The sequence below is a fragment of the Pseudogymnoascus verrucosus genome (genome assembly GCF_001662655.1).
Source record: "Pseudogymnoascus verrucosus strain UAMH 10579 unplaced genomic scaffold scaffold_9, whole genome shotgun sequence".
In the NCBI taxonomy this organism is placed as follows: domain Eukaryota; kingdom Fungi; phylum Ascomycota; class Leotiomycetes; order Thelebolales; family Thelebolaceae; genus Pseudogymnoascus; species Pseudogymnoascus verrucosus.
The window spans coordinates 1-62235 of record NW_017263660.1 but is presented as its reverse complement, the minus strand read 5'-3'; the positions used below and the strand labels follow the sequence as shown (position 1 = coordinate 62235).

Genomic DNA, 62235 nt, shown 5'->3' with positions numbered 1-62235 from the left:
GTCTATGGCCGGTAGCGCAAACCCTCAACACATTCATGGCTTCCTCCGAAGTTGGCCCGGATTCTGAAAAGAGAACCCATAATTTAGCCGAGAGTCTAGTCCATCCTCGTTGTTAACTGAGGTCCTACCGAAATTTAGGACAGTCGATCTGCACATGCTTCTGTTTATGCAAGGTTACAGTACCACTGAGTACTATCGAGAATGTAGTCTTAATTTACGCCAAGTATCTATTCCGAAACGAGGCCATTCTCAATCAACTAAAATCAGAGGCCCTAGAACGCTCGACCCTCTTAACCAACTCAGGCCACATCCGGGGACCTTCCCCGAGACAGAGTTCTCAACGTGGCTGCCAGGGATCAGACTCCATCCACTTCAGAAAACGCGGAGGTCGCTTAATTCCCCGCATTTCGGGTTCAGTCAGAAAGCATCGTGCATTATCAATATAAGAACTAAGTGTTTAGACCTGTTGCTCTCATCATCATCTTGCAACTATTTCTTGAGCTGGATGGCATCTTATACAGACTTGCTACTATAACAACAGAGCACCTGACTACTATGGGTATCTTTAAGAAATCAGAGACTAGTGCAGAGGCGGCGGTTGGCCTAGGACTCCTTGCTGTAAGGATTTGCAAATCTTCGTCTTGTTTCGGATGTTTGGGCTAATGAATGCAACAGGTTCTGCCAAAAAACCCAAAACCATGGTACAAGACACCCCATATTGCCAAGTTGAACTTGATTCTACTTGTAGCGCTATTTTCTTCAGCTACCGTGGGATTTGATGGTACATTCTCTTTAAATTTCTAACAATTGATTCAATGCTGATATGCTCATTAGGTGCTATGATGAACGGGTTGCAAACCCTTGAGCAATGGCGCAACTACTTCAACCATCCCCAGAGCGCACTCCTAGGGACGATCAACGCTGTGTATCCTATTGGGAAAATACTTGTTCTATTCCCATGCACGTGGTTGTCTGATAAATATGGGCGAAAATGCCCCATGTTTGTCGGCTTCATCTTCCTCTTAGTCGGCGCGGCACTGCAGGGGGCTGCTCAGAATCTCCCAATGTTCATTATTTCTCGTTTAATTTTAGGGGGGGCAACAGCTCTAATCGCTCAGCCATCCCCGATTTTGATCACCGAGCTGGCATATCCTACGCAGAGAGGGCAAATTACTGCTCTGTATAACACATTCTATGTAAGTATATCGTTTTGGTAGGCCACAGAATCCTAACGGTTTTATAGTATCTAGGCGCCATTATGGCTGCATGGTTTACCTATGGTACATTTAAAATACCGTCAACATGGGCTTGGAGGATCCCCTCACTTTTGCAAGGAGCGTTACCTTCAATCCAGTTTGCATTCTTCTACTGGCTTCCTGAGTCCCCGAGGCAAGTATCTGTTGGTCTAAACACATGGGCTTTGCTAATTTGGACCAGATGGCTTATTGCGAAACATCGCCACGAAGAAGCACGCAAAATCCTGGTTAAGTATCATGGCGGCGGTGATGAGTCTTCCCCACTTGTGGATTATGAGATGAACGAAATTGAAGAGAATATTCGCCTAGAAGCCAGCATCAATTCTCAGACAACTTATTTCGATCTAATCCGCACAGCGCCAAACCGAAGAAGGACTCTCATCGCCGTCATTACAGGCATAGGGTCTCAATGGAACGGTGTTGGTGTCGTGTCATACTATCTTACATTGGTCCTCAACACTATCGGCATTACATCGGTAGCTTCTCAAGCCCTTATCAACGGACTCCTCCAAGTCTTCAATTGGATTGCCGCTGTTTTGGCAGGCGCTTTGATGGTTGATCGAATTGGCAGGCGTACATTGTTCCTCATATCGACTACGGGCATGCTAGTCTCATATGTATGCTGGACTATACTCACCAGCGTGTTTGCTCGAACTCTCAACCAACAAGCTGGAAATGCTGTCTTGGCATTCATTTTCATCTACTATTTCTTCTATGACATCGCATGGACGCCGCTATTCCAAGCCTATCCTGTGGAGATTTTCCCCTATGCCCTACGCGGCCGAGGTCTTACAGTAGCTCTGGCATCAGGTTATATTTCCTTGATAATCGGACAATTCTGCAATCCGATTGCGATGAAGTCGATTGGATGGAAATACTACATTTTCTTTTGCGCTCTTTTAGCCGTGCTGCTTAGCTTGATCTGGTTTCTTTTCCCAGAAACTAAGGGTCATACGCTCGAGGAGATTGCAGAGATTTTTGATGGGAAGAAAGATGAGCCAGCACATGATGATGACAAGAAAGAAATTCCGATAGAGGAAGAGGAAGAATCTGTGGCTGATAAATCTGAGGGAAATGAACCAAAGGCTCGCTGAGTTTGTATTGTATTAATGAAATACAGCGTTTAGGGTAGGGGAAGGGTTACAGAAGGTGTGATATTTGCAACCTCGTTTAATTAGCTAGAAGACCTTCAATGTGAGCATTTATAGATAGTATTTGTTTTCTAATATTAGCTATTATATTCTCACATTATTATCGAATGCTCCCTATTTATCTTCATATTGCTAAGAACATTACCTCTTTCTACATGTTTGTCTTACTAGTGGTAACTCTCCGTTGCTAGAAAATGGCACGCTGAGCAGGTGCTTTCATGCTCCGTTTCGAAACGCTACAGCTTTCTACTAATATATACAACGAAGTATTTACTAAATCTGAGTTTCCAACGGTATTGTTGTTGTTAAGCAATAATTCATGAGACTGGTATCAACAGCGCCGAAATCAGTCAAACAACTGCTTACACTAAGGGCGTGAACGTGAAGTAATCTAAATAGTTCTAATCATACTTACAATGGTGTATTTGAAATTCTACTATCGAACGATGGACCAAATCGTGGGTTTCCCTTGTCATAATTCAGGCCAACCTCAGAAAAAGCTGTGGCTGTGTGTCATGGTGTTAAACCAGGGAAACAGGCAAAAGTGGAGCACCTACACTTTGGCAGGTCAAAGTTAGTCTATATTTTACAACACATGGTGTTGTAATGTTGGGACGTAACTTAGGCCCACTTCGTCGCAAATTCAGGCAGCTACATATTTAGACAGAACAAACAGATCGTTACAAAATACATGGCCATCGGGAAGGGTCCCCGTAACTTTGTTAGTGATTCCGCGATATAACGACGGGGTCTTAATCGTATATTTGAATTTCCGCCATCGAATGATTGACTAATTGTGGGTCTCTTTATTCGGAATTTGGGCTAACTTCGGAAGAACCGGTGCCATGGCTATCGGGAAGAGTCCCCGACAGTAACTTTGCCAGCATTTTACTAACATGAAGTCACGGTGGAGTCTGTTAATGTGGATAAATATCTTGGTACTGCTTTAGGAGAGACGCTAAACTTTTGGGTTCTTAGACATGTATGAGTGTTCTCTATATATGGTAGACTTATAGTAGTGTACCTGTAGGTCATAACGATTTAGTTCTGGTCTTACATTAATTTCTATTCTCTTTGCTAAACTTAGCAAGCTGTGTTTCATTCCTTATTTCCCTCGTGTTTGACGCCCCCTAACATTCAATTAAACACGACTCGTTATAACAATGAGTCCAGCTTTCGAAATCGAGAGTGTCATTCAAGAGGCGACGATCAACGAAAAGATCTCTCTACTCGCAGGTACAGCATTAATAAATCACCACCTACGCTACAGCTGATGCTAATTTACACAGGGAAGGATTTCTGGCATACCCATCCTCTAGAGCGCTTCAATATCCCCTCTATCCGTACAAGTGATGGTCCCAATGGCGTACGAGGCACCAAATTCTTTGGCGGCGTTCCAGCGGCCTGTCTTCCATGCGGCACCGGTCTAGCATCGACTTGGGACCTCGAACTTCTCCGCAAAGCTGGCATGCTCATCGGAGAAGAATGCCTCGCCAAAGGGGCTGCGTGCTGGCTCGGCCCCACAATAAACATCCAGCGATCGCCTCTCGGTGGCCGTGGCTTCGAGTCATTCTCCGAGGATCCATATTTCAGCGGCAAATTAGCAGGGAGCTACATCAACGGTGTGCAGAGCAAGGATGTGGTTGCGACTGTGAAGCATTATGTAGCGAATGACCAGGAGCATGAGCGAGTTGCTGTAGACGCTAAGGTCACCGAGCGAGCCTTGAGGGAGATTTATCTGCTTCCCTTCCAGATCGCCATCGCGGATTCTGCGCCAGGTGCAGTTATGACCGCATATAACAAAGTGAATGGAACACACGTTTCGGAGGATAAGAGGCTTCTCCAAGATATTCTGAGGAATGAATGGCGCTGGAAAGGATTAGTGATGAGTGACTGGTTTGGGACGTATTCCACGACTGAGGCTTTCAATGCTGGACTGGATCTGGAAATGCCTGGACCATCGAGATGGCGTACTGGAATCGCAAATCTTGCAGTATCATCGAGAAAAGTTACTGACGAAACCATCAACGACCGTGTCCGCAACGTTTTGGAATTTGTGCAACGAGCAAGCAAAGCAAAGATTTCTCTAACAGAGACTGTACGAGACTTCCCAGAAGACAGGAAGTTAAATCGGCAACTGGCTGGCGATAGTGTAGTCGTTCTGAAAAATAATGCTAGTGTTCTCCCACTATCCAAAGATATCAAGCAAATTGCCTTGATTGGATCGAACCTAAAGAATGTCGCCTTTTGTGGAGGTGGCAGCGCGTCACTAGAGCCATACTACACCATCTCGCCTTATCAAGGCATTATTGATAAGCTTGGAAAAGATACAGCTGTACACTACGAGATCGGAGCATATTCCCATGCCCTTCTTCCAATATTGAGCGATGGTTTAACAACTCCAGATGGAAGGCCTGGAGCATTGATATCCTTCTTCGCTGACCCACCGTCAGTATGCAATCGGCAAGTGGTAGACCAACTCTCGATTCGTGAGGCCTTCTTCCAGTTAATGGACTACCGCCATCCACAGCTCGAGACCCTGTACTATGCTACGGTTGAAGGGTTCTTCCTCGCCCCAGCAACTGGGATATTTCAATTTGGCATCACCGTCTACGGCTCCGGAAACCTTTTTATCGATAACAAGCTGGTGATTGAGAACACGGAGACTCAGCGCCCCGGAACCTCCTTCTTCGGCAAAGGCACAGCTGAGGAAATCGGTGAGGTCGACCTCGTCGAAGGTAAGACTTATCACGTAAGATTAGAATTCGCGAGCAGCCCAACGAGCAAAGTGCTCAAGCCAGGTGTCGTCGCATTTCCGGGAGGGGCGGGCAGGATTGGAACAGCCCTCAAAATCAACGAAGAGGAGCATATCCGGCGAGCGGCTAGGCTCGCGAGCGAGAACGAACATACGATCATTTGTGTAGGCCTGTCTAAAGACTGGGAGAGCGAGGGATTTGATCGCCAAGATATGGATCTACCAGGCAACGTCTCACGGCTACTCAGCGCAGTCGTGGAAGCAAATCCCAGGACCGTCGTTGTCACGCAGAGTGGAACGCCGATCAACATGCTGCCATGGGCGGACAAAACGACAACGCAGGTACATGCGTGGTATGGAGGGAACGAGACTGGTAATGGGCTAGCGGATGTGCTGTTTGGGGATGTGAATGCGAATGGGCGGCTGCCGTTAAGTTTTCCGAGGAGAAATGCAGATAATCCTGCGTTTCTAAATTTTAGGAGTGAAGGCGGGAGAGTGGTTTATGGGGAGGATATTTATGTTGGGTATCGGTATTATGAGAAGGTGGAGAGGGAGGTGTTGTTTCCGTTCGGGTGAGTCGACTTCTTTCCCTACCTTTAGATGAAGTTGGTCGATTGCTAACCTTAGCAGACATGGATTATCGTACACCACGTTTGAATTCTCAGACTTGCATGTCGAGAAGACGAGAGTAGTGTTGAAAGTCACGAATACAGGTGGCTGTGCCGGGAGAGAAGTGATACAATTGTACATAGGAGCTGACGAGCACGCCTCGAGAATCAGCAGGCCTAAAAAGGAGCTAAAGGGGTTTGCAAAGGTGTTCCTGGAAATGAACGAAATGCAAGAGGTCATCATCCAGCTTGACAGGTTTGCAACCGCCTATTATGACGAAATCCTTGCGAAATGGGTCAATGAGAAGGGGAAGTATAAAGTTCTGATTGGTAAGAGCAGCGCGAATATTGTCCTTGAGGGAGATTTGGAAGTAGAAGAGACAGTCGTGTGGTCAGGATTATAGGCATGAGAATATATAAGAGAATGCAAGCTGCGTCGTTTTATTCGCACTGTATGTGGCTGTAAATGCAGCCCCTTTGAAAGAAACGATTCCCGCATTTATTCACCCTGAGTGAGTGAAAAATATACTATCATGCTTCCGTTACAACTATTGACTCTAAAAACAGGATTCTGCATACTATTGACGACTTGAACAGAATGTATACTAAAGTGGCTGCTCATGAAGAGCCTCTCTACACGGCATATCAAACCATGTCCGCGAATTACCATTCTCGATGGGTTTTAGGCATTGCAAGTGAGTGGGTGATGTCGTTTGTCAACATTCAACTACAGTGGATAACGTTGCCCTCAGTTTCCAGTTACTGCGGCATCAATTGTCTGGCTATATGACATCCCTTTTGCGGCACGACTATTCTTAGCTTGACAGTCCCTTAGGGCATTCTTTATTACTATGGGATACTAGATCTATAATTGCAACCTTTAATGCCCTTTGACCATTTCCCACCACTTTTATAAGTCCTCCCCACACTTAATCCATGGTCTTCTCTAAGTCTCGGTTACCGTGATATGCCTGTGGGTTCTCGACCATTTTCGGCACATGGCTAGTGAGTAAGTGGGCAACTGGGCGTAGAGCGACGGCAGAGGCAGTTGCCAGAACCCCGAATGGTATGGTTGCATAGTAAATATAGCGATAGGCAGCTGCGTATCCATCTAGCTGAGCTTTACCGACAGCCTTGATGATCTCGGCGTTAATTCCAGGAACAGCGGCCATCGCTGTCTCAGAAGATGCAAAAATAGCAGCAAAAAGGTCGGCGATCGAAGATGCAGGGAGACCAGCGTTGAGCGCTGCGGGGACGATATGAGCTTCAAGTTCGACGGGGATTTTTGCTTTGAAGATATCAGTCTCAGGCCTCTCATATATGTATTTGAAATGCTCACCAGTCAAGATGGCTAGCACGATGCCTGTTCCAATTGCCCCAGTTCCAACCCTTACACATCCCATAGTTCCGAAAGATGTACCGATTTCCTTGTCGCCTACCACAAGCTGGGCGATGGCTCCCGTCTGCTGCTCAATAAACCCGATGGGTAGAGCAGCAAGAAATGAGCAGACAATCGCAAATGTCTTATTATCCGGATTACAATGAGCTAGAGCTCCGATAAATGCCGTCATCCATATATTCGAGATGATCAAGGTCCATTTTGGGTGTCCGATGGGGCCTGGTTTTGTGTTAGCATTTTGAGTTATTTTAGGATTGGGACACGCACCCCACAAAGCTCCCAGAAAGACCATTCCTCCCCAAAGACCGAAACCAATTGTGCAAGACATAGCACCGATAGCTTGCCATGACGACCCCCCGGTGCTGTACATATATGCAACCTCTGCAGCCTGTTAGATCACACTATTACAATAGAAAGGAATACTTGCGAGTTGGCCAGATGATGCTTAAAGCGACGTACGAAATCCCTCCTACGGCTGAGCAGATACAGTTCATTCCAAAGCCTCGAACATCTTTGAACAGATGAATAGCAAAAAATGCGTTCTCTCCTTGGTAGACCTCCCATACGCAAAGAGCTATGAGACAAACCCCTCCTGATACCACCATTCCGAGAACTTTGGCTATTAGGAGCGTGGTTAGCCAATACATATCAGGAGTCAAACCCCCAAAACCTACCAGACTTCCAAGGATATGGCGATCCACCGGTCATGATGCCGAGGATAAACAAGACGAGACCAGCAACCAAGAGAAACATTCCAATGAAGTCAAGTTTTTTTGTTTGCTCGCGCTTATTGAAAGCTTGGGCAGCTTCCTTGGGGAAGTAGCAGACGATATAAAGAGCAAGAGATATGGCTAAAAATTGTCAGCAAGTTGGTTAGCTACAGAATTAGAGCAGGTAAACGTACTCTGTGCAATGATATATATGTAATAAATCCATCTCCACGAGGCATACTCAACAAGAGATCGTGCAAAAAATGCGCCCATAGCAGTCCCTGGTAAACAAAATAGGACAACTATGGCCATACCAAGCATCTTGTGCTTATTAGGCATCAGTTCTAAGTCACATTAGCATTAGTAGTTTCTAGCTTGTTTTAACATATCAAGGAGCCTACCTCCAGCTAGAAACGCATAGCAGCACTGTGCGCCAGTTGCAAGGCCCATAAGGATCTGAAACAGTTAGGCGCAGCATTTACTAAAAGGGAGTAAAAGCCTACATTTGCTCCGATAAATGTATTCAGGTCGTGAGATGTTCCGGCAACAATTGCTAAAAAAAAAAAGTAAGCAGGATTCAGAGAGGAGTAAGGGGTAGTCTCACATCCAACCAGCCCAAAAAGTGTAAAAACTATCATAACCCAGCGTCTACCATATATCTCGGACAACCGACCAACGAACATGTAACCCAGTGTTGTCCCAATGGTTTGCATGACAGAGAACAGAGCGGCGTTGGTTTGGGACTTGGATCCTGCATCAATCAGAATATGACTATGACGGGGAAATGAGACTCAATACCGATATCAGCGGTAATCCAGATCAGAACTGATGCCGGAGGAGCAAATCCCCATGCAGCACAGAACAACCCAAAGGACATCGCAGCAAGAGAGCCAAACTTGTACAATATTAGTAATACCCAAGATAAGGATGATGGGATTCTTCACCGTGTAGGGCTCTATAAGAAACTTCCATCCAACAGCGTCAACATGGTGGGTTGCTTCAACGGCAAGTTCTTCCGCAAGGAGCTCGACATTGTCTGGTGTCGCTGTCAATTGAGACTCTAGGTGTTGAGGGGTGATGTTTTCTATCGTCATCTGGTATAATGTCAGTGAATGTGAGAGTCGGGGTATGGTGTCTTAGGGGTCGGGGCCGGGGTCGGGGCTCAGTACAGCCTGCTCATTCTCTGCTTTATTTTCAAGAGCCATATTTGCTGATATCGTCTACGTTCAAGTTTCGAATCCTTAAATATCGCCTTGAGAGATCTTAGACATTTCCGCGCACCTTTATATATTACTTCCAAAGCCATTGCCTCCTTTCCTCCTTGCTGTCTAGTTTCCTGGGGTAAGCGGAAGCTTACCCCAGGAATCTGTCAGTGTACTCGTGCCGCCCAACAGTTTGTCGCCTAGTACCTTTGTTGAAACTCTCCCTCGGTCTGTTCTGAAGTTGTGGTTGGCTTGAATCGTTCATAGCTCGTCGTCACTGCTTTTGGCGCACAAACCAGGCAATAGACTTTTGGACGGGACAAGGAGCTGAGAAATAAAAATGTAGGAAATCGCCAGTACTTCGTTATTCTGACATGTCTAGTACCCACTTTTTGCCAGCGCTAAACCCCACTCTCGTCTCATAGTACTCCCTAGAGCGGGGCTCTACCGTATCTCTGGAATCTCATTAAGAAAGTCTCATTTATGCCCCGGGGCCGAGGTAATCGATAGTTTGCCAGTAGGGCGGGATGCCATCAAGTTATTCGTCCTTAGCAGGCCTCGTTTACAGCAAAGGGGTTTACCACCGACCAATTCGAAGTCGATTTCATTGAAAATGAAAATTGGTAGCTGAGGATGCTTAGCATCAGGATAGTATAGCGTGCAGATCCACTATCGACTCGTCGTGGCCGACTCGTCATGGCCCGTGTTGACCTACGACACGGCACGACCTGCAGGCCCCACAGTTTGGGTGTGCGGGGAAGCCAAGAGTCAAGAGTCTCGACTTCCCCGCACAGCCAAACCATGCCTCCCACAGCTCGCTTCGGGCAACGTCCTTACGATCAGCTATGTCATAGCAAACCAAACGAGGCATATCATTCGCTAAGGCGACAGTTCACTCCACGCAAGCGTTCCCAAGATCCGATGCTATAGTAAACGAAGCATATTATTCTTCCCATATTGATATTGCATGTCTTAGCTAGTTACGGCTAGCTAAGCCAAGATAGTTGGGGTATTGTTTTGCCAGATACGGAACAAACCAACTCTAAAGGCTTCGCGTATTCAACTCCGCAAAACGACTATACCTACAACTGATAGATTTAAGTTAGGGGGCAGGGTAATAAATGGAGCTTGCCTCGGTATTTCTGTATCGAAAGTATATCCAGCTTGTTAAAGGGATGGTAGTTGAAAGATGGAGGAGAATCGAACACTAGATTTTTGGAGAAAGGGTAAAATACATCTACCCCGCTTTCTCCACAGGAGATTCAAAGGCTACATTTACGGGGAAAGAGTAAAATAAAATGCCTCTTACCCCGCTTTCTCCACACTAGTCATTGAAGAATGCTAGTTGCGGAAAATGAGGGGGAATCAAACACTAGATTCGCAGAAAAAAAGTAAAAGCAATTTTACTTCTAACTTGTGATATTTGACTGTGGCTTGGTACATAGAGTTGAATCATTAGCATACCGAGGCATATTATTTGTGTAAATAGGAGATAATTTGCACCCATAACCAACACTTCCTTTACGATAGAATCAACTCTCTTGTTCCTGAACCCCCATAGACATATTCGACAAAATGCCAGAAGACACTTTTGACCCAACTTTGTTAAAGGAAAAGTATCGCGCGGAACGAGACAAACGTATTCGCGACGATGGTATTAAACAGTATCAGGGGATCGATACCAGCTCGTTGAAGCACTATGTTGAAGATCCATACGCTGAGCCCGGGTTCAGTCGCACCCCAATCGACGAAGATGTCGAGTTCCTAGTGGTTGGAGGCGGCTTTGGCGGACAACTCATTGCAGCACGTCTTCTTGAATCTGGAACCACCAACATCCGTATCATCGACAAGGCGGGAGATTTTGGAGGAACCTGGTACTGGAACCGTTATCCAGGAGCAGCGTGTGACCTTGAATCATATATCTATATGCCATTGTTAGAAGAGCTCAACTATATGCCAACGGAAAAGTACACCAGAGCACCAGAGTTGTTTGAACATGCTCGCAACATCGGAAAGCATTTCGGACTTTACGATAAAGCCTTGTTCCAGACTGAAGTTCTCGGTCTGAAGTGGGATGCGACTGCCCGTCATTGGATTGCAAGAACGAATCGTGGCGACACTATCCGTGCTCAGTTCGTTGCCACAGCGAGTGGCCCTCTTCATAAGCCGAAGCTTCCTGGTGTTCCCGGTATTGAGACGTACAAGGGACACAGTTTTCACACTAGTCGATGGGATTACGATTATACTGGGGGCAACACAACAGGAGGGTTGAGCAAATTGGCTGATAAGCGTGTTGGAATCATTGGAACTGGTGCCACGGCAGTCCAATCAATTCCCCACCTCGCTCGCGGGGCTGGTCACCTCTATGTGTTTCAACGGACTCCATCTTCGGTTGACAAGCGACTCGATCAACCAACTGACCCAACGTGGGCATCTTCATTGACGAAAGGATGGCAACAGAAAAGAATGGACAATTTCAATATCATTGTCTCTGGAGGGCATCAAGATGAAGACCTTGTACAAGACGGTTGGACCGACATCCTGAGAAACCTTTCAGTCCTTGGAGGAGCCGATCAACCCACTGCAAATCAATCCTCCTCCTCTCTACAAATGGCTGATTTTCGAAAGATGGAGCAAGTTCGAGCTAGAGTGGATCAGGTCATAAAAAACCCAGCGCTCGCGGAGAAGCTGAAGGCATATTATAATCAGTTCTGCAAGCGGCCCTGTTTCCATGATGAGTACCTCCCGGTTTTCAACCAAGAGAATGTTAGCCTCGTAGACACAAACGGAAAGGGAATCGAACGTGTCACTGAAAATGGAATTGTGGCAAATGGTGAAGAAATCAAGTTGGATGCTATCGTCTACGCCACCGGATTCGAATTCAGTACCGATTACAGCAAGAGAATTGGTATTGAGATTACGGGAGTTAACGGAACTACCCTTAGTGAAAAATGGGAGGACGGTGAGAAAACAAGCACGTTGCAAGGATTTTGGACGCGAGGCTTTCCAAACCTATTCGTTGTTAGCATTGTCCAGTCAGGCATGACACCTAATTTCTCGCATATGTTAGGTGAGCAAGCCAAGCACATTGCCTATGTGGTCAAAGAATGTAGAGAAAGGAAGGTTATGAGTGTTGAGGCGGAACAAGAGGCAGAGGATAAGTGGGTCCAGACCATTATGGAGGGGGGGAAGTTGCAGGCAGATTTTGTGAAGGATTGTACGCCAGGATACTACAATCAGGAAGGCCAGATTACGGACAGGGCTTTGCGAAATTCTTCTTATGGATGGGGGTCTTCTGCTTTTATTAAACTTTTGGAGGATTGGAGGAAGAATGGAGGACTTGTTGGGCTGGAGTTGACGAAAGCATAGCTAGATGCATAGAAAATGATTATAGCCTACTTTGGGCAGACATATACAGATGAATCAATGGCTTTAACTAGTAGACGTTTCAATGTCCTAGGCAGTATACTACGGTTGTTAGTTGAGTCAATTATTCAAATCGACTGGTGAGTTTGAGTTTGTACAAAAACTCATATGCCAGCTTGAGTTGTTAACCCTGTATCTTTGTATTGCATAAATCCTTTGGGCTGAATAGCGCAGGGACAAAACAAAGATGGTGTAGAGCATAGGTCATAGGCTATCGCAAACAATTCACGATACTTCTGTGAATATAAAGAATATCTGCATTTATCTAGAAGCTCCGAAAGAATTCTCTCCCTTTAAAGCTCTCCTTTATAAATACTCTCTTCAAACTTCGCAAAAGTCTCCGCTGTTTTAATATCCCCTGGAGGAAGCAACTGGCTCCCATAAAACAACGCAACTCCTCTTTCCCTATCGACCATCCAATGCAAATTGGGCAACCCACTCCATGACAGCGCACCTTTACTCCTCCGATTCGGACCCGCGCCATTAGCGCAATCTACAAGCAAACCTCCAACCGAATATCCCACATCTGTCCCTGCTGGCAACCCACCACTAAACAGCATACCCACCTCTCCATTTGTGTTGCCCTCATAATCGCCATACAGAACAAAATTCAGTGCTGCTTTGGACTCGGTAGAGAGCTGTTGCTTGAATAACTCTTCCTTACTTGCCGCGGAGAGCAATTTTGAGTCATCCTGTAGGAGATCAATTAAAACTTTGATGTAATCCTGTGCGCAAGAAAAGAGACCAGCTCCACCAAAGTCATCCTTGGAATTTTCGGGAAAGTAGCGTGTGGGGCTGGGGATGAGAGACCCATCTGGCAGCCGGAGGCTCATGTCTGATCGAGTTGCTAGGATGTCTTGTCTAGATTGGAGCTTGAAGGATGTGGAGGTCATGCCGAGTGGATTAATTATATTTGTTTCCATGTAGGCGGAAAGGGATTGTCCCGTGACTCGTTCAATTGCAAGGCCGGCCCAGTCAAGTCCTACACCGTAAGACCATGATGTACCGGGTTGATAAAGAAGGGGGACCAAAATATGTTCGAGCTGGGAAATAAATTAGTTATTGCTTTTAATGGTGATGAGATAACATACCAATTCGCCTGTTATATCAATTTTACCGCCTCTGTAATCGACTTCTTTCTTGAGTCTTGGATCAAGTCCTGCGTATCCAAAGCCACTGCTATGGCTAAGAAGGGTTCTTAGGGTGATTTTGCTTTCCGGCTTTTTATAGACTGGTTTTTCATTGTCGTCGAATCCAGCGAGGATTTGAATTTCGTTGAACTCAGTAAGAACATCTGCGAGGTCGGCATCTAGATTCAGGAGCCCCTTCTCCACACACTGTAGGACACTAGTTGCTGTAAGGAGTTTTGTGCATGAGGCAATCCACATTGTAGTGTCGATTGCAAATGGTTTTTCAAAGAGGGGAGAAGCGGGATCGAGGGACTGGGTTCCAGAGGCGAAAGTGTGGGTGATTCCTATAAATGGGAGGTTAGAATATTGTAGAAAAATTAGTCATTAAAGAGAAACTTGCCATTTCTGTCAGCGGCTACAACGACAGCACCTGGAAGAGTGCGGTCAGGTCCGTTACCAGTGGCTTCTCGAAGGTATGTTTCAAACGCCATTTTGTTCTTACTAGAAATGATATTTTGTGAAGGGTGTATACGAGAATTAAGGCGGCAGTGAGGAAGCTGCATTAATTATATATTGCTAGTCAAGGTCTTAAATTACAGTAAATCTGAACAATAGTCAGGGCTTTAGGATTTTGCAACTCCATTAGACCAATACTACAATTTTGTGTGTACCTTGGTGAGGGGTATAGTAGCGCATGGCGCTAAAATACCTCCCCAAAGCCATCCCCGCAATATCGAAAGGAGCCGAGGTTCTTTAAACTGCAGCTAAACCATCACGTCGAGAAATCAAACTTCTCTAGAAATCGGACTTAATGATTACCCAAACAAAGAACGGCTAAGTGGGTCATGATTATCCTAGCTTAATTAGCGTTAAAGGTAGCAGAAGGGCGGGATCTCGAGCGGGGTTGACCAAGAATTGGGGGTTGGCCAAGCGCGGGGAACCTCGCTAAAAACAAGTCCACTTAACATATTGGGGTGCATTCGGACGGACCAGGCTCTCATGCAGTCAATAGTGTCGTTATCAGACGGGTGGAACGTAGTATGCGGGGAGATGAGGACCGAGAGGGGGAGGGGTGAGGGGGTGGTGGTCATTGCAGGGGGTGTTGGAATGGAGTTGATGTGGCTTTGGAGAAGTTTGTGGGATGGGCTGGAGGTGAGGTTGGGGTTTGCTAGCTAGATGAGAGGCGTTAAGGAAAGTGCGTTGTTTAATATCCCCTCTCCTTTCCGACCTTCACTCTCATCTTGGCCATTGAACCCCGCAAATATCACCACCTCGGTGATTTCAGATGCAGCGGGGATGCTCAGACCTCATGTGACTGTAATTCTACGTACCTTAATTATCAATTATTTAATGGAGCGAAGCTTCCCCGATTGTAGGCCACTGAGAAACACAACGACATTCAGGAGAATCCTGCACCATCTCCCTTCAAACAGGAGTCTTTTATTTTCTACTGCTAATACTGCCTGGACACTCGATCTATAAACCATCCACGCCTACAAATCTTTCACAACCCCCGTGATGAAGGCTTATCGCTGGGGTGGCCCCAATAGTGGCCTCCATCTTGAAGATATTGCAGTCCCGCAACCTTCTACGGCTGAGGTCCTTATCCAAGTTGAAACTTGCGGATTATGCCATTCAGACTGCCATATTATCAGTGGAACAGGGGGAGCATGGATCCAACAACGGCCTATTACCCTTGGTCATGAGGTTGCCGGGAAAGTCATCGCATTAGGAGAAAGCGTATCAGAGGTGCACATAGGCGACAGAGTAGCAGTGGCCCTGCTAGGACCAGCTGGTGGGATTGGTCTCAACTACGATGGTGGATATGCTGAATACGCCGTTGTCCCTGTCAAATATCTCGAACCTATCCCAGACAACGTTAGTTTCGAGCAAGCTTCTGTAGCGACAGATGCGGTTGCGACATCTTACCACGCTGTTGTCAGGACAGGCGGAGTCACTGCGTCAACGACTGTCGCCATCGTCGGTCTAGGCGGTCTAGGATCAATTGGCCTGAGAATTGCGTCGCTTCAAGGAGCTATCGTGTATGGCTTCGACATTGATAGTAGTAAATTCGAGGCGGCAATGCGAGATGGTGCGAAGTCCTGTTTCTCCAGCCTCGGGGATGCAAAGGATGTTACATTTGACGTTGTCGTGGATTTTGTTGGGATCACTTCGACAATGACTGCGGCTCTCGAGGCCGTCAAGCCGTCCGGACGTATCGTCCTAACCGGTTTAGGAGACGAAAAGTTGACTTTACCTACATTTTCTATTGTCCATAAGAGTGTAGAAATCCGGGGTTCGTTAGGTGCGACCAAAGAGGACCTGCGGACTGTTTTGGCCTTGATAAGTGAAGGAAAGATAACGCCAGACTTGGAAGAGATACTTTTTAGCAAGGTGAACGAAGGCTTACTTCGTTTGGAAGCGGGACAGACGAAAGGGAGGCTTTTTACTAGACCAACGTTAGCGAGTGTGTAGACAGCAGTTGAAGAGATTATATTATCAATCAAATACAAGGAATCTCAGGACAGTTTCTTTTAAAGGATATTATTCTCAATGTTGAATGGCGCCGGTACTATCCTCGTCAACGATTGATCACCTGGTCATTACTTTGAGAGCTTTGTGATCATTATTGTACTTGGAGAGGGCCAGTAACGGGGTATCGAGAAAGATATATACTGTATTTCTGTCTGACTGCATGGCTAGCTACTGAATGAATCCCTATTTTAGGTAACTTGGCGACCAGTGTCACATGGATATTCCAACGAGGGGCGGTTGGAGACTAGCGTTTGCGGCCGAGCCAGTGTATAACCGAATAGCTAGCTCTTGCGCCCACCTTTCAGCTCAACCCAGGCTTTGCCGGGTCGTACTGCTATAGCAATTACCCACAGGATTTCCGTGGCTTTGGGAGTTATCATCTGTAAACAAGTCGATCGATTCTGCGCCTGTTGCCCAAGGTCCGATCTTGCAAGGACGCAATAAGACAAAGTGGTTGTTTCGAGCTATCAGAAGATTTTCGCGACTTTCCATCGTCGAATACGCGGAAAAAACAGTTTGTTTAGTTGTGGTTTTATACTATTGTCTATAATTCTTCACTATCGGGGTTGGGCCAGTACCCTCTTCATCCCGACCAACGCGAATCATTTCCAGTTTCTTATATTGTACTGCCGCAGCTCTGTAATAGTGAGTTTCTAGCTCGCTTTTGTATACCAATACACCCTACTAATTTCACGAAGAAGAGTCCCTAACTATCGAAGGTAATAGCGACGATGAAAGCGACGACGAAGCTAAAGCTAGGGTTGCCTCGAGTAATCTCTTTGCTAGCATTAAGGACCAAGACGCAAGCAAGTGTGGACTGGTTACTCAAGATACAGCCTCAACCACCAACAATCTATTTAACCCGTCCACTCTTCGAGATTCGAGATACTCTAATACTGATTGTTTCTCTAAGAATGGACAACAACGCCCATCTTTCAGAGCTGAACTCGACATTCCTAATTTAGGTTCGATGACCTTCTCTAAATTGCTCTGAGCCGGCTGAGACAACAGGTCCGGATCAATTTCTCTAGGACAAACCCTCTAGAGAAAATTCAGATCTCCATCCAAGAGGGCAGCATCACTGCACTGAAAGAGAAAATCATCGGCCGATTGTGCAACATACTGTGAGAAGAGATTCTGCGGCATCGAATTAGTGTCATTGGCAATTATCCAAGACGGATCTAATATCTCTGGTGTTGCGGGTACTTCGGCCTGGGCGTTGCTACCGGGTATTGTGGGCGGCAGATCGGATTCTATCAAGAGGAACATATGTCAGTCGGTGGAGTATAGAAAAGGGTTGTGTATTTGCCTGTCCACTCACCTAGGGAGTCAAAAACCCTCAAGAACCCCAATATGCAGTGACGAGCTTTTCGACTCATTAAACTAATTCTCTCGAAAGTCTGTAGAATCTTTAAGCCGCGGTCGAGAGATGACCTCACCTCTACCATCTCAATACCTCCCGCAGCAGTTAATATCCCTCCATGGCACTTGTGTACAAGAAGGATACCAAATAAGTGTAAGTTCACAGTGAACACTAGCCAGCGTCAGCGCCCACTCAGTACATAATCTCTCTCTACAATCTCTCACAAGCCACTCACTGATGTAGTTACAGTTCCACCACGCCGCGTTACAGTCGAAGAAACTTTCTCCACAGGCAGTTGCTCCGTCAATGATTATTAAGAGCTCTCTCGCAGTTTTGATTTCGCTCTTAATCACTGGCATAATACTATCTATTAGCATAGTCTTGTCTCTAGGACTATGTTTTTTATTGACCGCTTCACTTAAGAATTTTGTTAGCACGGGCCCGTTGATGAGCAGTGTGACACTATAGTATTGGATGGAAAGTAACACTTGAAGTCTGTTCGTGACGTTTGGTACTCTAGACTGCTGGCATAAATCGATTTCAGAGAGGATGTCGCAAAACGAAGCAGTATTTTGCCGCCATTGCTCTAGCTGCCATGAAAGCTGAAGTCTTTTGATGAGTAGCTCGTGAAGAGGTAGGGACTCTGAATCAATATTGTGGTTATATAGGTTGTCAATTATCGAGATTTTAACAGTATCCAACGATCTAATAACAAGTAAGCATGGCTAATAGGATTCTAACGGCAGATTCCATACATACATTACTCGATTAAAATAAAGCAAGCTATCGATCTGTTCTGGCATTGTCATGGGCATAGTCTGCAGAATCAAAGATGCATCTCGTGGTACTTCTACTTGGATGTGTTGCTGCGGGATCATGCAAGGTCGACCTAACGAAATACTCAGATGTCTGTGAGACCTTAGCGGCTGCACTATAAGCAACGAGCCCACGTAAAATACCTATCCTGGTTAACTAGAGCAAACCACAGTCTTTTCCGGAGTTCGCTTTCCTGGAACGAGTGGTCTTTATAGTAGATTGGTGAGTGAAGACCCAACTGGAAAGCGGCTTTGACGGCGACGGCATGGAACGTCCAACTAGCGATGGAAAGCTGATGGTTCTGTTGAAAACTAGCAATCAGAAGAAGTGCTTGGACTTTGTGAAATATTAGCGACAAACTTGATCACGAATTGAATAATTTCAGCTGACTTAGCTCTAGACATGATCCTCGGAGTGTCTGCTCGTCCAGTAAGGCTAGTGCTCGACGGTAATATACTTTCGCATTTGAATTCTGTAGTGTAGAGGAAGTATATGCGCAGATGATGTTTACTAGCGCTTCCATCGGTCTAGGAAGTTGCTGGTTATTTTCTCGCCTTCGTTTGTACTCAGATAATATAGTCGACGTGTTAACAAATGGCAATACTATGCCCACCGTGGTAGAAAATTGGGAGATTAATGGTATTACATCTTGACCATCTGGTAGAACACAAATGTCGACAACATCAGGCGTGTCCTGACGTATCTCCAAGCGTTTCTCTGGTAGTAACAATGGAGGACGACGAGTAAACCTATGGTAGTCCCTCGCAGAGCTTGGTGTACAATGTTGCTGATTTGATGGAGAGAAGATATGCACAACGTGCGCGAAAATTCCAGAGAGCGTACGGAACAAAGCGTGGTTTGAAGTCGGGCCTATATCAGAGTAAGCAATGGCTGAAGTCGCTACTGGTTCGACTATGGATTCACCAAAATTCCCAATATTTCGGTCTGTTTTTTCTGGTACGTCGTCGAATGTAGTGGTAGCAAGAGTATCGACTGGGACTTCGTCGGTTTCTTCCCCAATGTCGGTCGAAGGTGTGGTTAAGGGTACAGGAGCATTTATGGCGCCCAGGTTTGGCTGCCTAGTCGTCGACGATGCACGCAGGTTGTTGATCTGCTCTCTGCTTTTGCCGTTTGGTGGAATGATTGGAGCTGCAACGGAGACTGAGCGTAACCTGGCCTCCAATTCCATCACTCTCAGTCTCAACTGGGCGGTCTCACCACCTTCATCGCTGATAATGCATCTATTAGTTGCCCTGCTATTTGCGGATCCTATTCCTCGCCAGCTTCTAGATACTCCAGAAGCTTCCTCATATATGCAATGGATCCCAAGTTCCAGGCATGGCGAGCAGCTAGGGCGCTGTCCATTACACTATGAAATATTTGAGCTGCATGACCTAGAGACTGTCCACGTAAATAGCTTACACGCGACTTTCTTTCTCTACATGACCTGCATGCTAATGGTACTCTCCGGCGTTTGCGTGGCGGAGCAGTGGGGGGAGACTCTAGAGAACGGCTCGAAATATTCTCATTTTCCGGTGATAGGGTTTCGTTCTGCATGGAGACTAGGCGGCAATAATAGGAATGGTGTACAGTATGTGTAATTCAAAAGAGTAGATATATTTAAGATTCGTTCCCTCGGTACGGAAGATACCTTGAGATTAAAGCCGAATGGCTGGTCACGAGAGGGGCTAGCTCTAATACCCCGCGTTTAAATCCATGCTGCTTACTTGATCCTATTTGCGGGGTACTTTTATATAAGGACCGTGCTTTGTAGCTAATGAGATGCTGGAATAAAGTTCTCAACTCGATATTAAGTTTAGTAATACAAGAGCCTATAGCAACTATACTTTACGAACTAAGCCAGCAAATTTCTAGGCTGCCATTATTTTATTATAGACACATACAAGAGTTGGCTACTGAAAATTAAATTGAGTGAGTTGAAATCTATGGTACCTACGTAATTTCTGCGATCTGCCATTCTTGCCTACGCCCAGTCCTTGTACAGACTTTCTAGCATTACAATTAGTGCCCGTGAGTGCTGCAATTCTTCCCGTGCGTCAGAGGACCCTATACAAAATTTGGGTGTGGATTCTAGCCGGAAGCAATTATCACTTTGACTCTAGTAGGGTGATCGCAGTGGAGTTAGTTCACGAGGAGTAGCGGAACTCATCTAGGAGTCATTAATAATAAAGGCCAAGATAGTAGATATTTATTGTTTGAACTGCCAAGTCTCTAGTTGAAACAAAGGCGTTATTCCACCTTCCTCTTCTGCCGTGCCTTCACCATCAACGGCTGGGCAAGATCACTTATGCCTACACTAACTAAGTCTGGAATTCTACCTCTGAAAGCACCCATCTGCACTTCTAGTCTTTCATTTAGATCTACGAGCTCGAAGTCAAATTCTTTCAACAAAGTACTCGATAGTTTGTAGATGTTGCTCAGAGCTACTGTCTTGCCAATGCATTGACGCCCACCTAAGCCAAAATGCATTAAATATCTAGCTCGCGCAGCGGTTTCAGGATTATCCCAACGGGTAGGATCAAAGGTGTTGTGGTCTGGACCCCAGACAGCAGGGTCATGGTGAAAAGCGTGGTTGCAGACGGCAATAGACGTCTAAGGTACAAGGTTAGCTAATTTGGAACAAATATCGTATATGACAATCTGTAGAACTTACTCCGTGCGGGATATGTCGCCCGCTAATGGCGACTCCTTCAGGTGCTGTCACGCGTCGGGCTAATGGCATGGTAAACACCGGGGTGATTCGAAAGTTTTCACGAATACACTGGCGGAGGTAAGGGAGAGATGTTTCCACATCTGCTACTGAATAAGAAGACTGGCCTGCGGTCAGTGGTGGAAGATTCTCATCTATCTCCGTGGCGCATCTAGCCATAATGTCTGGGGCATGCAGTAGATGATAGAACAGTAACGACACCGTAGCACTGGTGGTATGTGTTCCAGCGATACTATTCAAATACTATGGTCAGCGGATGATCTCTTCTAATGGGTTACTAATACTTACATGAAACCGAATGCTTCTGTCTCCAAATCAGCTTGTGTTAAGCGCTCACCCGTATCCGGATGCTTAGCCAGAATCAAATTGGTCAGAATATCATTTCTCTGCAAAGTTTCCATGCCTTCATCTTTAACATCTTGCAGAGCTGCAATTCTCCTCTGTACGCATTCGGATGCCAACCTTGCACATGCCGCTCGACCTCGGAATAAATTTTGCAGTCCCCTAATGGGTATTTTGGGAAGCCACCTCTTCAAAGTTTGTGTCTGCGCCGGCCATGCACCCGTGGCAGCAGCAAGTAAACTGTGCGGTACGACTGGTGGGACAAGCGACTCATCATCTGCAATCTGGACACCAAACGATTGGCTGAAGGCCAATTCACCAAGCACGTCAATAGTGTAATAGTGCAAGACCTTCTTGAGGTCGAAAACTTCGTTTCGGCTGCTGAATCTGGCAATTTTTTTTCTCAGGATATCAATGTTGAGATCTAGGTACTGCTCCATCTCCCTCACGTAGGATATGGAAAAGCTATGGGACATATGGCGTCTCCGAATGGAATGAAGCTACCGATTCTGATTAGCTTATATCCCAAAAAGTCTGCAGCTAACTCACAGCTTCATCTCGCATGCCGAAGACATTAGGATGTGCTGCGCCATATGCATCATAAAACTCGGTCTTGGGCATCGACTTGCCTCCTTTCTGATACACTAGCGGAATGGCGTCTTCTGAAGTAACGCTGAGTTTATCAGGGCCGTACCGAACAAAGGGTCCATACTTTTCGTGTAGTTCTGTTAAATTATATGGCTGTCTCAGGGTCAAATACTGATAGACCTGCCAAAGATCTGTGACTGAGGCTAGGAATGGGCCAGGAAAAGCGGCTAGTGGGTGAAACCAGCGTTGATACACAACATATCCTACCAAAAGTATGAGTGATAAAAGTATGAATATACACAAAGCCGTGAGTGGAGAATCAATTAATTGGGACCGTAGAAGACCCATTATGATTATTTGCTAGCTGCCTTTAGCTGGCTTGCGCTTTTGAAATTAGTTAGAGACAACAACATTTAAGTAAACATACGGTTACAAGCAATTCATTTGATATATACAACCCATTTCCCTTTTTGGCGGGTCATGCCCGGACATAAACCGGGTACTACCCGCTCGGTGTTCTATTCAGGAAGAGGAATGTGGGGAAACGCGGGGAAATGTGGATTCGCGGGCTAAGTATTCACCAGGGTAAATGCCAGGGGTCCTATCAAAATAAAGGTAACCATCCCGAGCCTCGGGAGGGGTGGTTCTTATTGGAGCTTCATTGAATCGCAACCGAGCCGACGGGAAGCATCAACCCTATTGGCCACCTCCCCTCGAGGATTCCATCAACCGATGTGTCCCTAAAAGGCAAGGTTTCCTCTGATATTCTCATTTCGATCTAACACTATCTCGCACAGAAACGATTCACCACTACTTTTAATACTCATATTGTTCTAAAAACCTAAGTATGGACGAGAAGCCAGAAGTTGGACATGTTGAGAATGTAAGTGGGAAGACAATTATCCTCTGCTAAGCATTATGCTTATAATCATTAGGCGAACGTAGCTTCCATTTCGGATGCGCACAAGGAATACATCCTAGACAGACATAAAACCCTTGAATTGGACCCAGTCCCCGACTTCAATGACGCTGATCCCTATAATTGGCCGTTCCGAAAGGTCGCCCTATTCCTACGACTGTGGTTCCTTGCTAACAACATACTAGAAAGTGATAAACCTCTTGCTTGTTGCCTTCCATGCGATGATGGCAACATTCACAGCCGCTGCAATCCAGTCTGCATTCGCGGACATTGCCACCGATTTGAATGTCAGCATCCACCGAGCCACCTACTTGACATCCCTTGTTATAGCCATTCTCGGCGTTGCACCACTTGTTTGGAGGCCACTTTCAGAACGATATGGAAGACGACCGATCTTCCTCATTTCGCTGATCGGCAGCCTCGTTTGCAATATCGGCTGTGCTTGTAGTCCTACGTATGCTACCATGGGTCTCTGTCGAGCCCTTGCGGGCTTCTTTATTAGCCCTGCCGCTGCACTTGGCAGTGCTACAGTGGCAGAGACAATTTTTAAGCGGGAAAGAGCACGATATATGGGTATTTGGACAGTAATGGTGACACTCGGCGTGCCTACCGCTCCCGTCATCTTTGGCTTTGTTGCATACAGAGTTGGATACCGTTGGATCTACTGGATCCTTGCATGTGTGAGTAAATTCTCTAGGTTTAAAATGACATCTAATCCATATTCAGACAAATGCAGTACAGTTCATCCTCTACCTTTTCTTTGGCCCAGAGTCTCGCTACATCCGTGGCCAACAGCAACAGCAACGATCCTCTTTCAGACAGCAGTACTTCAGCTTCAAGCGCATAGATCTTACGCCCTTAACATGGCGGGAGTTCGTATCACCACTGGAACTTGTTGTACGCCCTTGCGTCCTTCTTTCCGCAACAGCATACTCCACGGTCTTCCTCTTTGCCAGTGTGTTCATCGCTATCGAAATTCCGCAATTGTTTGTCGAGAAATTCCATCTCAACGCAGAACAAATCGGTCTTCAAAACATCAGTATAATTTTGGGAACTCTAATCGGCGAGCAGCTGGGCGGGACCCTTTCTGATCGATGGATGTGGAGACGCCAGTGCAAAATGAAGGAGAGGATGGTGCAACCTGAGTTCCGTCTCTGGCTCAGCTATAGTGGATATCTCCTCGTAATCTGTGGCGTTATCGTCTTCTTGATCCAAATTAAGCAGGCCGATGCTAGGTGGAATATCACTCCTATAATCGGAGCAGGGATCGCTGCGGCGGGGAATCAAATCGTCACGACCGTTCTCATCACGTATGCCGTTGATTGCTACCGTGATGAAGCTGCAAGTATTGGCGTGTTTATTACTTTCGTTCGTCAAGAGCTGGGCTTTATTGGCCCTTTTTGGTACGTTGCTTCTCTGAAAATGTATGTGTGCTGCCACTTACATGCTATAGGTTCCCTACTATGATTGAGACAGTAGGGTTATATGGAAGCGCAGGGATCATTACAGCACTGATATTATGCGCTAGCATTATCCCAACTATTTTTTGTCAATGGAGAGGCAAAATGTGGCGTTGATGCACTAGAAATACTAAACTATGACTCTATAGCTGCTATTGCTATAGTTAAATAAATGTAGAAGTTTACACTTGCTTATTAGTACATTGCACACACTCTCTGTCACGGGTCCTGAGGCACCGGAGAGCGTATCGGTGCAACCCACACCTGCAAATCCCCGTCACTTGTCACTGTGACGTCGGAGTTCCGTATGTGCAGTCTCCACATTTTCCGTCATCGCTATCCTTATAATATATCCTTCGAACGGGGCAAGTGTCTCCGAGCGCCGTATCGTATCTATTCCGGATTTCGAAAGGGATTCAGCATTGTGGATGGGCGGCGATTCAGCGTCCGCGCAGTGGAAGACAGCCCCCATTTCCTCATCCTGCTCTCTGCGGCACTCTCTCGTCATAATTGCCCTCTTGAGCATCGACCCCTCAACAATAAGCCATCAGTCTGTTCATGAGAGAATATTTCAGCCTGTGAAAGGCTCAGTAGTCGACCCAGACGATGGGTTCTTAATGCGCTTCGTGCGAATAGCAGTTTGCGATTCTAATTTCGACTTTGTAGCGCTTCGGCGTTGAGTGCTCATAGCCTTCATTGCGTCTTACTGTTCTGAAAAGTGATCATACCTAAGCCCTAAAACTCCGAAGAGCACAAAAACGGAGCGTCTAGGGGATAGTTTCACTGCTTCTTCCCATGATTTAGGAACGGTTTGCAGCAAGGGACCTAATAAGTCCATGTCGCAGTAATCAATGTCATCAGCTTCATCCAAGACTTTAAAGGGCCAATTATCGATAGAAAGGTAGAATTCAAGACAACGGACTAGCTCTAACGCGAAGAATAGATTAGTTGCTTTCACACAAGTCTAATATAGATGTAATAAAGGGACATACCATGCTCTTGGTTGTGTAGATTCCAATAGTGTTTTACCTGTCGTAATGATGTTGAAAGTTCTCAATCTGCCTTACTCCATCTTGTTCTCGAACGATAGGAAGAGATTGGACCTCATCGAAGAATCTAGATGCTCTGTAGTTTTGCGACGCACGAAATTCTAGACGAAGTCCTTCAAGGCCGGTCTCGAGGTCAGCCTTAGTTGCAAGCCGAAGTTCTTCGAGGTCAGCCTTGGTTGCAAGGCGATGTTCTTCAAGGTCGGCCTTGGTTGCAAGGCGAAGTTCTTCAAGGTCAACCTTAGTTGCAAGAGTTGGAATAATTTCGCGTAGGTGTTCGTCAGTCACGATATTGCCATTCTCTTTGAAGTCTTAGAAGTCTTACACCTCCGCCTTTATATTCACAATATCCTCTTCAGCTTCAGATATCCTTATATCCCTTTCGTTAACGACTTCATCGAGTCCCTTAACTTCTTGTTGTAATCTTTCGAAACTAGACAGAGGTACATCAGTCGCGAGCTCGTTAGGTGAACCAGCATAAGGTTGGTGTTCTAACACTCGCACGCGGTTCTCATGATCATCCACTGTGGACTTGAGCTGCGTTATACACTTGATAATAATCCCTTTGTCGTCGACATCCTCTGGTGGCGTGAGATGCTCAAACAGGCGTGCTAAATCACCAGCGGTGGTCCGAAGGGGCAGTTCGGACCGGCTAGGTGAAGACTTGTCGCTGTCGTCAGACTCTGTGGACTCCGACATGGTGATGGGTGTTGTTCTCCCCAGCAGTTCCGTGCTGGAGAATCTGTGTTGCAAATGGTCGCAAACCTATCGAGAGACGTGGGCATCAGGTTGACGTTTGGGCCTCCCAGGTACCAGGTGCCTGAACCAACCGTGCGGATAATTGCAATTCCGACCGTCCATCTGCGTGGGGTAACTTTGTGCTTCTACCACTCTTCAACCAGGCTCAACCAGGCCGGGCAGCGAATAGAGCCTATTAATAATAGAGCCTATTACGGGGTCCAGCGCTAATATATCTGTTTGTCAGGGGTATGAGCAAGTTAAATGGACATATTTTGGCTCCCTACTCAGCTTGCTCAACCAAAGCCGAAGAGGGGCAATAACGGGACGTCCAACGCAAACCCCACAACCCACAGTAGGGCTAGGCGCATATATGGCATAGGCCATCTAGCTAACATCAATAATAGCATCAGTGGTTTAGTGGTATTAATCCATCGATGCCGCTCGACTTTGGGCCCCCTAATGCCGGTTTACCATTTCCTAATTTCTCCTTTCTGAAGGCTGGGAAAAGCAGTTGCCTAGAAACAAGTTGTATGTCGACATCGGTACGCGTGATTCAAGACTAGTAATTGGTTCAGAGCATTCAGCTCCCTTGCCGTAGCTTGTAGGTGCACAGCCAATGTGCGCGCTTTACTGCCCACCCAAATGCATCCGTCCTTGTATATTGTGGATGCAGTATAATAGCAACTCGCAACTGTCACCCCGGGTTTGTGATGGTAACATCTTTGTCAGCCCGCTACCTTAAAATTAGAGCAAGTTAATTATGATTACGTTCATTACTACAACAGTGTGTTTACGAAATAATATTGTAAGGAATAAATAATATTTAATCGCCGTCGTCTGCGCTTATTATATCCCAGCTTCCGTGTTTTGAGCCATTTACCTTCGTTGTATGGGCGGGTAATTTGCCTAGGCTCAATACGGTGTTGCCGCGTAAGCCTCAAAGGATGGATCATGACGCTCACAGCCTCACACTCATTTACATAGCCTCGCATCACATTGCACTAACTCACACATATATACAGTGTCTTAATTCATTAATCATCTCGCAAATACGATTACCGTAAATAATAGAAAGAAACTATGACACTCGTGAAGTGGGCATTGCCCCAGCTCTCAGAGCTCTTGCCTCTTGACGAAGAGTCTCTGAAGGAGATTATTCTGTACACTAACACACTTTCTGATGCCGAGGCTACCATTCATCTCACAAGTTTATTGGGAGACACGCCAAAGGCTGCGGAGTTTATCACATCTTTTAACGCGCATCGCTCAGCTGTAACCGCTGAAAAATCGAAGCTGTCAAGCGATGTCAAGGGCACGCCGCCAGCAAATGCGCCACCGGCATATGCGCCCCCAGCCTATCCTGTGGTCTCGCAGAACACGAGTATGTTACTTGGAAGGCCTCATATGAATCGAGTAATTGAGGCTGCGAACGTCCGTGCAAGAGATGAGGTCTGTTTGATCCTCTCAGGTCCTCGCCAACTAACTAACATCCCTACAGCAAGAGATGCAGTTTGCGCTACAGAACCTCCAATTGCAATATGGGATCTACAACAGCGAGATAGAACCCGAGCATGAGTCGGACTACTACTGCGGTTGCGCCATCCACACTTACCAGACGAGGAAATACCACCGCTATGGTGTGCAGGAAATGTGGTCGAACGCGGTCATGTATCCAGGTCAGTCCACCCTCTTTCAATAACATGTCCTACGTTCTTCAGAGAGGCTGACAGTTTATTTTTGGCTGAGAAGGAGAGAAAGCTTACAATGAGGGCTATTATACCTCTGGCTTGGCTAACAATCTATCCACTTCTATGTTTAGTAGTAACCCATACAAGTACAATGTTATCTCGCCATATGGCATGTATGTGTCTCAATGGAGTTCTCAGAGGCCTAAGCCAGATAGTCACGCAATGTCAATTCACCAAACTATCCAGATGAACAACAGTCTTAATCGCCAAGCACAAGCCGATATTGATGCGAAGGAACCGAGAATTAACATTTGGGATGAATTGGACGGTGTAAACACCACAATGTCGAACATGAGTATTGAAGCAGCCGGTTCCAATGCACCAGACCGAAAGGTACTACCTTATAAGGCTTCAGATGAGAAGCGGCAAAGCGTCGTTACTCCCCCTAAGAATGATACTGCAGAGGCATCTACCAAATCATCTAAATTTTCGTTCAGGAAAGCCATCGGGATTAAATCATCCGAGGAGCGAGCGGTTGCAAAAACGGAAAAGCGGATCAGAAAAGGCCGGGAGTTACGAAACTCTATTCTTGCCGAAGAGCGAGGCAGGTGGCCAAATGAGCAATGGCAACAAATAGTCACTAGCTATCAAGATAAGGTCGGCATGACTAGAAAAATTAGGCATCTTCGAGCTCGCCAACCTATCCAGTATCTGCACTTGCTCCGAGCTGGATACTTTGAACCAATTCCAGTTGCTTGGGCTGGCGCTACTTCTAACCCCCTGAAATTCAGCATTGAACCTGCCTCTGGGTGGAGAGGAATCACACCTCAGTGGCGCGGGTATGAGGACACAGCCGAAGAACGGCTATATTGGGTCCTGAACCACCGGGAAGGAGTCGCGGGCATGCGGATGAAGCCAGACTTCATCTACGCAATGGACATGGCTCGTGCTAGGATGGCTTCAGCGGTCGAGCCACCCCCTCAATACTATGCCGCCAATGACACATGCCATCTTCAGCATACATCTCCCGGATACTCTAAACAGGTTATGCCAACACCATTTAGGGCATATGATCGACCAGAAGTGCCTACAGATGATACCATGATCCTCTTGGATGTCTCCGGATCTATGGACTTTGATCCTGTCCGACCATTTTATAACAAATACCTTATTACAGGCTACCAACCTTCCACCCAACCAAAGAATAAAGGTAGTGCCAATACTCCCATCAATCCCACATGAGATACTAATCGTGTCCTAGATGTTGCCAAGGCCATTATCCGGCGCTTCACCGACGCGATGGCAAACCATGACCACGCTTTCGGAGGTTACAGTCTCACGACCTTCTCGAACCAAGCCCACTACATTGGGAACATTAACCACCAGAATCTTGAGGCCATGTGGCGCAATGTCCGCATCGGCGGCGGAACTCGCGTCATGACCGGCTGGCAGAAGGTCAAGGATCTACATTTTCAGAAACACTCCGCCTCGGCGATTCACCACCCAGTGTATGGATGGCAAGCAGGTCCTGAAACACCGATGCTGAGGTTATTGCTCTTGCTCGATGGCGAAGCGACCGATATGGATGAGTTCGAACTAGATCTCCTTGGACTCTCGTGGGCTCATGTGACGATCTTCTTGATTGGTGTTGATGGATGTCCGCATCACCATCGCCATGCCAATGAGTTGCAGAGGATCAGCGACGTCAATCACCATGTATCATTTGTTGACGCCCAGGGCAATACGCCAGAGCGATTCATTACGCATGAACTTCTCAAACGGCATCTTGGGTATGAAATTTCAATGACGGAATTTGAGCAGATGGAGGAATTGCCGGCTTATTCGGTATCTGCATAACCGCTTTAGGGTTCTCGTGTGTCCCAGAAGTTTGGACAGAGACGTTTGTGTGAGGTTGGTGTGACAGATGCTACAGAGGTAGCTAAAAACTGTCTTCTGTTTAGTTTTCTATGTAGCATGCTATTATTATGGCCATTAACATTGATAATCACAGTCTATAATAGGAAGTCTTGTCCGAAGCCATAGTTGCTATGTCAGCCCACTGTTCCTCATCGGACCTTTGGCGTGCACGAGTACTCCCCCTATATTTCCCAGCTTAAGTAAGTGAATGTCAGGTATTTATTCGATGCTTAGCAATATTATTAGCTGTATACGCATCAAGTGAAGCAGCCGCAATAAGGGCTTCGGCATAGAGTACAGTATATAGAACGTACAGTATATAGAACAGTAACAATTAAATCTATCAAGGAAAGCTAAATCCTAGAATCGGAAACTCACTGGGGACGCATAACAGCCTAGGATCTGGAAACCAGAAACGGAATATTGTGTTGGATACTACAGAAATAGGGAACGAGGAAACGAGAAACGGGCACCTGCTTTTGCGTGGTCGCTGTAACAAAGAGCGTATATACGTTTGGAAACCTTAACACTAACTTTAGGACTACATACTCCTCTTGGCCCTTATTGGTGACAATCACGACCCACTTGGGAACCTCATGATTAGCCACGTAAGCATCAATTACTAGGGCCATGATGGCCTTTCCCCTAAAACAGATGTTCTCTTTTCTTTAACAATGGGTCGTTCTTAATCATATTGTAGTTATCAATGATATGGCGGCGTTCTTCCGGCGTTGATGTCTCCCAGTCCTCATGTCCTTGGGTAATACGGGCTGCTACGGCGTACCTGTGCATTTGCTCTCCCATATGCTCTTGGATTTCTCTGTAGATGCCTTGCAGCGTATAGCCACCGAGTCCAAAAATGCCTACGCCCGATTAGTACTCGCCAGCTGGAGAGAGTTATTGGAACCGCTTGCCTGCACTGGGTTTAAGGATGAGCCCGCCAGCTCCCTTCAAAATTCCGGCCAGGAACCCCTTGGCTCCATGTTCCACCCCACCACGATATGGTTGCGTTACCACCCCGGCAATACCATCGTACCATCCCAGCCCGAACTGCTTCCCAGCAGTCACTACTCCACTTTTAAAATCGTTGACGTCGTCCAGTTGGCGGACTGTATCGTCACCATACTGCTTTGGCGCGTTATGGCATCCGCGGGAGACGGCTAGGATGAGGTCCATAGGTGGCCGCATTACTGTGATGGCGACGTTAGAGATCCCTTGATCCCCCATTTCAACAGCCTTGTAAACAGCACGATCCCTTGGATTCATGAGATGCTTATGTCTAGGTTTGACTATCGAACAAATCGTGATGTTGTGTGTTACTGGCTCCGGATCTACAAGATGCTGCTCATTATCGCGCTCTTCATGGTGGCTGCTGTTGCTTCCCGATCGGTAGGGATCCGTGGCATGTATAGTGCTTGTTTCAGTCAGGCGTGTGTTTTTAGAACTAGCCTGCTCCGTTCTCTGATTTGCGACACCCAGGTCGGCACCCGGGTTGGAAGTTGTCGATTGGAAGCGGGAAGCTCTGTCTTCGTGGCTATTATGGACTCGAGACTTAAGTTTGTTAATGATCTCAAAAGGAACATCTGCCATTCCAATCATCAAACTACTGATAGTACCAAGGAGAGCTGCAGCCCCTCCAGTAACAGGGTCCCAGGGTTCTGCTCCCGTATTGTATTCGCATGGACGGTACCTATAGGATTATTACTACATTACAGTTTGGGATATGGACATGGAACCCACATTTTAAGATCAGAAGCTTTTAAGAGACCCTCATCACCCAAAACAATTGTCGCCAATGCACTTAGCCTGATATTCGTTCTCCTGACCCTTGCAACTGCTACTCGTTTCGGACAGACTAAACACCGTTGATTGTCCAGGTCTAACATATTATGGAAAGACTTGGCCCCCGTAATTGCTCCTTGATCTTTCAGAAGAGCTTCACTTAATTTTTTTGCATTCTCCACCGTGCCAGGTTCAATTGCTTTGAGAATACCCGCAGCTAGAGCATCAGCGGTGAGTTTCTTATATGGCACTGGGGCTGGCCCCGCACCAGCACGCTCAATCATGGCTCCCCAGAATGGTTGATCTCCAAAAAATGGAATCACAACTGTAGGGCAACCTGCCAGTATCCCAGCCGCGGTCGTACCTGCTCCTCCGTGGTGAACTACAGCAGATACATGTTTGAAGAGCCAGTCGTGGGGTACGTCTCCGATCATGCAGATATTGTTAGGAATATCGAGCTCATCGGTGCCAAGGCCACCCCAACCTTTTGAGACGAGTGCCCGGACACCAGCTTTCTTAGTTGCCTCAAAAATGATCTTCGTCATGACATCTGGTTCATCCACAACTATGGATCCAAACCCAACATATACTGGGGGATGGCCACTCTCTAGGAAAGCACGTAGCTTGGTATCCGGGTCATATGACGATCCTAGAGACAGGAAATAGAATCCTGACAGAAAGATATGGCTGCCCCAGTCTTCAGGCTTTGGAATGAGCGCCGGAGACCTATATTACATATCTTATCAAAGGCTGAAGATACAAGGAAATAGGTTGATCAATCATACCAACAATAAGTAAACGGAATTCTCAAGCGGGAAATCATGCCAGGAGCCCACATGAGACTGACAGGTTCCAAGTGTAATGTTTTTGTCCGAAACCGGTTCACAACTCCTCCCAGTCCTTGCCAAGTCATGATATCTACCAGAGCATATGAGATTAGGTTCGCCATGCTCGGTTCTGTGTTTGAGTGATGGATGGTCGACAATGGATGCGGGAATGACTGTGTGGGTGACCAAGGCATGGTAAACATCAGATGGAGAGGTATGCCGAGCCTTTCGGCGCAATGAACGTGTGCAAAGCTTGGGGGGTTTGCAATAATGGCATCTGCAATGAAAGGCCTGTCGAGGTGCTCGCTCGGGCCGGTGAAAATTCTAGAATAATCGACGTCCTCCATGCCGTTTCCGGTTTCGATGCAAGACCTCCAACACCCCTTCATAACTTCATACATGCCCCGACGTCGTCGGCCAATATCACCGCTTTTAAGAGTTCCTATGTTAGGCAGAAGACCAGGATTCTTTACCATGAACGCCATCAGTTCGGCTGGGTCCTCCCCAATGCTGAAGAACTCGAGCCCATTTTCTTCGACAAAAGACTTAAAGTTCGGATGCGTGGCGAGACGAACGCGATGGCCATACTTTTCGCGAAGAACCTGGCCTAGTGAGACAAACGGCTGAACATCGCCGCGCGAGCCCACGACGTGTATAGCAATATTCATTCGCGGTGGAGGAAGACCATCACGCCCCCTCGTTATGGATGGCGGGAGAGTAGGTTGCCCGGCCTGAAAGCGTTTCGTCTGGGCTTTAGGACATTGTATGATAGGAAGCACATGATCTCTTAAATATTCTGAACAGTGATCGATACGAATATCGACTCGACCGTCATCTATTAGGGTATCAGATCAATCTAGGGCGTGTACCAGTTCGCGCTAGAAGCACCAACCATTGACTGCAGCTTCAGTTTGTATATCTCCATCGCCGACAAGTAGCTTGCTTAGATCCTTGTATTGGCGGCGGGAGGCCTGAGATAAAGGATTAGATAGCGACGTTTTTCGTGGCGGATGAAGGGGCTCATGAGAAGCAGCATTTCGAGACATCGCGAGAGCGCAAAACTTCAAAACGGTCAGAGCCAGGCGATATCACTTTCAACATAGTTATAATACATTACATTATCGCCTAGACTAACATCGCTGCTAATATACCAATTCCTTGGACGCTCCCAAGGCCTAACGTATGTATAATCAGGTGTACCAGTACTGTACGTACACGGGACCATTAGCTTCGGCATTTGTCTGCCGGCACTACTCGTCTCCACAACGCCGAGGCGGTTGGTTTAATAATCATTGATCATGGTTCAGCGGCTAAGTTCAATCTCGGCCACCTTAATCATGCCAATTCCGCTGTTCTACCTCTCAACAACAGCCTTGTCATCGAGGCCAGGTCGAATGGAACAGTCAGTCATGGACTCCTGCACCAGCATCACGACCAGTTCGAGTAAGAAAGCTATCGTTCGCGCTTGACGTATTTGACGTGGCAAAAAGTAGACTATGTTACGTTACGTATTTGCGGATGTGTGTGTCAGCCCATTTTCGGGGGTTTTCATCATCATGAGGTAAGTATTTTCTCGAGAGAGAGTTCTGCTTGGCGAATTAACATACAGTATTGCACTTCAAAGTTTGGTTTGACGGGATCCATGTGCGTCCAGTTGCGATTTTAGAGCAGTTAGATTTCTCAGCTGTTGGGTTGTGGGAGGGCCACGTTCTGGTAATATCCTTATCAAACACGACCAAAGACAGGCCAACGGCCTATGGTGACAAGACCAGAGCTATAAGCACGGTGTCGAATGTAGCTCAAGGTCAGGTTAACGACGAGACGATGGAGTCGAAAAACTCTTCGATATGGAAGAGAATCGCAGGCAAACTTGGAATAAACATTCCCATCGTGTTGCTAATGATCAAGTATGTACTGTGACTGACCTTCCTCATTTGGGAGCCCATTTAATACGCAGAAAGGCCGCAGTTGCCAGCGCTCTTCAAGAGAGTATAGGCAGGCGGCTTTTATTTATTTAAAATCGTCCTCCATGCTGTAGCGGTGTATTCTATCCAGAGCTGACATGTCGAAGAGGAGCCATCGCACCTACCATCGGACTTGCCATGTATACACCATAACCTTTTTTTGCTTCCCAGAAGAAAAAACTGATTTCCTGCAGATATCAGGACAACCATGTTGCGGACCATTTCTTGACGATTGGCTATCTCATTCCAATTATGTCCATCCTAGCAGTTCCGATTTTTCCTCGAGCAAGATTTATCCAAAACCTTTTGGTGGCCTCGGTATGGACCAATCGTACCTCTTATAGTTCTTGTTGAATTAACTTAGGTTCTTTGGTAGCTTTTGGTTTGTCTTGCAGCCGCAATATCGTTACTTGCCATGTGGTGTGCGGTCAAAGCTCGAGAAAATACTACTCATATTTCGAAAGAAGCGTTGGCCAATGGGCCTGTCACAGGCGCTCAAGTTAGCCCATCGTACAACGCCGCGGCAAGTGCTAACATGGGCATTTGGCTATTCTTTGAAGTATGGCTAATCAACACGTCAGTCCCAACCGCAGTTTGCGTCCGCCAATCTTCTGACAGTTATATTGCAGGTTCCGAGCGTATCGACCGCAATACTTTTTGCCTTCTATAATATTTTCAATCTTCATCAACATTACAGGAACCTATGGAACGCTGTTTGTAACTATGAAGCAGGTCGAAGCTCTAGGTAACATTCCCTTTTTTACGCGTAGCAGAATACTGATTAGAGAGATTTCTAGTCTCCCGTTTGCTTCAAGCGTTCTTCGCTGGTTTCGGAATCTCAGCTTCAGTCAGCCTTGTCATCGTGCCTTTCAGCTCTCGAACTATCATCTCCTTGCTCGTAACGGAAGAGCTCCATGAATTGAAGACCACCCTCGAAGTCCAGGGACAATATATGCTCTCCCTACCCAAGCGTGAGTGGTACGGCACGAAGAGCTCCACCACATACGCCAGAAGCGCCAATAAGAGTTGGTTCTCTACTAGGGCCAAACCTTGGCCTGAAGCTGATGCTCTAAAGAAAGTGACCGCCGACGTAACCGAGCTACAAGTTAAGGTACAATCAGAGCTTCGATATGCAAAACGTGAGGTGGCTTGGGGCAAATTAGGATCGAAGGACATGGTAACGATATGTCGGCTAATAAAGAACATATTGGTTCCAATTTTAGGGATAGAGTCTTTCATTGGAATCACAGATCGAATTGAAAAGCGTGGTGGGTGGGAAGCTCCGAGAATTCCAAGGACCGCCGACAGTTTGACTGGATCGAAATCCAACTCTCTGGAAGACAAAGAGAAGGGTCAGTGGAAGGAGATACTTGAACAGTTAAATGATCGGGTCAGACAACTCCAGAAAACTGTGATTGAGGGCTTCGATCATTCTTTGTACACACTCGAACTCGCAAAACGACCATTATCCCCGGTTGATACCGACATTGAAGCAAACAGCCTAGGTTACTCGGCTGGGGAGAGAGGCTTCGCTAAATACTTAGAGAATGCGATACAAGACTTTTTGCGCCAACGAGAAGGTCCTCTGAAAAAATGGTGTGCCGAGATGGGTGTGGATGACTATTCGCAACTAAACGGCATGAAGCCCTCAGACAATTCATTGCACGAGCTACATCAGTCTCAACTATATCTTATCCTTGATGTATGTAAGTTTATTCTGTTCCCGAAAGGCAAAATTCTGACCAGTCTAAAGCTAGAATATTCTTTTCTTGTGACTGCGAGAGAAGTTTTAAACCTGGTCAAGTATGCTGACTCTAAAGTGGATGATGGAACAATGTCGAAGAAGCGCCTTATACTGCCAACGTGTAAACAAATGAAAAAATGGTTCTGGGCCATGCTTTCTAGAGAAGACAGCAATTTAGACTACCAAGTCTATAGTACCCGATCTGGCAGTCCGACAGTCCATCTTGGCGACGCCATTCAAGGTGAGAAAGACACCGAACACCTTCGCCCTACGTCTGTTTGGGAAAAGGTGACGGACAAATTTCGAGTTATTCCGAACTTCTTTGGTTCTGCAGAGTCGGCATTTGGTTTCAGAGTAGCAACGGGAACCATGGCTATTGCAATCATTTGTTTCCTGAGGAATTCTCAGCAATTCTTTATCGAACAGCGACTCGTCTGGGGTTCGATTATGGTTGCCATAAGCATGACTCAAACCGCTGGGTCTGGGGTTTATGGTCAGTTCTTACGTTTCAGTGGAACATTAGTCGCTATGGTCGCATCGTACATTATCTGGTATATCGTTGATCAGCACCCGGCAGGTATTATTGTCTTTACTGGCATCACTATGTTCCTTTACCACTATCCATTGATCAAGAGCCCTAACAATCCAGTCATTCCTATAATCGGAATGGTCACGGTTACCTTGATAGTGGGATATGAACTTCAAGTCCAGAAGGTCGGCATCCTTAGGTCAATTTCCAACGGCCAAGCCTATCACCCCCTATACGAGCTCGCTCCTTTCAGATTAGCTACAGTCGTTGCCGGAGTGGGCGTGGCATTCTTTTTCACATACTTCCCGTCAGTGATCACAGCTCGAAGCCAACTCCGCAAGGACCTAGGATCCTGTCTCTATATTCTTTGCAACTACTATAGCTCCGTCCATCAGACTGTTGCATTGCAAAGTAGAGATGCAGAAGGGGATCTGAAAGACAAAGGGAGTCCTGGAAGAAGGCTTGAAAAGGCTCGAATTCGATTATACGTCAAAGACCTTGTCCTCCTTCAAGGCATAGAGAAGCATATTAAATTCACTGCGTGGGAGCCCACGTTTGGGGGGAAATTCCCGCAAGCTTCATATAACAGGTTGATCAATCATACCCAGAAGTTAGCTTTGCACCTCCTTGTTGATTCTAGTGTTAACTTAAACTAGCATCATCCGCTTCACGACAATGATTGCCCATGCATCTGAAACGTTCCGAGTGTTACCAATTGCAGATAACACCCAGAACACTCCAGGGCCGTGGCTGAAAGACTTTAAACGTCTCATCTCTTCCTTACAGCTAACATCCCAAGAAGTAACATCTCTTCTCGCCATAGTCGCCTCCGCAATCTCGACCGGTAGACCGATGCCTCCATATCTCAAAGCCCCACAAGTCATGAACCTCAGACAACTACTTAACAGAATGGACGGCGATATTCTCAGTACACGGCATGTACTTGAACCAGGCTACGCGGGTTTTGCCGTGATACAGGTATCATCTACAATGTTGAGAGATGATTTAGAGGGCTTACTGGAAGAGACGAAGAATTTAGTTGGGGAGGCGAAGTTTAACATCGATGGTACTGAGATAGAGAACCTTAATGCGGATCCCGTCATGATAGGAGGGAGGGGAGACTAAAGCAATTGCGAAATGTTGCCCAAGTGCGTCGGATGCCAAATATTTATGCTTGCAGATCTAGTGCGGTAGCAAATTTTTAGTGATATGAGTCCAACTCGGCCATCGAGGAACCTCTCAAGTAAATAGACGTTTAATACAGTGGCTCATATATACACATATATATCTAATAAATCGTTATCATCATACCCAGATTTACTTCTCTTTCATCTTAAACTTTGACTGTGCCTGTCTTCTCTTTTAACTTAGCTTTGAAGTTGCGCACGACGCAAGATTTTTTTCGTGAAATTGCTTTCGGATGTATTGTTCACTTTGCATCTAGAGGCAAGCTTTTTCCTGCGGCACAGCAACGCGTCATTTCGAAGGCTCAGAAGTGTGCAATTGCCAGCTCTTCCTCAACATCAAGAACGTGCGAAAATACAGTTCCAGATGCTCCTGAAATTCAGATGGCCGACGTAGGAAACGGTAAGAATTTTCAACTCGTCGACTGGGAGGAAAATAACCCAGAGGTATGAAATCATTTTAATCGTTATGAAGAGGCTCTTCTGTTTTGTTGCAGAATCTACCACGCAATAAACTCCGCGTCAACTTTCGCTCTTAACTTATTCTTCCCGTCGCCACTACTAATTATCCCGCTAATGAGCAGGAGGACGAAGATTGAGGTGTAGCAGGCTACTAGCACGAGGAGGGTCAGGTGAGAGCGTGGCGCTGAGAGGCGTTGGGCTGCGATGGAAGGGAAGGTAGCGCAGTGCGTTTCGTAGCCTAGTGGGAGGTTCTCGTCGTCATCGTTGTCTACGTTGTAGATCTCAGCACTATCGTCATTAGAGGACTATTTTCCCGTTTACCATGTCTTAACAACAAGATTAAATTCCTAACAGCAGAAAACGAAAGAAGGACAGGGTTTTGCTCGAATCTACCTAGAAGAGTTATAAAACCAGCGGCTAAGTTATAGTAAGGTTTGCTTTTTTAATATAAAGTAATTGATAGTAGACTTTAAATGTACGCTAGCAAATCTGAAGTAAAAATATAAACAACATATGTAAATTAAGACCTCTAGAATTGAAACGTCTAAACTCTAGTCTATGTCCAACATTCCTACATTGCTGTATTATGCGTACCTAAATCTCCAACTAACTCTGCCCCCTTTTAACTATATCATATACTTGGAATAGAGAGCGCTTAAGTTGGATTTAGCTAAAAAGATACGGCAAATGCTCTTGGTTAAGCTAACTGTAAATCAGTCCCACCTTTAAGAACGCGGTCATTTGAAATAGTGTAGTCCTGGAATTTCTAAAGACTTTAACTACAGGCCTACATGTTCCGTCGTTGCAGCACATAGGTTCTTTCCACAGCTTCATCCCTTTCACTAATTTGCAATCGACAGTCTAGAGTTTAGTCAGCAACACATTACACCTAAGCCTAAGTCTGAGCCAGTTGCCTTCTGTTATCTAGCACGAAACTAGTCTCATCTGTTAAGGCTATACCTCCCCTAACTAGAAGACAGAGACGGAGAACTCGATCCAGTAGAGATATAAGCCCTTGTAGAATCGAGAATGTGGTGATATAAAGTGTGTGTGTCACTAAACTGACTAGTATCTGTTTCGTTTTGTTTCTTAGCATAGGTGATACTGGTGGTCGAATCTGCCTGCCACGAACTTTAGATTAAGAAAACTGTTTCATAAATTTGGGAAACAGCGATAATATAAAGTGTATAATTCTAAAAACTAGAAAATAGTTTCTATCACCCCGGAAACTGCTGTTAGGAATTTAATCTTGTTGTTAAGACATGGTAAACGGGAAAATAATCCTCTAATCCTTAGAGCTGATATCGCAAAAACCAAAGGCAGAATTTAGTCTTCAAGCTCTAAGTAAAAACTATCTCGACCATTCCCCGTGCATATTAAAGAACAAGAAATGGAACGCCAGTATCTCTGCATATTAAAGAACAAGAAATGGAACGCCAGTATCTCTGCATAGGTTAAGACAACACTGAAGGCAAGAACCTCTGCGTAGAATCAACGACTTTAGGTAGGCGATTGCAAAGCACCGAAGATCATCTGCGCCATCTACAGGAACAACGCCAACATGAGAGGTAGAGCCCAAAGCACCTTCGACTAGATCCCAAAGAGAAATATATGAAGAAAATTGATCTGCGCTTATAAGTTGAGCGGAATGGTGGTGGGGACATCTTTCAAGCAAAAGTGTGTTACTTAAAGAAGTAAGTATAAGTAAGGGGTCGGTTTCAGCCACAAGAGAGGTGTCGGTCTTAGAGCGTATCATAAGTTTGATTTGAAGTTCCTTATTCTCTCGGATAGTTACCTTCCACGATAGTATGAGATCTTTCAAAAGATTTAATGGTTTAGACACTGCTGGGAAAGAGGGTAGATTGGGGTAAGTTGCCTCATCATCCATGATCTCATCGTTGTCAATCTCATCATTGTCGGTCTCATCATCCTTAATATCCTCAGGCGATGATACAACGTTGTAGGTATCATTTTGGTATCGTAATGCCCCTGGCAGACAGTAAAGCTTGAGGTATCCCTGTTTTTCGACATAGAATGTGTCGAATATAACAGGGTAAACCACTTGACCTTTCCCTGAGGTCATTATCAAGCTCCGTTCTTCGTTGTCAAACATGTGTCCAACCATGCTTCTCGCCCAATCGAGAAGGTGCATATCGTTAAAAGGAAAGGACTCCCCAGTTTTAATTACTTTAGCGACAGTTCCGTCTAGTACCGGAACCCCTCCGTTTCTCTCTAGTGAAAGTCTGACTAGTATAGGTGTCGAAGACTCAAATAGGGATAGAACAAGTAATTCCACAATTATAAAACCTAGTGATCGAAAGAAGTCTTCTCTGCTACAGAAGTCTTTATTTGAGGTTGGTCTGGCATGTCTTTGCGTAGATTCGCAACATTGATTGCATAGACATTTCTCCATTAATGACTGTAGATGACGAGAAACTAGTGGTAGGTCGGCTATAAGCATGCCTTGTCGGAGATTGATGAAGGTTACTGGCCCATTTATAGCTAGAGCCCTAGCGTATGTCAGGGCTATAATGTCTGTATTTGGAAGTGGACTAAGGTAGCAGGTGTCCATAGAGTTGTCGATAGCGCCAAGTAAATGTTGAGAAGTCGTTCTTTGGCCAAGATAGGTAAACTTACCACACCTCATTGCTAATAGAACTTGAGGAATAGCATGCTCAAGGGCCTGGCGTAGCAGTCGAAACATAGCGTCACCGTTAAAGCCAAGTTGTTGGAATAGCCACGGATAGTATGAATCAATAGTAACCATTCCGCTCGAGAAAAGTTGAGATGCTGGTGCGAGGAGTTGAGTTATATCCTCAAGTTGGTGATGGATGGTAATTTCAAGTGGTTTGCTCGAATTGCTGATAACGATAACATTAACTTGAGACTGGGGTTCTTTACGGACTGCAGCCGCTATTCCATCCACGTATAGAGATGGGGGGATCTCGAGACACCACTGTGCGAAGGCCAAAATCCATGGCGCGGCTTTGCTAACTTTTATCGTCATCCCAATTACTGTTGAAGAGCCCATTCGTGCAACTTGACGAAAAGCTGCAACTAGGCAAGCTATTGTCTCTGAAGACGGCGCCCGTAGGGAATTTTGACTTAGGTTTTGCCGGCGTTCTTCTGAAGAAATGGAAGGTAAGATTTCCTTTCGCAGTACGATCTCCCAGCCCACAACAGATTCAGCAAAGCCACAGCGATAAGATCTAGCTTCAAGGCTCCCTAATAGATCGTCTAAATGTCTTACTGTGGGAAGCAACGTCAAGTCTGTCGCCGAATCCCTCAGCATCACGTCGAGAGCTTTTGCGCCGTTAAAGGGGCCGACTGTTGTAACAATAGCAGCCGCTAATCCTAAAAAGCGGATTCCTGAATGAGTATTGCTAAGTTGAGTAGCACAATCGTTGGGGAAAAACCCCACAAGCCCTTTTAAGAACTTAACGGGGGCTGGTTCTGGTGATAGTGCAATCGTTTTCTCAACCTTAGAGGCTGTCCTGCTGCTTATAGCGATTGTGGCCCCAAATTTTTCACAGGCAAGTATAGCAAGGGGTTGGACATTGTCACTTGTCGCCGCAGCCAAGACTCCCCTAGCAACAGAAAATACCGACTGGGATGTTTCATTAAGGCTCCACTGGACTTGAATAGGTTGCGTCGACATCTTGGGCTTGTTTCTCTAGAGTTATGATATGATGGTTCTCAGTAGTTGATAGGGATAAGATCAACTGCGAGGTTGACAGCGTGGCACCCCCGCGTTTAAATCTAAGATGCAGGCGTAATGTTGTTCATCCGGCCCGTTCCGAAGAATAGGCTAAATTTCCAACTCCAGTTCATTAGTTTTATAATCACGTGCCCTCTATATATAGCAACCGCTTTATATTCTGCCTTTAAACTAGCCTCTTGTGATTTTGATATAGCACCTCTACACTTTGGAACTTTGAGCTTATATATACTATTGCGGAATTAGTGCGATTTAGCTAGTTCTGAAATGCACCTGAGACCTGGAGTCTCCAGACCCTCTGCTCTGACACTAGAGCCTCGTAACCCGAAAAGTTCCAAAACGTGCCTTCTGCCCTGCATACTGTCATACCATCGACTTCAGTCTAGTCTCATCTATTTAGGCCTTACGCCCGAATCAGCGAAAAACTAGCCATCTTCTGTTCATGCGAACCCCTGTTCTGGCTACTTCTTGGCTTGGCTGAGCAAAGTGTAGGAGGGGCCAAAACAAAGACATCACACACTATACAGTACTGTGTGCCCATTAGTTACTTTCCGTTCTGAGCCCCTAGGTAGGCCGAGGAAGGGCAGAACCCTGCTTGCACTGCCACGCATGTTCGACCGACTCTAAAGTGGCGAAAACGTGAAAAATGGCGCATCGCAAAAGCAGCGGGAAGCTGACGGAGCAGCCGGTGCCCAAACTACATATGGGGCGATACGGGATTGGCTAACAACAATCCGGCATCAGTGGTTTAGTGGTATTAATCCATCGATGCCGCTCGACTTTGGGCCCCCTAATGCCGGTTTACCATTTCCTGATTTCTCCTTTCTGAAGTCTGGGAAAAGCAGCGACATTTTGACGCTCGGTTACCTAGATATGAGTTGGATCTAGACATGAGGCCGCGTGATTTAAGACTAGTGATTAGCTCAGTGCCTCTAGCCCCCTACCCATATGCTACAGGTGCATAGCCCAATGTCTGCTCATTACTACCCGCACCCACCCCTGCATATTGTGGATGCAGTATAGTTCCTTAGCGTGTTCCAACCTTGGGTTCTTACCTTGCAAAGCGCTACCTCGTACATCTTCCCGTTTTGCGATAGCTGTGTACGTTTGCCCGTTTCGTGTGGTGGTGTTGTTAGATAAAAGCAGCATTAGCCTTAGAACCGTTCACGCGTTACAGCAATTGGTTATTAATTTACCATTAACAGAAATCTCAGTCGTTGCATTCAGCGACCATCTCTGGCGGGGATGCCCATTATCTGCCGTCTGTGATCGCTCCCGCGCCAAGACCACCACCACAACCGTCCCCCGTTGTCAGCATTCTGCTTCCGTGTTCCCAGCTCTAGGACTAATGCTGCTTTTACCTACACTGCCACTGGGAACGTCCATCTCCACCTTCAACGACCGCCGAAGCGGCCTAAGAGCGCTTAAAAACGCGAAACGATTGGTCGATTCCGAAATCTGCCTCGGGCCTCTTGAAAGGCTGCATCCTGTGTCTGGCATCACGGCGGCGGTTTCGTGGAAACGGAGAATGGTTGGTTGGTTTCGGTACTTTTATTTGCACTGCCACTTGGGAGGCCCACGGGTAGCCATAAGAGTTCCTCAAAATGAGGAGCGGCTTGCCTAGTTCTGAAGTCTACCCCAAGGCCACAGCCCGTCTAAGGCCGCGTAGATTAAAATTCAGCTCCATTCTAGTCGGCGCTACATATATTGCAGACTACAGAAAGCTACCAATGAGCTAACATCCCTAAAGTGTCTTTGCCTGTATCGGTGACGTGGCATATAACCGCCATACGGTTGGTCAATTGCGTGTTGTACAGAATTAAGAGGTCAAGTCGTGGCGATCCGTTTATACTATTGTGTGCCTGCTCCTCGAGCAATTATATATAACTGTTGTAGATGCCCTTGAGGTCTAGAAGACTCTTTCTCATTAGCCATCGCTAAGTATCGAAATTATCTTGAAGCTAGAGTAGCGCCTTACTCTAAGTACACATTTATCTTGAAATAAACCTGTCTCATAATATAAACCCACTAATGAATCCTAACATAAAAGTCGGGCCACAGACCGACCCGGGAACCTTTGCTCCTAAACAGGAGGACGGAACCACAGACTCTAATCATGAACTTGGTTAGTAATCAAACCTACTACCATCACTACAGCAATACAAGCTTATGTTTTGAATAGACCCTGCCTTGAAAGCTTTGCTTGATAGCCTTCAAGGGCCACATACGAGATCCTTAGAGGCCCAGAAAGGGATTAAGACAGACCCAGAGAATAAAGCAAAACATGAGGCCGACCTCGAAGATGCAAAGAGAGAAGAAGCAGATATTGAGCGACAGATCGAAAATCAGTTCCCCGATCTATACGCAGACGGCCACAAGCTCGATCAGGAGGGCAGGCCACGGATCAGAGGATTGCAGCTGAGCCGCAACCGATTCAAGTCAAGCTACGTCATTGGAAGGATTTACAACAAAACCACGAACAGATTGAATTGGTACTGGCACGGCCTTTCAGGGCATAATTACCGATGGGACATCCCTGAACCGTGGAGCATAGATCCCGGCTGCTTCGGTGAATTTAAAATCGAGATTGGCCAGCTGGGTTCGATGCAGGGCAAGGTGGATTACTGGATCGATGGGACTGAGAGGAGCGTCCTTGGGAATTCCCTACAGGGCTATCTATCGACTCATTTTTCGGCGCACTATGAGAAGGAGGTCAGTGGCAGCGCTGAGGTTTATATGGCTGACGGCTTTTCTACTCAGACTAAGGCCTGGGGTGACGGCGGCCAGGTGGACCGGATAGAGTTTTATTTGCGCAAAGAATGGGCTTGAACGGGGCTAAGCTACCTTTCTCGCTGTCTGCACAATATAATATAATTATTTTGCTATAGGACTTGAAAAATCCATCTATATAGACCTTTGAGAAAATGTTTGTTAATAACTCCATTTGTCAACCACCCTGCAGTCGCGTATTTGCTTCCTCACCTCAAACCCTACGCAAGACCACCACCCAACCACACACACCTCTTGTCTATCAGCACAGATAGGGTATATATTATAAGGTATTTCACAAGCGAGTGGCCCACACAAGCAAGTGGCCCACGAAAACGCCAAAACGCGTCAACTTGACAAAAGTCAAACACTAGTCCCTCATCCGGCCCTACCTCCCCCTTATACAACCTCTCCCACCCTTTCCCCACGTCGTCCATTCCCTTGCCCCATACTAGTTGCAGCCCTTTCGGCACTCCCCTTTCTCTGTACGTCCTCCACTCCGTCAAAAGCCCCTCAAAATATGTCTTGTGCCCTAGAATCCCCACCGCCTGGGATCTCATCCCTGAAGTGTTTACCTGCATTCTCCCAGCCGCCATGCGCTTCACCATCTTCTGTGTTGTCACCTCCTGGCTTTCCGCTGCAACCTCGCCCCCTACACCTAGGAGCGTAACGCTCTTACTACTTTTCCTCAACTTCTCCGCCCACCGATCTGCTGCTCCGCCTCTAGCGCCAAAATCGACGACGACAACCTTCGAGTCTGCATCCGCGCCAACCTCAACACCAATGTCATGGTCATCATCAGCATCGTACGTCAGCACGGAATTGTACAGCCCTGTTCCTTCTGTAAAAGCCCTTGGTGCGTCTGATCCCACCCCTACAACCTTGCGCGAGGACTTCCCTGCTGGACGGCCATACTTCAACTGGTGGGCGAACGCAAGTGCTGTTTTCCCACTCGCCGCGAACAGCAGCAGGATCGTATCTTCCCCGATCCGTGCGTCCTCGGTAGTCCAACCCGAATCGGCGCCGGAGGGATGCACGAGCTCGCTCGAGTCCCACGCGAAGACGAAGCGATTCATCATGTAGCCAGCCTCGAATAGGACTTGCAAAAGAGAATCATAGCCTTCGCTTTGCTTCCGCTCGGCCTTCTGCTGGGCGGTCGTTTCTGACGAGTAGAAGAGGTAGCGGTTGTAAACCGGCATCAACTTCTCTCTCTGCGGACTGATTTCCACAAACTGTCCGTTCGCGTCTGCACTGATCTCGACGTGCATGTCAACAGGTAGCGTTCCAATTGGCAGATAGCCATACACGTGCGTTCCCACTTCGATACCTAGACCTTTAGGAACAGTACTCTCCACCACAACGCCATAGCCCCAAGCCGATACCCTTCCGTAATCCTGCGGGTTGGCGAATTCAGCAGGGATGGACGGAGGCAGAGGATGCACGTCCCACCAACCGAGGAGATGACCACAGCGTGCGTAAGTGAAGTTGTTGGTGGTTAAGGAAAGGATTATTGTGCAGATGCGTAGGGAGTGTGGGGTGAGAGGTGGAAGAGGGAGGGCATTGGGGAGGGCCACGAGGTGTTGGTCCTCGTAGTTCTGTTTGGAGAGGACTTGGATTGTTGGTGTTGTCGGCGTATATTTGGCCATTTTTGCGAGCAGATTTATAGCTGTTCTATGCTAGATGATGTGAAGAGGAGATCTCTAGCTTTAAATGGGAATGTCACCGACGTGGTTGAACAGAAATTGCACTCACGGCATTAATTGTCCCGCTCGTGGAGCTGCTTATACTAATGTCTTTATTATTCGTTCACAATTTGGCCCGAAATGGTACATTAGACTTTAATTAGGCAGCCCGTTTGAGTTCTGTAAGCTGTAAATTCGTCCTGTGAGGCTATGTACGAACAAGCATTCTAGGCGTCGGAGAGTCGGGACGACCATTCAATCCCTGCGTACCTCGGCTCACCGTTGAGGTTGGAGTGTAGACTAGGCAGACGCGACGACGTATTGCGGGAATAGCTTCCTCTTCTGCTGCCATGCCACATTAATATTAAGAGGTTAGATGTGGATCTAAGATCAAAGTGAATCAAAGTCTTCAAAAGATGTAAGCCGGATGAACTGTGTGCTAATGTCCGCAAATGTATCAAATAGATAGCGAAGTATTAAGTATTTGGACCTACCGACCTGACCTTATGAGTCGGGCTCGGCGTATCTCGAATCCTGTTAATGCTCATGCTTACAATGTTTCTATCTCTAACAGGGGTGATTGAAGAATGATAATCACATATAATAATCGAGGCCAGATAAACACTCAGCTTTATCCGTTGTTTAGAACTTGCACCAGCCAGTCCTGACCTAGCCATTCCATTTTGATTCCTAAATTGTAAAATTGTCTCAGAGATATGGAGATACCTATACTTACAGCTGCTGAAGCCTCACAATTAGACAGTCTTCAATCTTTCAAGCGCCTTAGCAGCAAAGCATACCTCTACACCCCCTCTGGAACGCACGACAGCGACTCAGCACCACTGCCAAATCCAGACACCAATGCACCCCATCTCATCTTCCTAGTATCATGGATGAACGCATCCTCTCGCCACATCTCAAAATATACCTCCCACTACCAAATCTTCTATCCCTCCACCCCTATTCTGCTTGTCACAAGCTCCGCATCCGACTTCTTCCCCGTCTCCATCCAGCACCGCCTGGCCACACTCGCTCCCGCAATCAGTGCCATCCGCGCCTACACCGACGAGAGGCAAGTCTCCCGCAATGACCTCCTAGTCCACGCCATGTCCAACGGCGGCGGCGGGCAACTCGCGCTAATATCCAAGCAATATCTCGCGGAGACGGGACAACCCTTACCGGCAAACACCATTGTATATGACTCGTTGCCTGGAACGGCGCGCTTTAAGCAAGGGCTCGCGACATTTTCTCTCGGCCTACCTGCAACTTGGTACTTGAGAATGCCTATGCAGCTGATGTTCAGCATCTTGTTGCTTTTCTGCTATATCCTACCACAGATCATGGGACAGAAGATTTCGGCTTTAGTGATTTTCAATTCTGTTAGGCCGGAATTCATCCGCAAGGAGGCGAAGAGATGTTATATCTACTCAGATGGGGATGAGGTTGTTTTGGATAGGGATGTTGAGGAGCATGCAAAAGAAGCGGAGAGGAATGGGCTGAGGGTTGAGATGGTGAAGTTTGAGGGTACGAGCCATGTGGGACACATGAGATCTGATCCAGCAAGATATTGGGGAATAGTGAAGCGGAGTTGGGAGGATCGGGCTTGAGATGTGTCTTTTTATTTGACCATTTGATCATTATCTTCATTCTTCAATCATCTATTAATCGTCGGATCGGCTTGGTCGCTTCACTCCTAGCCGGAGTAAGCAAGTTGTCCCGTCGGAAGGAAGTGTCCTGTATCGAGTTCGACTTCGGGCATCTATCGCACTCGCAGTGAACCTTTGAGTGCAAAAAGCAAGACAAGGGATATCCTGAGGCTCAGTGACCTATTTTATTTCAACATGGCTACTATATAGACGTGAACTATATTGGTTTCTACAACCCAGATCTCGCACCATATCTTGATTCTCGTGTTGAACGAGCACCAACCGCCTCAAATATCTGTTTCCACCCTCGCCGCTTTCACTAATCTGAGCCTCCTAGCCGCTTAGCCTCTAAACCATCACCTATCTCTGTTTAACCAAGTGCTGAGCTGCAATAACATTGTTATTCTTGTCTAATTCATAGGCCGTGTAGTGCATGCGCTTGTCGAGATCACTCTGATGCTCGGATTCCCTGTTTTAAGGCTAGCTGATCCTCATTAAATATGCAAGAATAGCGCAAGCAGAAGGGCTCATACTTCATAGCAACTGCGGCAGTCTTCTCACTAAAAATGCTTGCATTCTCTTCCACAACGTTCACAAAGTCATCTTTAACACCCGCAGAAGGGAATCCAGAAGTGCGTGTCTACAGATTCGTCGTATCTACAACCTGAATATCTGCAAGTAGTTCATCCTTTGAGAGCTTCATGTCCACGGACTACTTCAATCATCAGGGGACTAAGAGACAAGCAAAGAAGTAACATGTAAAAAAGGAAAAATAGCCAAGAAAATTCTCAGGAACAAAAGAGAAATGAGAGGTAAGATGCGAGGGAAGAAAACAGGAAAGACGAAAGGGTAGACAGGAGAATGAAGGGAAGAGAAGAAGTAGGTGTGTGGACACCAAACTGGAGGTAGGCCATGCGCTGACATAATTTCCACAGTGTGTGCGTAACAGAAAGCTGAATCCTAGAATCGGAAAACCACTGGACACGCATAACAGTCTAGAATGTAGAAACCAGAAACGGAATGTTGTGTTGGATGGTGCAGAAATGGGGAAACAAGAAACGAGAAACGGGCGTGGTGGTTAAAGCAGCCGGGCCCGCTAACATAGAACGGAATACAGTAATTGGTTAACAGGAATCTGGCATCAGTGGTTTAGTGGTATTAATCCATCGATGCCGTTCGACTTTAGGCCCCCTAATGCCGGTTTACCATTTCCTGATTTCTCCTTTCTGAAGTCTGGGAAAAGCAGCGACACTTTAGCGCTCAGTTGCCTAGAATTGATCTAGATCTAGACATGGGGACGCGTGATTCAAGCCTAATAATTGGTTCGGAGCGTCTAGCTCCTTGCCCTAATGTTAAAGGTGCATCACCTAATGTCTGCGCTTTACTCCGCGCCTAAAGGCATCCACCCCTGTATATTGTAGATGCAGTACCTCTAGACAATCAACCGCTAAACAGCTGATTTACCGTTTCCGGGATTTAGTGTAGTGTTTTTAGATAAAAGCGGCATTAGCCTTAGAACCACTCTCACGATACAGCAACTGGCTATCAAGTTTCCATAAACAGGAACTTTAAAGTCGTCTCATTCAGCGACCATCTCTAGCAGAGATGCCTAATTCTCTGTGAGCTGCCATCGCTTTTGCTGCTAAGACCACCACTAAAACCGTCCCCTGTTGTCAGCCTTCCGCTTCCGTGTTCCCGCTCTTAGGCCATTGCTGCTTTTACTTTCACTGCCACTAGGCACGCCTATCTCTACCTTCGACGACCGCCGAAGCGGCCTAAGAGCGCTTAAAAACGCGAAACGGTTAGTCGATTTCCGAAATCCGCCTCGGGCCTCTCCAAAGGCCGCATCCTGTGTATTCGATCACGACAGCGGCTTCCTGGAAACGGGGGATGGTTGGCTGGCTTCAGTGCTTTTACCTGTACTCACCTCTTCTCGTTCGGAAATTTGCCTCGAGCCCAGAGGTCACGTAACCTCCTGGCCGCAACAGCAACGTAAGACGCGCGAAAACAGTTGACTGGTTCCATAAATACTGTCGTGCCAGCCATCGACTCAGCATGGTCTCCCCCAAGTTCCCTGAACAACTTCATCAGGTTTACTGCGATTATACAACAATCTACACTGCCCTTCCAAATCCTGAACAGGTAGCTGAGATTCTACATTCCTGACAAAATTCGTTGGACTATCATGGCAACACATGCCGTCTAAAGGCGACGACCGGCGGTCTTGTCCCAAGGAAGCTGCAAAACGCAAGAGGTCATACTCTGTTTTTTGAGGTAAGAATATCAACATTTGCATACTGGGCCGTGCTAACAGTGCATAGAAAACCTTACTTGGGATGACAATTTGCGGCGAAAGAAGCAACGCCTTTCCTCACACATCGGTAGGTATTATAGTAGCACGCGATGGTACGTGGAGGCCTGCGTGGATATCATATCATTTATATCATTATATGGGACTTTCAAGTGGTGTGATATGATATGATATATCACATGGTGAAGACCGTGATATGAGATGATATCTATCCCTATGTAAAAACTTCATCGTGGTATGGTATTATATGATATATCATATCATTTATATCATACCATATCATTTATATCATCTCATATCATATACTACTGGGAGTATGAACTTCATACTCTGGATTTACCCATGTTGGGCTTCCAGACTTCTCGCACAGTGTTCTCCCAAACCGGTGAAGCACAGCCATTACTGGAATACAAACGACAACGGTGATAATGGCGTGGCCAATGAACGTCCAAGTAAACCCGATATTTTCCACCCACGAAACAATGAAAAATGGATCCAGAAATGCTGACAAGTTGAGCATCACGGCATAGAAGGTCATCATAGCCATGCTTTGCAAGGGATATGCATCCACCACATACGAACAAATGGCAGTGTTGCCCATTTGAACACCAGCACCAACTTTATAGCAGCAATTAGCGGAAGTTGAAAAAGAAAGGATCATCCGGTCTGACTTACAAATAGCCAAAGCGACTTGGCCTACCATCCAGTGATACCCGCGGTCAATACTGACCCCCCAGACAACCAACCCAACTGCGGTGAGAATAACCGCGGGATAGGTAAGCCAGATGCGCATCTCAGGAGTCTTCTGGTGGTTGTTGCGTTTGGCTAGTTTGATCACTATCCAGTCGCTCAAACTACCGGAATAAAGGACCTCGGAGACCAGGGTACCCACAATGAGCCCAAGATAAAGAAGTCTGTAATAATTTAGCGTGACAATTCCCTTAATTATGCACTAATAGTGACGCTTACCCCTGAATTTGTGGCGGATATTGCTCATATGCGATTGGAACTAGAGTGACCACTGACAGTACCCACCAGTACCAACCAAAGCAATAGGTCATGATTGAAATAGGAACGACAATGAACTTGAATGTTTTAATAAATTGGGTCATAGTGTCATAAGGCTTCGGATGCTGGACCCCTGGAAGCGGAGTAACATTTATGAATGGGAGCCGCTTGGTTTTTAGTATGTTCTCAGGTTCACCAGTAGAGTCTCTGACTGAAATCTCCTCGACACCCTGCTGTGACACATCTCCACGGTATACCTTGGATAGCATGAGGTGCCGTGGGTATAAAGTCTCCGGTAGAAAAAGGAGTTCAGCAATTAAGATCGCTCCGAAGAGAATAGCGGATAGCCACTGAATCCAGATGTGACCGGCAAGATTGATAACGCCACCTATAAGTGGCCCAAAGTAAAGACCCAAATCAATTGCCAATACCCAGAGTCCCACCTTTTGGCCGCGCTCGTGTTCAAAGAAAATGTCGTTTATTACGGCTAGGCCAACATTGGATGCCGGGCTGACACCAAGCCCTTGAAAGAAGCGTGCAGCCATATAACTCGAGTAGTTCGGGGCAAGAGCAGCTCCAATTGTGGCGGCCAGAGCCATAACTGTGCCGAATATGAGAATAGGACGACGTCCAATGATGCCCGCTATAGAGGCCCATAGCAGCGGTCCGACGGAGAGACCAAGAGCAGGAATTGCGACTGTCCAATTGATTTGTTCCAAGCTAGCAGAGTACTTCTCCTCCAGCGCTGGGAATGATGGCACTGTAGTGGTCGTGATGTAGGTGAACATGAAGTAGCTAACAATGCCAATGTATTAGAATCCGAGCTTAATTGACTTTAGAATGGAGATAAAATGCCTGCTGTAAAACTCACATAGACATTACAATAGCCAAAATCGTATGCTTCTGAACGAAGGACCAGTTCAGAGGGTCAAGGTTGTCGCCAAGTACAGGTTGAGGGAACAGCTTAAAGCCTTCTTTACTCAACACTATTTCATTCGCTGCATGGCTTATTGATCCATCCGCAACGGAGCCTCCTGAATCTATAGCAAGTGCGAGCTGTTTCTCATTCTCCATACTCTTGGAGATCATTGTCCTGGAGTATGTCGTCAAAATCAATTAATTGTAATAGTTCAGCTTGAACGAACCGCCAGTGTACATTACTGAAGCCAATGCTTGGGATCGTCGTATATAAATATTATTATATACAGCTATATACGATACAGAACTACCTCATAATTTCGACCTTATCGTAGCTATGCGCTGTAGAGGTAAGTTAGATGCTTCGTCTGTTGGTTGTATGGTATCCTGAAACTCCGGCTCCTTATCTCCCTTACCTATCTCCACTGTTGCATCTTACAAGGCAATAAGAAGACCAAGAAGGGAAATGTACGCGCCTTATCAGAGCAGACCTCCCATACGACTAAGTTGCTTATCTATCCCCTGGCGTTGGAATAGCGCCTCATCCGCAACGTCTGATTAGCGGATGCGGTAAGGGTGTGATCGTCGGAACCGCTGGCTCATAGTCAGAGGAAGTAAATGCATCATCGAAGGGCAAAAAAAGGGGGTACCATTACATAGTAAATTATAGTGAAGGGTTACATAGAGTTTGCTAAATATCGAACAAAAACGGCTAGTCCTAGTCCGAGCTTTCCTCACCAAAAATATCACATAGCAGAAGCCTCTTTTGTATGATTTATCTTCACCTAGACTTCAATATAAATAATTATACGTTATCCTCTTTAACCTCATAATTTCAGGAGAAGGATAACCTGGGTTTATCTAGGCGTATGCGAGACGTTTCTCTGGTCTTTGCTACGTAAGTTACTGCGGAAGGGGGCAGAACACACGTGACAAGTCTTGATATTCGACCGTATTGTTTTGGTCTCTATTGTCTACTAGCTGGGTAAGACAAGCTGTTCTTGTTCATTATCATCTAATCGATCGGCAGCCTTCCGGACCTCATTGTCCCAGTTGCTCAACCCGACGATGACCCACTCCAAAATGCCCACGAGCGACAGCGCCACGCATTGTCCCAGCCACAGACCAGCCAGACCCCATCCGTGGAAGGCAAGATAAACCCCCCCAGGAAGAGCACCTCCATAGTAACTTATACAATTAACAAGTGCCCCAACCCACTGGCGGCCCATACCCCTCAAGGCCCCACCACAACTGCCATTCAATCCATCTGCAACCTGGAACAGTGCAACATATGGAATAATCTCAGCAACAAGGGCAATGACGCGCTTGTCATCGCTAAATAGACCACCAATGACATTTCTTGTCGCGAACAAAATAGTGAGAATGACGGAGCCGAAGAAGACGGAAAGGATAGCAGCGCAATGTGCAGATCGTCTAGCTCCCTTGGAGTTTTTAGCCCCCAGCAAGTTGCCCAATCGAGCCGACTCGGCAACACCGAGGCCGAATGGAATAGTAGTGATAATCTGATCGGTCGTCATGACAACGGACTGAGCTGCAAGGGGTAGGGTGCCGAGCCGGCCAGCGGCGAGAGCAACAATTTCGAACGCCCACCACTCTGTTCCGACATGGATGACGCCTAAAAACGCAAGATTGGCAAAAGGCCATGGGTTTCTAAGAGCTTGTCTTGGCTTGAACCCACTCCAGCATTCCTTGCCTCCAACGAGTCCCGCGTAAGCCACTAGGAGAAGAAACGAGAGCCAATATGAGATGCCCGTTGCTACTGGCGCGCCGTATACACCAAAGTTAAAAGTGAAAATGAAGAGATAGTTGAGGATAATATTGAGCGGCGAGGTAACAAAAAGAACGTATGTGCCGGGTCGGTATATCCCTTGGGCCTGAAGGAATTTCTTCATGCACTCGAACCAGACATAGCCAAGGCCACCCGGGGCAAGTAAATGAAGAAACTTGGAACTCTGCATGCAAATGTGCTCTGGCTGTCCAAGCGCCCTGAAGAGGTGCTCGGAGAGACCCCATATAACAACAACTACTGCATAGAAAGCAGTTAAAACGATGATTCCCCTCTGCAGAAGAATACCGAGGTTTCCTTTGTCCTTGGAGGCCGTGAAACTGCTCGAGGCTAGAGTATCTAAAGCGCTCGTTCCACCAAGGGCGATTAGCCATGCTGTTGCCATTGCAAACATATAGGAGAACGCGGCGACTGCCAACGCTTCCGAGGAAATTCGCCCTGCAACCAATATCGAGGCCGTTTGCAGACTATTCTGGAGCATATAGGCCAGAATGACCGGGATGGACGCCTTGGTCAAGAACCACATCTCAGCCAGCCATTCGACGTATTCTGGTCGGGCAGTTGATCGGCTTGATGGCGAAGCTGGGAGCAGAGGCGACGTTTCATCCAGATGTTCCTCGAGGACTGACGGGAAGCTGCCCTCCTGGGCTCGCGACTTTTGCATGCTTGTAGATGTTTTCGGACTCATGTCGAAAGCTTGGGGTTGTACCTCAACTCGTGTTTTGGTTCGCGCGGTCGCCCTTTCAGATCGTCCTTTCAGACAAGATCAAATTGCACCCAAGCGTGGTCACCCATAGGCTTTTAGCCACCGGAATATTTGTGCAAGACATTTGATGTATTATCAGCGCTATCATACATACATCGTTATCGACCAATGTTCAGCCCTTAAAATCCCGATCAACACAGGGCTCGACGATAAGACGTCGGAATTACTATTTGACATGCCACAATAACGTAGAGACCCGATATTAATAACATGGTGTAGATACAAGCCTTTGCACGGAGACGTAATCCATGCACGCTGGAGATATGCAGCACTATCAATCCACAATATGCATATTGCGCTAACTTTATCTGGTAATATACCCACGATAACTGAGCTGGGTGTTGTTGCGGGATTCTGGGGACAGACAAGAAACGTGGAGGCCCATCCGCTAAGCTGGATGTGGTAAAATAGGCGCCTGGAAACACCATGATGTGATACTTTTAAGTTTTATCGATACCATTTGCAGACAAGAAACGTGGAGGCAGGTCCGCCAAGCTGGATGTAGTAAAATACGCGCCTGGAACCACCACGATGAGATATTTTTAAGTCTTATCGATACTATTTGTGTAAAAAGCTTCGAAACTATGGCGGCACTTAACGGGACGGCATAGTTGGCAGGAGCGCCTTCAACAACATTAGTCAATTCTAGACGAGGTCAAACTCAAATTTGTGATATAAGAAATGAACCGCTGCCACTGATAAATCCTCATAGGCTTTTTTCCCCAAGAAATCCAAATTAAAACCAGGAAGCATAATGTACGCCGCACTCTTAGCACTCGGCTGGATAGCCATTGCCACCGCTCATTCTGGGCATGACCAGAAAGTCATCGAAGGACCCCATCAGTCCCTATGGTACACCAGACTGCCCGGAGATGGCGGCACGCAGGTCATTTGACTCCCAGGCATATAACTCCTTCCGAGGTCAAACTGCTTACAAACTCTAGGCGGACTCTGTCTTCTCTGGCATTACTACCTTCGGCCGTCTCCCCTACCAGCCCTGCCTTCAGAACCCTGATGCAAAATACGACATTGCGTTCATCGGTATGAAACAGATATTAGTTCTCTGATTGAACACAGCTAATGTTTTAATAAGGTGCCCCGTTCGATACCGGAACCTCCTACCGCCCAGGCGCCCGCTTCGGGCCTTCGGGCATTAGACAAGGCTCCCGCCGACTGAATCTCTAGTATATAACCTGCCCATCACACCCTGTCAATCGAACGAATACTGACCAGAACACCAGCGGAGGCTACAACGTCCCCCTCAAAACGAACCCCTTCAACAGCTGGGCCACTGTCCTCGATTGTGGTGATATCCCCGTTACCTCGTAAGACTCCCGATGTACGTTAGATGATGACACTGACAGAGACCAAGATATGACAACACATACGCACTCAAACAAATCGAGGAAGGCCACTTTGAGATCCTCTCCCGCGCCCCCGCAACCGACGCCGACAAAAGAGGCCCCGCGATCCAGGGAAGAACCCTACCCCGCGTGATCACCCTCGGAGGAGACCATACCATCTCCCTACCGCTCCTGCGCTCCATCAACCGCGCCTATGGTCCCGTCTCGGTGATCCACTTCGACAGCCACCTCGACACCTGTAAGCCCCCCCCCCCCACCAGCCCCAGTTCGATATACATCAGTACTGATCCCAATCCCAAAACACAGGGAAGCCCAAGGTCTTTGGCGGATCCCCCTCCGACGTCGCGGCCATCAACCACGGGACCTACTTCTACCACGCCGCGATGGAGGGCCTGCTCTCCAACGACACCAACATCCACGCTGGTATCCGCACCACGCTGAGTGGGCCTAGCGACTACGACAACGACGGGTACTGCGGGTTCGAGATCGTCGAGGCGCGCGAGATTGACACCATCGGCACAGAGGGCATCATCAAGAAGATCGTCGACAGGGTTGGGACCGAGCGACCTGTCTACCTATCCATCGATATTGACACTCTCGACCCTGCGTTTGCGCCCGCCACAGGCACGCCCGAGACGGGGGGCTGGTCGACGAGAGAGCTTCGGACGATCCTGCGCGGGCTGGAGAATATTAATTTGATTGCGGCGGATATTGTTGAGGTTGCGGTATGTTGTTAATGCCTTTGGAAATCTGAGCGGGAGCGTCGACTAACAGGAATCCGCATATAGCCCGCTTACGATACGAATGCTGAGCACACTACCATGGCTGCGGCCGATGTGCTTTATGAGATTATGAGCATGATGGTGAAAAAGGGGCCTTTGAGCAGAATGATTGATGCGGGAGATAACTCCGAGTTATGAAAGAGAACGATCGCAGACGGGGTTAGATCTTGGTTGTCGGGTCTTAAGTGCTTAGGCGACTGGGTCAGACTTGGCCGTGGCTGACATTATGTGTTGGGTAGTAGCTGCTTGTGATGTTGTTAAAATTGACCTTTTCTGTGATATACCTGTTTTGCTGCTTGTCGTTTGTGCGCCTAGTGAGCTGTTTTATCACCTGATTCCATAGAAACCAAAGATGCAATGTTCCTATGTCTTATCGTGATGGCCCATAGTTGGAAGTTCAAGTGGCATTTATTCGCCTCGGTGTTTTATTGCTTATTCGTGTCGATCAAATCTCTGCAAATATCAGAATAGTATGATGTTATATCGCAGTTCAGCTGCATCATAACATTAGCCTTAAGCGTACATCTTCGAAGCGGCACCTACCAAGAAGTTGGCTTGCGCACAGCGTTCCCTCACGGTCCCCTAGATCCTCTCTAACTTTCCAAATATCCTCCAAAGCTTGTCGAATACATTTCACATGTAGCGATCCAATGCAATCCTCTAGTTTCTTGATTTTATCCATCGTAAAGACCTGCTGCTTCTCGGTGAAGGCTTCACAGCCGAGCGTGAAAAGAGGCATCGCCATAGCGACCCAGGTGTGGCACGGCTGTCCCTGGATCATGTTGCCGACCATTTCCTCGATCGATCGAACGGCAGCTTGTATGGACGGGGAGCCCGACGGATGGTGATATAATTTTCTGTATAGGTGGATTAATGTGGCTTGTTGGAAGGTCTGATGGCAGAGAGCGAACTCGCGGTTGTATTCCGGAGATAAGGGCGTGCAGATCGAGATATCTCGTGGAGATGTTGTGTCACGACTAATCATGCCTTGGACTTTGCCAAGGAGGATATCGGCTTCGGATATCGACTGTGCTTCGTTTCCGGAGACGGAACGGGATAGTTGATCGATTTGCTGCAAAACATCTAGGAGCTCGCTACTATAGCCCAAGAATCCATCTATCTCGGGGCTTGTCATTGATGTCCATTCGGAATTTTGAGAGGCTCGTACGCCTAACTGTGCTGAATTCTCGAGAGATTCCACTGTAGGTATGTGAGGGAGAGTTTGTAGAGAGAGGTATAGTTGGTAGAGGTGTCTCATTGCAGACCGAAAAGACCCAGACGGAGTGGCAAAGTCGCGATGGGCCTCACTTCCGTCCAGCAGGGCTCCGATGCCCTGTAAATGGATTTGCCAGGATGATATCCCCTGACGGTATGTAAAGACATCTGTCAGGCACCAAATCAAGCACGTAGCCGGCAAGGTCTCGGTCCTCTCCCCGGAATCCAAGGCACTTCTCAACAGTGCGAGACCCGAAGTTTGTAAATGCCCCAAGATCCTCGGGATTTCAACACCCTCCACCTCCAAGATCCCCCGCGATAGAAAGCCAGCGGCCGATAGGGCGAGGCAAGCTGACATGAGTTGGGGCGAATGGAGCATCACGGGAACCAGCCCCATGCGGAGGTCCTCCTGTATCGAGGGGTGGCACGATAGAGAGGCGAGAACATCATCTATAAAATAAACCAGGAGCTTTTGATACTTTGGCGGTAGGGAAATTCCATTTTGCAGACATCGAGGCAGAGCATTTGACAGCTCACGGGCTTTCCCAGTAGAGTCCTTTGTGCGGTGTACTAATGCACCGTTCTCATTGACTAGCATCAGTTAATGCGGGTGGTGGCTAATAACGAATCAAGTTTACTTTACCTGTGTCTACAACATATCGATCTGCATGTCGCAAGGGCTGGCCAAGTAGGGGCCTTTTGTGCTTCCGGCCGCCGCCACCACCACATACTACTCTCAATTGATAACTGCATGTTCTATTAAAAGCCGAGCAGTGCCCACAACAAGGCTTCTGCTCGTCGCACTTTCTGCGTCGCCGTCGACACTCTTCACATCCCTGGCGAGATCTTGTACTTGACATAAGGCGTGCAGGTGATTCTCGTTGAGACGACGGTTACGAAAGTCTCGTACTCTTAAGAAGCTTTGGTTTTGAACAAAGAAAGCGTGGAGTTCACGAGATGGCATACGTTTCCGGCAAGCATGGGTTGCAGCTAGAACAATTGCTGCTGCGGGGACTAGGATGCATTATAAATAAAAAACGTGGGAAGACGGCTCAAATAAAGTTCCACCTAAGGGTGCATATTACTAAAGACAGTCGTAGAGTAAGAGATGTATAGGGCTGCTTGATGGTTGATATGATAGGTTTAAAAGATAAGGGTCTTATCTACAGATAACTTGGAGAGAGGTACTGTTGGAGGTAATTCCGGAATACGGAGAACTGCACGCGAATTTGTGTGGCCATCCCCGACAACCGTAATCAGTCTCTTCGGCAAACGGAGCAGAAGCTTCACAGTAGAACACAATAAATACCTTATTACTGTACCTTGCGGCATATGGGTTGCATGTTCCAGCCGTAACACCCTGCTGCTCGATATCTGCTAGTAGTTCATCCTTTGAGAGCTTTATAACCACTGTTCTCTTCAAAGATTAAGAGACAAGCAAAGTAACGCGTAAAAAGCAAAACAAGAACAAGGGAAATATGAGAGGTAAGATGCGAAGGAAAATGGTAGGAAAGACGAAAGGGAAGACGGGGGAATGAAGGGAAGAGAAGGAGCAGGTGTGTGTGGACACTAAACTAGGGGTGGGCCATGCGCCGACGCCGACATGATGTCTACAGCTTTGTGCGAACGTAAAGCTAAATACTAGAATTAGAAACCCACCTAGGGACGCCCAACGGTCTAGGATGTAGAAACCAGAAACGGAATGTGGTGTTGGATGCTGCAGAAATAGGGAAACGGGAAACGAGAAACGGGCGGCTGCTTTTGCGAAGTCGCGAAAACCGAAAAGCGTGGTGGTAAAAGCAGCCGGGCCCGCTAACATAGAACGAAATACGGTAATTGGATAACAGGAATCCAGCATCAGTGGTTTAGTGGTAAAATCCATCGTTGCCATCGATGGGCCCCGTGTTCGATTCACGGCTGATGCAAAATAAAGACTCTCCAATTCGGAGTTGTGTTTTTTTTTCTTTTTTCTACATGTTAGATTCATTCGGGGTAGTATTTCTAAGTGAGGTTATTAGGTGTGAAATAGAGTTAATGACGACCGATATGGGGGGGCCGGGGGGATTTATGTTAAAATATTAAAGTTGAAATAATAAATAGATTACAACTTATTCGCAGATTTTAGAAACAACCATGAAAAAAAAAAAAAAAAAAAAACCTATAACGTATTTCACAAGCGACTCGCCTACACAAGCGACTCGCCTACTAAAACACTAAAACGCGTCGACTTGACAAATGTAAACATGCCACAACCAACACAAGCCCAATCCTCTAATTAAGAGGATCGAATACTATTGGCTATTAATGCAATCAAACAAGGCCAATTTCGAAGTGTTCGAGCAGCTGCAGCTTCGTACGATATCCCCTGAACGACCTTACGCGATCGGATTCACGGAATGGCTTCTTAACGCGATTCTATTCCTAAATCACAGAATCTGACTTCGTACGAAGAGTCAGCTCTCGTTCAGTACATTCTCGACCTAGATTCACGTGGATTTCCCCCCTGGCCGCAAGCTGTACAAGAAATGGCTGACCTTCTACTCTCTGAACGAGGCAAGAGCCCTGTTGGGAAGAATTGGACTACTAACTTCATAAAGCGTCGTACGGAAATTAAAGCAAAGTTTAGTCAGAAGTATGACTATAAACGAGCAAAATGCGAAGATCCGAAGATAATTAAAGGGTGGTTCTCCCTCGTACGAAACACAATTACAAAATACGGAATCTTAGAGTAGGACATCTACAACTTTGATGAAGTAGGTTTCACAATAGGAGTTATTGCTACTGCAAAAGTAGTTACAAGCTTAGAAGCAAAGAGCCGTCTAAAGACTATACAGCCTAGAAATAGAGAGTAGGTGTTAATTATTTAAGGTGTTAATTCGTACGGATGGGCACTCCCGCCATTCATTATTTTCAAGGCACAGAATCACCTCTCTACTTAGTACGAGGACTTAGGATTACTACACGACTAGGTAATTACACTAAGTGAGAATGGGTGGACTTTAAATTCAATTAGGTACGAGTAGATTTAACACTTCGATCAGCATACAAATGCTCGTACGGTCGGAACCTATCGCCTTCTTATTCTCGATAGGCATGAGAGCCACCTCTCTGCTCAATTTCAACACTACTGCACAGAACAGAAGATAATTACCCTCTGTATGCCACCACACTCGTTGCACATTCTTCAGCCTCTTAATGTAAGCTGCTTTGCGCCACTAAAGCTCTCGTACGGAAAGCAGATTGAAACCTTCGTACAAAACTAGCTAAACCACATTACAAAGCTCGAGTTCCTCTCTACATTCAAAGAAGCATTCAAAGCTACATTTATAGAGTAGAACATTAAGAGCGGATTCTAGGCTACAGGGCTAGTTCCGTACAAGCTACAGACTGTCCTCTCTTACTTAAATCTACGCTTAAGGACTCCAACTCCTCCTATAGTTGAGAGTAGCAATTGGACTTCAAAGACTCCTTAAACTATACGGGAGCTTAACTTTCAAACAGAGCACATTAAGAACTGCATCGTACGACATCAGAACAGCTCTCCTACCTCAATTAATGATGCTATTAGCTGCCTTGTTAAAGGGGCAGAAATGATGATGCATTCTGCTATTCTACTTAAGGCAGAGGTTAAGGCTCTACAGGCTGCAAATGAACAGAAAAAGAGGAGGGAAAGGAAGCGTAAGAGGCGTATAATGCAAGGGGGCAGTCTCTCCGTACGAGAGGGAGAGGATATCCTTCAGAGTGCTGAGGTTGATGCTCAACTCCGTACGGAGGTGGCAAGTGAGACTACTCGGCAGGTGGGTTCTACAGGCCGACAGCGGCGATGTGGCACATGTGGTAATATGGGGCATAATGCTCGTACGTGCGAGAGGCGCCAGGAATCAATTGCAATAGAATAAGGGTTATTATATAAGGTGGTGGTAGTGTAGTAGTAGTAATAGTCATATTCTGGTGTTTTGGTGGGCGAGTCGCTT

At 46.7% G+C, this 62235-nt stretch overlaps 21 protein-coding genes and 1 non-coding gene across 22 annotated transcripts in view; 11 read left to right on the top strand and 11 right to left on the bottom strand.

Moving 5' to 3' along the window:
• Positions 1-2507, top strand: part of VE01_02278 (uncharacterized protein) — a 2540-nt gene extending 33 nt beyond the window's left edge. Inside the window, exons 1-5 of the mRNA XM_059463427.1 lie at positions 1-618; positions 676-781; positions 835-1196; positions 1244-1389; positions 1438-2507. The exon at positions 1-618 is cut by the window's left edge and continues 33 nt beyond it. Coding sequence (XP_059319901.1) covers positions 556-618; positions 676-781; positions 835-1196; positions 1244-1389; positions 1438-2350 — 1590 coding nt within the window. The 5' untranslated portion in view covers positions 1-555 and the 3' untranslated portion in view covers positions 2351-2507. The remainder of the gene's footprint in view (positions 619-675; positions 782-834; positions 1197-1243; positions 1390-1437) is intronic.
• Positions 2508-3570: 1063 nt separating this feature from the next.
• On the top strand, positions 3571-6181 carry VE01_02277 (uncharacterized protein; the record flags this gene model as incomplete). The annotated part of the gene is made up of 3 exons (XM_018271787.2): positions 3571-3643; positions 3697-5734; positions 5793-6181. 3 exons carry the CDS (start codon positions 3571-3573, stop codon positions 6172-6174), a joined length of 2493 nt encoding a protein of 830 aa, XP_018132726.1. The 3' UTR covers positions 6175-6181.
• Positions 6182-6699: 518 nt separating this feature from the next.
• On the bottom strand, positions 6700-9325 carry VE01_02276 (uncharacterized protein; the record flags this gene model as incomplete). The annotated part of the gene is made up of 11 exons (XM_059463426.1): positions 9049-9325; positions 8824-8973; positions 8678-8774; positions 8484-8630; positions 8383-8432; positions 8281-8335; positions 8074-8223; positions 7844-8020; positions 7597-7788; positions 7437-7550; positions 6700-7388 (listed from the first exon to the last, which is right to left on the bottom strand). The coding sequence occupies exons 1-11, from the start codon at positions 9082-9084 to the stop codon at positions 6700-6702; spliced, it is 1857 nt and encodes a 618-aa protein (XP_059319899.1). The 5' UTR covers positions 9085-9325.
• Positions 9326-10656: 1331 nt separating this feature from the next.
• Positions 10657-12500, top strand: VE01_02275 (uncharacterized protein; the record flags this gene model as incomplete). Its single annotated transcript, XM_018271785.2, has 1 exon — positions 10657-12500. One exon carries the CDS (start codon positions 10657-10659, stop codon positions 12448-12450), a length of 1794 nt encoding a protein of 597 aa, XP_018132724.1. The 3' UTR covers positions 12451-12500.
• A 300-nt stretch (positions 12501-12800) lies between these two features.
• Positions 12801-14151, bottom strand: VE01_02274 (uncharacterized protein; the record flags this gene model as incomplete). Its single annotated transcript, XM_059463425.1, has 3 exons — positions 14038-14151; positions 13599-13981; positions 12801-13550 (listed from the first exon to the last, which is right to left on the bottom strand). The coding sequence occupies exons 1-3, from the start codon at positions 14126-14128 to the stop codon at positions 12801-12803; spliced, it is 1224 nt and encodes a 407-aa protein (XP_059319898.1). The 5' UTR covers positions 14129-14151.
• Positions 14152-15155: 1004 nt separating this feature from the next.
• On the top strand, positions 15156-16112 carry VE01_02273 (uncharacterized protein; the record flags this gene model as incomplete). The annotated part of the gene is made up of 1 exon (XM_018271783.1): positions 15156-16112. One exon carries the CDS (start codon positions 15156-15158, stop codon positions 16110-16112), a length of 957 nt encoding a protein of 318 aa, XP_018132730.1.
• Positions 16113-16899: 787 nt separating this feature from the next.
• VE01_02272 (uncharacterized protein) lies at positions 16900-19976 on the bottom strand. The gene is made up of 8 exons (XM_059463424.1): positions 19774-19976; positions 19276-19720; positions 18742-19221; positions 18495-18687; positions 18295-18444; positions 17771-18240; positions 17494-17706; positions 16900-17425 (listed from the first exon to the last, which is right to left on the bottom strand). Exons 1-8 carry the CDS (start codon positions 19906-19908, stop codon positions 17214-17216), a joined length of 2298 nt encoding a protein of 765 aa, XP_059319900.1. The 5' UTR covers positions 19909-19976; the 3' UTR covers positions 16900-17213.
• A 625-nt stretch (positions 19977-20601) lies between these two features.
• Positions 20602-22045, bottom strand: VE01_02271 (uncharacterized protein; the record flags this gene model as incomplete). The annotated part of the gene is made up of 4 exons (XM_018271781.1): positions 20602-20964; positions 21026-21314; positions 21371-21924; positions 21974-22045. 4 exons carry the CDS (start codon positions 22043-22045, stop codon positions 20602-20604), a joined length of 1278 nt encoding a protein of 425 aa, XP_018132728.1.
• Positions 22046-22859: 814 nt separating this feature from the next.
• On the top strand, positions 22860-25710 carry VE01_02270 (uncharacterized protein; the record flags this gene model as incomplete). The annotated part of the gene is made up of 6 exons (XM_018271780.1): positions 22860-22895; positions 22948-23070; positions 23117-23611; positions 23658-24334; positions 24385-24406; positions 25546-25710. The coding sequence occupies 6 exons, from the start codon at positions 22860-22862 to the stop codon at positions 25708-25710; spliced, it is 1518 nt and encodes a 505-aa protein (XP_018132727.1).
• Positions 25711-25758: 48 nt separating this feature from the next.
• VE01_02269 (uncharacterized protein) lies at positions 25759-26136 on the bottom strand (the record flags this gene model as incomplete). Its single annotated transcript, XM_018271779.1, has 1 exon — positions 25759-26136. The coding sequence occupies one exon, from the start codon at positions 26134-26136 to the stop codon at positions 25759-25761; it is 378 nt and encodes a 125-aa protein (XP_018132770.1).
• Positions 26137-27167: 1031 nt separating this feature from the next.
• VE01_02268 (uncharacterized protein) lies at positions 27168-29966 on the top strand. The gene is made up of 4 exons (XM_018271778.2): positions 27168-27627; positions 27677-27854; positions 27928-29076; positions 29128-29966. Exons 1-4 carry the CDS (start codon positions 27259-27261, stop codon positions 29721-29723), a joined length of 2292 nt encoding a protein of 763 aa, XP_018132771.1. The 5' UTR covers positions 27168-27258; the 3' UTR covers positions 29724-29966.
• A 462-nt stretch (positions 29967-30428) lies between these two features.
• On the bottom strand, positions 30429-33438 carry VE01_02267 (uncharacterized protein; the record flags this gene model as incomplete). Its single annotated transcript, XM_018271777.1, has 5 exons — positions 30429-30646; positions 30704-31473; positions 31524-32291; positions 32351-33227; positions 33285-33438. 5 exons carry the CDS (start codon positions 33436-33438, stop codon positions 30429-30431), a joined length of 2787 nt encoding a protein of 928 aa, XP_018132872.1.
• Positions 33439-33722: 284 nt separating this feature from the next.
• VE01_02266 (uncharacterized protein) lies at positions 33723-37891 on the top strand. The gene is made up of 8 exons (XM_018271776.2): positions 33723-34299; positions 34464-34496; positions 34551-34674; positions 34733-34932; positions 34986-35101; positions 35154-36058; positions 36110-37239; positions 37286-37891. The coding sequence occupies exons 1-8, from the start codon at positions 34217-34219 to the stop codon at positions 37752-37754; spliced, it is 3060 nt and encodes a 1019-aa protein (XP_018132873.2). The 5' UTR covers positions 33723-34216; the 3' UTR covers positions 37755-37891.
• Positions 37892-38313: 422 nt separating this feature from the next.
• On the bottom strand, positions 38314-40400 carry VE01_02265 (uncharacterized protein; the record flags this gene model as incomplete). The annotated part of the gene is made up of 2 exons (XM_018271775.1): positions 38314-38580; positions 40071-40400. 2 exons carry the CDS (start codon positions 40398-40400, stop codon positions 38314-38316), a joined length of 597 nt encoding a protein of 198 aa, XP_018132874.1.
• Positions 40401-44024: 3624 nt separating this feature from the next.
• Positions 44025-44822, top strand: VE01_02264 (uncharacterized protein; the record flags this gene model as incomplete). The annotated part of the gene is made up of 2 exons (XM_018271774.1): positions 44025-44118; positions 44176-44822. 2 exons carry the CDS (start codon positions 44025-44027, stop codon positions 44820-44822), a joined length of 741 nt encoding a protein of 246 aa, XP_018132678.1.
• Positions 44823-44849: 27 nt separating this feature from the next.
• VE01_02263 (uncharacterized protein) lies at positions 44850-46899 on the bottom strand. Its single transcript, XM_018271773.2, has one exon. The coding sequence runs from the start codon at positions 46406-46408 to the stop codon at positions 44984-44986; it is 1425 nt and encodes a 474-aa protein (XP_018132868.1). The 5' UTR covers positions 46409-46899; the 3' UTR covers positions 44850-44983.
• Positions 46900-47013: 114 nt separating this feature from the next.
• VE01_02262 (uncharacterized protein) lies at positions 47014-49000 on the top strand. Its single transcript, XM_018271772.2, has one exon. It carries the CDS (start codon positions 47161-47163, stop codon positions 48049-48051), a length of 891 nt encoding a protein of 296 aa, XP_018132869.1. The 5' UTR covers positions 47014-47160; the 3' UTR covers positions 48052-49000.
• A 1544-nt stretch (positions 49001-50544) lies between these two features.
• On the bottom strand, positions 50545-52657 carry VE01_02261 (uncharacterized protein). Its single transcript, XM_018271771.2, has 4 exons — positions 52281-52657; positions 51371-52204; positions 51077-51315; positions 50545-51019 (listed from the first exon to the last, which is right to left on the bottom strand). Exons 1-4 carry the CDS (start codon positions 52496-52498, stop codon positions 50700-50702), a joined length of 1611 nt encoding a protein of 536 aa, XP_018132870.2. The 5' UTR covers positions 52499-52657; the 3' UTR covers positions 50545-50699.
• A 608-nt stretch (positions 52658-53265) lies between these two features.
• VE01_02260 (uncharacterized protein) lies at positions 53266-55054 on the bottom strand. Its single transcript, XM_018271770.2, has one exon. It carries the CDS (start codon positions 54820-54822, stop codon positions 53305-53307), a length of 1518 nt encoding a protein of 505 aa, XP_018132871.1. The 5' UTR covers positions 54823-55054; the 3' UTR covers positions 53266-53304.
• Positions 55055-55596: 542 nt separating this feature from the next.
• VE01_02259 (uncharacterized protein) lies at positions 55597-57403 on the top strand. Its single transcript, XM_018271769.2, has 7 exons — positions 55597-55786; positions 55845-55941; positions 55994-56084; positions 56142-56225; positions 56273-56502; positions 56571-56989; positions 57053-57403. The coding sequence occupies exons 1-7, from the start codon at positions 55655-55657 to the stop codon at positions 57182-57184; spliced, it is 1185 nt and encodes a 394-aa protein (XP_018132721.1). The 5' UTR covers positions 55597-55654; the 3' UTR covers positions 57185-57403.
• Positions 57195-59265, bottom strand: VE01_02258 (uncharacterized protein). Its single transcript, XM_018271768.2, has 3 exons — positions 58905-59265; positions 57590-58852; positions 57195-57540 (listed from the first exon to the last, which is right to left on the bottom strand). The coding sequence occupies exons 1-3, from the start codon at positions 59119-59121 to the stop codon at positions 57509-57511; spliced, it is 1512 nt and encodes a 503-aa protein (XP_018132720.2). The 5' UTR covers positions 59122-59265; the 3' UTR covers positions 57195-57508.
• An 850-nt stretch (positions 59266-60115) lies between these two features.
• Positions 60116-60187, top strand: VE01_02257 (the record flags this gene model as incomplete). The annotated part of the gene is made up of 1 exon: positions 60116-60187. It is a non-coding gene; the product is annotated as a tRNA-Gly (tRNA).
• Between the last annotated feature and the right edge of the window lie 2048 nt (positions 60188-62235).

Excerpts from the sequence above, each read along its gene's own strand:
- VE01_02260 (XM_018271770.2), bottom strand. The coding sequence starts at position 54,822 with ATGAGTCCGAAAACATCTACAAGCATGCAAAAGTCGCGAGCCCAGGAG.
- VE01_02261 (XM_018271771.2), bottom strand. The coding sequence starts at position 52,498 with ATGATCTCCAAGAGTATGGAGAATGAGAAACAGCTCGCACTTGCTATA. Across the intron at positions 52,205-52,280 it reads TTGGCTATTGTAATGTCTAT|CTACTTCATGTTCACCTACA; the intron begins GTGAGTTTTACA and ends TGGCATTGTTAG. Across the intron at positions 51,316-51,370 it reads TATCCGCCACAAATTCAGGG|ACTTCTTTATCTTGGGCTCA; the intron begins GTAAGCGTCACT and ends AAATTATTACAG.
- VE01_02259 (XM_018271769.2), top strand. The coding sequence starts at position 55,655 with ATGTACGCCGCACTCTTAGCACTCGGCTGGATAGCCATTGCCACCGCT. Across the intron at positions 55,942-55,993 it reads ATACGACATTGCGTTCATCG|GTGCCCCGTTCGATACCGGA; the intron begins GTATGAAACAGA and ends TGTTTTAATAAG. Across the intron at positions 56,226-56,272 it reads GGTGATATCCCCGTTACCTC|ATATGACAACACATACGCAC; the intron begins GTAAGACTCCCG and ends ACAGAGACCAAG.
- VE01_02263 (XM_018271773.2), bottom strand. The coding sequence starts at position 46,408 with ATGGCCAAATATACGCCGACAACACCAACAATCCAAGTCCTCTCCAAA.
- VE01_02268 (XM_018271778.2), top strand. The coding sequence starts at position 27,259 with ATGACACTCGTGAAGTGGGCATTGCCCCAGCTCTCAGAGCTCTTGCCT. Across the intron at positions 27,628-27,676 it reads ACGTCCGTGCAAGAGATGAG|CAAGAGATGCAGTTTGCGCT; the intron begins GTCTGTTTGATC and ends ACATCCCTACAG. Across the intron at positions 29,077-29,127 it reads CACCCAACCAAAGAATAAAG|ATGTTGCCAAGGCCATTATC; the intron begins GTAGTGCCAATA and ends ATCGTGTCCTAG.
- VE01_02266 (XM_018271776.2), top strand. The coding sequence starts at position 34,217 with ATGGAGTCGAAAAACTCTTCGATATGGAAGAGAATCGCAGGCAAACTT. Across the intron at positions 34,497-34,550 it reads CCTACCATCGGACTTGCCAT|ATATCAGGACAACCATGTTG; the intron begins GTATACACCATA and ends GATTTCCTGCAG. Across the intron at positions 34,675-34,732 it reads AAAACCTTTTGGTGGCCTCG|CTTTTGGTTTGTCTTGCAGC; the intron begins GTATGGACCAAT and ends GTTCTTTGGTAG.
- VE01_02262 (XM_018271772.2), top strand. The coding sequence starts at position 47,161 with ATGGAGATACCTATACTTACAGCTGCTGAAGCCTCACAATTAGACAGT.
- VE01_02258 (XM_018271768.2), bottom strand. The coding sequence starts at position 59,121 with ATGTCAAGTACAAGATCTCGCCAGGGATGTGAAGAGTGTCGACGGCGA. Across the intron at positions 58,853-58,904 it reads TCGATATGTTGTAGACACAG|TCAATGAGAACGGTGCATTA; the intron begins GTAAAGTAAACT and ends AACTGATGCTAG. Across the intron at positions 57,541-57,589 it reads GTGCGCAAGCCAACTTCTTG|CTGAACTGCGATATAACATC; the intron begins GTAGGTGCCGCT and ends GTTATGATGCAG.
- VE01_02272 (XM_059463424.1), bottom strand. The coding sequence starts at position 19,908 with ATGCAGAACGAAACCCTATCACCGGAAAATGAGAATATTTCGAGCCGT. Across the intron at positions 18,445-18,494 it reads GCTCTAGTTAACCAGGATAG|ACATCTGAGTATTTCGTTAG; the intron begins GTATTTTACGTG and ends AAGGTCTCACAG. Across the intron at positions 17,707-17,770 it reads GTGGAACTGTAACTACATCA|TGTTCACTGTGAACTTACAC; the intron begins GTGAGTGGCTTG and ends GACGCTGGCTAG.